This window comes from Conger conger, chromosome 8, assembly GCF_963514075.1.
Source record: "Conger conger chromosome 8, fConCon1.1, whole genome shotgun sequence".
NCBI classification, from domain to species: domain Eukaryota; kingdom Metazoa; phylum Chordata; class Actinopteri; order Anguilliformes; family Congridae; genus Conger; species Conger conger.
The window spans coordinates 19,672,088-19,744,176 of NC_083767.1; positions in this window are offsets into that span (position 1 = coordinate 19,672,088).

Consider the following 72,089-nt stretch of genomic DNA (forward strand, 5'->3'; position numbering starts at 1 on the left):
AGTACGCTTATAAATATGGAGCCAGCCTGCTTTTGAATAATAGGATGTGAAAGTATGGAATCTGTTTGACTTGTTGGTGGGGGTTGGGTATTTGACAAAAACGTCAAGCAATGGACCTCAATTAATATATTAGTATACAAGATGTTATTATTGTGATTATTGCACTTCTGGCAAAGAGAAGAAGCAGAAGCAGCCCGGCAGGAAATAAGACCCTTGCGCCAACTGGGAAGGTTCGTGGTTCTAATCCCGGTGTAGCCACAATAAGATCCGCACAGCCGTTGGGCCCTTGAACAAGGCCCTGAACCCTGCATTGCTCCAGGGGAGGATTGTCTCCTGCTTAGTCTAATCAACTGTACGTCGCTCTGGATAAGAGCGTCTGCCAAATGCCAATAATGTAATAATGTACAATATTCTTGACCTGTTGCTATTTGAGGGGAATACAAGGAGAGAGAGGTAGGGGGAAGTGCAGACACCCTTTTTCAGAATAAAAAGTGTTGTATACTTTAGTTAGCAAAATATAGTATTTTACATGTCATAAGACCTGCAACATTTAGTTTCTATGTGTCCTATTGGAGTCTCCAAATTGTTTGGAAAACTGCCTTGATATATCTTAGACAAAACTATGCAAAATGCTCATTTTTGGTGATATTCTCATAAGACCCTGCCACAATAGCCGTTTTCCACTCAAATACAGGAATTATTTTCAGTGAGGAAAAAAATATTTCACTTCCACTGTGTTTGAGCTTCTGTAGCTTTTATTTAGTAATACTTATAAATGACCACAGACCCCAAAGTGTTTCCTTTCAGAAGAAAACCAGAATAATGCCTGTAGTCAAAAGGGTAAAAAAAATAGTAGACATTTTATTTCATCCTTGGGATGATACTTAAGGGTTAAAACTGACAAGGATAAGCCTTGAAAATAAAAATACAATGGAGTCATAGTGAAATCAGTAACTGTAAAGTTGTGCACTCTTCCATTGAATTTATTTGTGAGCCATTGACTATCCCATATAGGAAAGTCGTAAAAAAATCTCTACAAAGATTGTTATATGTTCAAGACAAATCATATACAATTATCACATACTTTAAGCAAGTGAATGACTGACGCTTTCATGTGAATTGCTCAATTAAAACTACATTTGCACTTCAAGGTAGTAAAAAACCTAGGGCTTTCTAGTGTTAAAACCAACCCTTCCCCGGATAGGAAAACAAACAAAAAACAAACAAAAACAATCACATTTCACATCTGTGCGCTTCAAGCAAATGTTGTAAAAATGTGGGTTATAAAAAATAAAAATGAAATTGTTGCAAACCGGAGGCAAACAATACATTATTTATGGGGTTAATAAGAATAGAAAGCCAATAATTATTTCTGAGCTACAAATAAAAAACAAAACAAACAAAAAAACATTGTGTGTACACAAACTTGGAAAGGCAATTTAGAGGATATTTTCTTATTGAAATTCGAGCAATTAAGATGTGGGACTTCAAACCTCTAACAAGCATCCAAGAGTCCTACCTTATGTCTGGAGGTTTCAACAAAAAAGCTGGATCCATTACTTTTGTCCATTATTGATTCAATCGAAGCAGGGAGCTGTTTGCGATCATATTTTAATGAACCATTAATGGCAGGATTGATTTTCTTCAGAACAAAAACACATTTTCTAAAAGTGTCGCAATGCCCTGAAATGTTCAGGTGTAGAATTAATGACCCAACACAGCTATTTCAGCAACTATTTCATACCATTCCATGATTAGAATAAAACAGGGCATATACTGTAGCTAATTAACATGCACTAAAATAGTAGACAGAAAATGAGACATGGCTCTGTCAAGGCAATGCTAGAGGAAGCTCTTGGACCAAGAGAGGAAAAATATGCAGCTACATCCCAGGAGAGTCCCCTGAAATGAAGCATTGATTGATTAGCGGCCTGCCAAAAGCTATGAGGAATAAAGATGTCAGAACAATTTCGCTGTCAGAAAGTTGAGCAGTGGAAAGAGCACCAAGGCTAAAAAGAAGAAACTTTTTTTTTTCCTTTCAAATGAAACTGTGAACAGCACTTACAGTATGACATTTCAAAGAAATGAAGACGATAAATCTTAAGATTCGGGTTTCATGGAAGAATCAATGTGTATTCAATATATCTTAATGTTTGACAGAGGATTAGTACAAATATGGAACCGCATAAGCAACATAAAAAATAAAAACAAAAGTAAGCATTGTGGATTGAAAAAGGAACAGTGCTTAACAGCAGCAACAGAGTTTGATTTATGATAATAATAACAATAATAATAATGTGTTATTTAGCTGTCGCTTTTATCCAAAGCCACTTACAGTTGAATAGACTAAGCAGGGCACAATCCACCCTCAATGCAGGGTTAAGGGCTTTGCTCAAGGGCCCAAAAGCTGTATGGTTCTTATCATGGCTACACCCGGGCTTGAGCCACCAACCTTCCAGGTGCCAGTCATGTATTTTAGTCACTAGGCTACAGCCTGCCCAATGGAATCGTATATTGTAAATGTCGTTTGCTGTTAATTATATGCTTATTGAAATAAATGAGAACTATGGAACAGAAAGCCATTATATGTAGTGTGCGCCCTTTTGCCTCTAACCAACACATTCGAGGACTCAGGGAGACTCAATTTGGCAGCATGCATCGCTGAAGGGTGGGCGGTGGTGCAGTGGATGTCGGGCTTGACAAAGGTTGTTTCAGCAAACCGCTCCACCGTGCTGAAAAACATTGTCATCTCATCAAAAAAAGTGCATGTTTACTTTGAAGCGTCGCCTGTATTTTGGCCTGGTTTAATTAGTGCGGCTCTGCGTTTAGTGGAAGAGCACTTTGTAAAGCCAATCGGAGGGCTCTCCGGAGAACAGTAAATTCCATCAGAGGGAGAGAGTTTTGGCTCAGACGGTGATAGCAATGTTGAGAGTTTGCTTCATAAATCAGACGTACCACATGCAGGGGGAAACAGTCACTTTTTTTCATGCTGATTTGTCCTTTAGCGACGAGTTGGATATTGGGCAAAAAACTTGATTTTGCTCCACTGATTATGTTCAGCACAGGATAGCTGACAAGATGATTCTGGCGCAAAAAGATTTTCATGTTGTGCCAGAATATGAATAGAGGTTATATAGAGGGTTATAATGAAACTATTTTTGACTTAAATGCTTTTACTTGTTTTCACATTTGTAACAGACCATTGCAAGGGCATGGGGGTAACCTTTAAGCTGTTGTGTTTCAGCAGGGAAATCTTTTGGTCTTTTCATCACAAGATGAGTGATATTACAAGCTTGCTATAAAAAGACAAATGGGCCAACACAATAAAACAATCCGAATACTTATGGATTGCTCCATCTATATCAACATTGTTATTCATTTCCATATCCTCCTGCACATTTCATATCTAATTTAACAAAATTCACATTCAAGATTTTAAAAGGCTTGTCATTTCAAAGTGATTGCTTGTCCAAACTAATTTAGCCTTGGCTGGTCTATGCAACATGAGAAAGTTATACTTTGCGAGAACAGAATAGTTGATATCATGAATGATATCAGATCTGTCAGATGCCGGACAATAAAGTGTTATAGAAGACAAGATTGCATTTATTTTCCATTGGACAAACAACACAATAGCAGTTATAATGTATGAAATAAAACAGAATGTTGACTAGAAGCAGTCACCTGTGCTTAAGTTCATTTGTATTCATTGTCACTGCCATAATAATAATAATAATAATAATAATAATAATAATAATAATAATAATAATAATAATAATAAAATCTTAAATACATAGTCATTTAACAGTATTTTAAGGCAGAAATGTGTTTGTGTGGGGTTATCGAAGCAATGTTCTGTGAAAAGTGTTTGTCGACATGATACATTGACTACATTTCCACTGTGGAAAAATAAATTACATCATAATACTACTGGTGTGCAATGAAGCAAACATTCAGCAACACTTTGGTAGGTTGGGGATTCATTTCAGCTACCACAACATTCCATTTGGGAACTAAAACTAAATGTGGGAACATTAAATTTAGTAATATTGCTTCACAGTGCAGTACACAGTGAACCTTGGTAAAGAAAAGATACACATATTGCAAGAAGGATCCTTGGCTGCACCCACGTTGTGAAGCTTGCATGCCTCACAGATTTAAGAAAATTGGTGAAGAACAGAACCTCAAAGGCATTCACATTTAAGGACTGCAATTCCGTGATACAGTTGCTGTTCAGTGAAATCACGTTTTACAAGTAGATTATTTTTAAGATACCCAGCAGCAGGGGAGGCAGTGGATTACACTATCAGGGCTGTGTATTACAAAGCCGTCCTGCGACATGCCATAGAGAGGACAGCATTTGGCAGTTTTGTTTGAGTCTGTCAGGGCTAGGTTCCTGACACGGCTCATTTTGTGCGACGGCTGTCACAGTTGATGATTTCCACAGCTGTGCTGGCCTGAAGCCCTGTATCTCACACCAGAGCAAGCCTCTCACATTTACAGCCTATCTTGGGTTGTAAATAAAAAAATAAAAAAATAAAATAAAAGGATATTGTCAGCCATGTGCATTACACCAGAGAAATAAGTGGATCTTGTACAGGTAATGGTTTTCTTGTGATTCAGTGTAAATTCAGCATCTAATGAATATAGTCTGAAAAGTCATATTTTGTAATTTCATTACAAAAACATTTTCTTTCTGACATCGATTTCCATTGTACACAAAACACTTGCCAGAGAGTGATATTTAACCTCTCAAACGGTTTGATTAGTTATTTTTACATGCATATTTGTACAGACATATTGGAACTAGATCAAAATCAATTATGCTCTTAATGCTACTCTAGCGGTGCAAAAAAAGTGCCTGGAAATTACTCCGAACAGAGCAGAGAACCATGACATCAGGTGCCTATTGCAAAAATTGTAGCCACAGAATGATAATTGTATTAATTATAGTGAGCGCATTAGCATTTGCTTTGGTTGGCACTTCCATTAAAAATTGTGAGAATAGTACAAATTTTATTTCAAAACCAATCTCAATGTCATTTTGCAGGTCTACTAAAATGGCAAAGGGCCGTGGGTAATTCAGAAATATATATCTGCTTTTTCAAATTTTCTGAGCTACACTCCATCATCAGGGGCATCTACCTTAGCTAATGTAACTAGCTATATTGGCTAGCTACCATTAGTAAAGCTAAAGTAGAGCTAAAGTCGACCTGCACTGTATGAAATTAAACACAGACTAATTAAACAACCCACTAATTTTGCTAGCCAGCACAGTGCAACATTAGCTAACGAGGTAGTCCTCTAATAATGTATTTGTCTGCAGAATAATAGGTAAATGTAGCTAGTTGACTTAAGTTGTAACTCAATGTAACCGTTAGCTCTATTGTTAGCTAACTGTTATATTGGGTGTGATCTCAGGTGACTACAGTTATCTTTTCAGCAGCTCCTTCATGGCTAACTCATGTTTAGCTAGACTGGATAACTAGCTGTAATTTGATATGGCCAGCACCAACGGCGAAGCTTAATCTAATAAATGCTCCCTTTCAAAATTAGTGTTATTCAAATTGTGTTAGCCAAGTAGTGAGCAATATGATAAATTGGTCTGTCTTATTCAATAAGCCAAACTAGCTACCAATGTGTATTGACTACATAGCTAGTAAGTAGCTACTTGTTAGACCTAACAACAGCCATTCTACCTATATTTGGTAATTTAGCTAGCTAAGTTACCTAAATGTAATGATCTAACGATAGACATGTCCAGCTCTAGCCAAATGCATGTATTATAGTGAGTGTGGTTAAATCATTCATCGTTATGCATTGCAATGAAAACAATACCTTTGGTTGAGAACATAGACTGTAGAAGGTTGAGAACCATTAATTGCTCTCCATCATGGTACTAGCACAGATCTCTGACAACATGCTATATTCTTGTAGCTTATATTCAGTTTCTGCAGAGCAATACTCATTTATGTCCAGTTATATGCACAGAATTAACATGGCAGCCATGATTTTGTTTAATTGGTCAATTACTTTTGGACAAATATGACTAATTATGTATAGGCCCATACACATACTATAGGCTATACATCTGCTTCTACACTTTTACACTTTTTTACATAGCTGTAACAGTTTGATGGAGAGCAGGCTGATGTTAGCATTAGGGCTGATCATTTTAATTTCCTTTCTTTTCAGGCTTTCGGTAAATGCAAACATTTCACTTAGTTTTTTGTGATTAATATTCATAATTTCATGCCAATCAACAATATAGCAGAGCTAGTTTGGGCAAACAAATTGAGAAGCATTGTCCGCTCACATGACTTTCCTTTGCTTGCCTTACACTGCTTGTTCCAGAAAGTGCACTCCCACCACCACCCCAGCACCCACCTGTGGGTTCTGCTTCTCTACGATCTCCATGGCCTGGGTAGTGATCACTCCTTGTTGTTATTTTGGCTGGTTTGAAACGGGGAGCGTTGATTCATTTATGAGCTGTCTGACTGTACTTCATTCATCAAACAACCCATATTGTACTTAAAATGACCTGGAATTTATCCTTAATGTTGTTTAGATGTTGATGGAATTGACTCACAATCAATTTCAAATATCTTAAAGATCAAACATTTTCACTTGCTTTTCCCCATAATTCAATGTACATGCCAATCTTGTTTCCAGGTTAAATCATTATGTGGCCAATTTGTTTTAGTGTTTTATCAAATGTTTTTTGGTTTTTGTTTTGCCTTTTTTATAGTTTATAGTTCCCCCATGTTCCCATTTTAATCACCGTTTTATTAAAAAACCCATCAAATAAACAGCATGGAAATTTAAAGTTATTGCTGACTGAAAAATAAAATGTATGACAGTCTTAAAATGCAACTCGAGCTTCTACGAATTCATCCCATGGGGACATGTAAAAATGGACACAATGACCTTTGAAACGTGAATAAATTATGGTGTGCAGCTATTACATCCAACCACACATTGTTCCTGGGTTTAATTTGAATGTAAATAATCCAAGAAAACTCTAGATATAATTCTCAGTTAAACTGTCTTTAAATTGGAGTGAGTGAGTGAATGGGTAAGAATAATAATATCTCTAATAATATGTAAAATATCTGCAGTGCCATAAAATATGTATTGACCCTTTCCAGATCTCCTCTATTATTGCATATTTATCACACTGAATACTTTCAGATTTTTATCCAAAATGCTATATTCGACAAAGGGGACCTGTGTAAAGACAAAACACATTTTTTAAATAATTTTATTTATTCACTGATAACAATAATCTAATAAATGCTCCCTTTCAAAATTAGTGTTATTCAAATTGTGTTAGCCAAGTAGTGAGCAATATGTACTATAATTCTATAGTACTATAATAACTATAGAATCCCTCCCCACCTTCAAGCGCAAGCTGAAGACACACCTCTTCAAACAGCACCTCTCCCCATCCCTCCCTACCTCCCTGTGAACCTTAATTGTTGTCTCTGTGACTTGTGTATCAGTATTTTAGTTGGCTAGGTAAGCAGTGTTTGGATAGTTAACTTTGGTGACTTTTGCTCTGTTTGTTTGTTTGTTCAAAAAAAAAAAAAAAAAAAAAAAATGGCCCTTGTCCTTATCTTTGTTGTACAGGTAGCAGTTGAAATTGTACTTACCTCTAGGGTCTTTCAGCGAACTTATCCCTGGTTATGGGTATGCACTTTGTTGTACGTCGCTCTGGATAAGAGCGTCTGCCAAATGCCAATAATGTAATGTAATGTAATGTAATGTAATGTAATTCATTGGGGTTTAATTAATAGGGTTATCTAGGGTTTATAAGTGCTTGTATCACCTTTAGCCACAATAATTGAAACAAAACCCTTCCTATAATGTTAAATCTTTCACATCACTGTGGACACATTTTAGGAAGCATTCAATCGCAATTACAGTAATGCTCCTAAAGATGGTGCTTGATAACTTTTATCAGTAAATTTAAAAAAAAGTAATTGAACAATTATTTAATTGTGTTTCCATTTCTCTAATATTACATTTTATCTAAAGATCTGAAACAATTATGTGTGACAAATATGCAATAATGGAGCAAATAGGGAGGGGTTATATTCACCACTGCGATTGTGAAATTTTTTTTTAATGTTCAATGGAAGGTGACAATCAGGCCTGCACCAGCACACCCATCACTCATCTTCCCCCCAGTCCGCAATCAAGCGCCAAATCACATAGTGATAAGATATGTGGTAGTGAGGGGTTAGCATAATTAATTCAATTTAAATTACCCTTACCTACTTGCTGCACAATGGCGAGTTAAGATGCACAGTATCCAAAACACACTGTCCCCTATGTCTTATTTATGCACCAGTCCATGCCTTAACTGTAGGTACAGAAGGCTGGGTCAGATTTGTTTAGCCTTAGTTACCCGTTCATATAGCGTACTGAAGTCAATGAAAGTCATGCATCATTTAGAATGCATGCACATAGTCACCACTGACATGATCTGGTATCTAAATATAAAGTTCACAGGTCAGTGGAAGGCATTTCAAAGATCAAGTGCTGTGAGTACATAAAGTATGTATGGCTGCTTTGCATCAGCCCAGATTGCAAAACATGCTAAGGTCACGGAAGTGTTGCCATGTTTGCCAAGTTAAAGAATAAAATGTTTCAGGAGAGAGAACATCTGCACAATAGAGTTTATAGATGTAGGAAATAAAGAATAATACATTTTATGCATAATGAATGTACATTTAAATGTAATTAATTATATTGTACACTGTTGGTACTGTGAAGTCAGGATTTAATTTGCACCACCTTTACTTGGAATTGAAGGATAAGACTAACTAAAATAACCTGCTATCCTTTCAAAAAGACTTTATATTTTTATGTTTTTACATATACAGGAAAAGCAGAGGCTCCAAAACAAAAGTGTGGAGTTTCATAGATGTGTTGTGTCCATATTCATTAACATGTTTTTATTTTTGATAAATCAATTGTGAAGGTCTGGGCTATTAGTTTAACATAATGTTTTGATTTACTGTTCCATGTAGTGCACCTTAGTTTGCACTGTTCACAGTATGTCTTATTTCTAAAGTGTAGATTATCTGTCTCTTTGCTCAATTGTTTTGGGGTTATACTGTCCCATGATTGCATTTTGTTTTATATTATGCAGAATACAATTGAATTGGAAATATGACTGACTGAATAAATAAATGAATAAATAAAGAAATAAATAAAATCACAGACACCGACCATGCTAAAGTAGGAGTGATTTGTTGTGAAATCAAATGTCTACTGCAACCCAAGTAGAGGACTTGAACAAATGCAATTTGATTTGTCTGCAGCAGAGAAATTCAATTCGATATACATACGCCACTGAGGTCTGGGTCACCGTAAGTTTATTATCCATGATTAAATATCTCCAAACGAGTAAAATGAAATATCAACAATCAAGCAAGGAAGACAATTTGGAGATAATTACATAAGAGTGTATTACTCTATTATTACCACACATAAGTGGTTTAAAGACTTGGAAGATGACACTGTGGCCTCATTGACTTCCCTTCTGGCTATGGAAATACAGTATGACCTCTGTTCATTGAAGAAGTGTAGAAATGGCAGCAGGTTTTAGATACACAAATGTTTATTTTATTGAATTATTAAAATAATAAAGTGTATATATGCTGGATACCTCAGACTGCTTTTGGGTCTAAGATATACACTCAGTCAGCACTTTATTAGGTATTTATTAGACTTATTTTTTAGACTTATTAAGTATTCTGCTGCTGTAGCCTATCCACTTAGAGGTTTGGCAGATTGTGTATTCAGAGATGCTGTTCCGCATACCACTGTTGTAATGTGTGTTACTGTCTCCTTCCTGTCAGCTTTGACCAGTCTGGCCATTCTCCTCTGACCTCTCTCATTAACTATGCATTTCTGCATAAGACTGCTGCTCATTGGATGTTTTTTTGGGGGGTTTTTTCACCATCCCCTGCAAACTGTAGGGACTGTTGTGTGTGATCAAGTTATGTGTGTGATTAAACATTATGTTATATAGGAGATCAGTAGTTTCTGAGATACTCAAACCACCCTGTCTGGCACCAACAATCATCCCATGGTCAAAGTAATTTAGATAATTTTTAGTCATTTTTTTCCACATTCTGACGGTTGAAGCTCCTAACCTGTATCTGTATGATTTTATGCATCGCACTGCTGCCATACAATTGGCTGATTAGATAATCACATGAATAAGTAAGTGTACAGGTGTTCCTAATAAAGTGAAGTGTAGTAAGTGTAGTAAATGCTGGGATTCAATTGTCTGATCAATATCAAAATGTCACTTAGGCTTGGTTTCAGTCAACATTTGTCCTGAACTATGACCAACAATTAACAGCAATTTTGGTTTGGTGAGTTTGGTGACAGTTTGGTGAGTTCAGCAATCACTAAAATAGACCCTGTGGTGCTAGCTTCTGAACTGTAGGCTGCATTGTGTGTCTAATCTAACTTAACAGCTAGTAGAGCAAGAGTGCAGAACTCCGGTCCTCGAGGGCCGGTCTGCATACTGGTTTTTGTTTTTGGCCTTGTTTTTTTGCTGTCAGCTCTATCAATTACCCTGGTTGAAGCTTGTACTTGAGCACAGTCAAATCATTAGGATACACTTCCAGTCTGCAGCTGTAGCCGGTACTCATACACGTCAGATGAGATATGATTGAGTCAATTAAATAATTAACCAGAAGTTGGCACAAAATCCTGAAACAGATCGGCCCTTGTTGTACACCCCTGGGGTAGAGGGAATCTTCGAAGGAGAGCGAAAAGGCGTGGCTTCCAGCGGCTGGTTGATTGTCGGTGGCAACACTGATGACGGCGTTCAGCTGTTTTATAGGCCAACATCATTTACAAATGCGTTGCTCTATGACGGTCCCCGGCGTCCCCAGCTATGCCCGCGTCTCCATCTGTACTGTATATAGGAACACGAACAAGCACAGTATTACCCAGCCAAAAACCCCAAAACAGCAACAGATTTCAAACCCATAACACACTGGGACGTACCAGACCCGATAAACTGAGCTTGCATTTATTTGTTAGACAAAGGCCAAATGTTGAGGAAATACAATTATGTCTCACGCATCAGTACAGAATGTAAATATGTAAATTCTCGATTGGGTTCGGATTTTGTTCCTAAGAAGGCCGTGACATGGACATCACTGTCACGCTCCTCAAATCAGTGGGTGACTTCTCCTGCTCTGTGGATGGTGGAAGCCATCTTGAAAAGTGTCTGTCGATGCAGAAAATAAATGCTTTAACATGCAGTGAAGATGACCTCTCAGTAAGAGGAAGTACCTTATTGCATTCTATGAGTGCACCAACATCATGCCAGGACAATGTGCACCAACTCATGATGAAACCACCAGAACCATTCACCATTGGAACGCCTGCATTTCATTTAGTTTCTGTTGATGACCTCAGCAAGCAGATACAGTGTTATAGTAACAGCACGTCTTAATGACACAAGAAGCTGGAAGATCTCTTGTTCTCTGCCTCTGCCATCTCTAAAAAAAGGAAAAACATTGTGTAAATGATCTAATCTTGGGAATATTACAAACATACAATAAAAACCTGTTCCATGTATTTACTTCCCATTGGCTGTATCATCTGAGTGTTGTACTGTCAAGTAGTAAATCTGATTTTATCCACACTTCAATTAGCATTGAATGTGACTGTGATGATTTAGACAAAACAAAACAAATTATATTATACCCTCTGTGCCTCTCCTTCCCTGCTTCCCCATTAAAAACTGACGAGATCTCACAATTCAGCTCCTTACCAACACAACGCTAAATAGGCTAACGTCATTATACCTGAGCAATCTCATTATTCCTTGTAATTATTTTATATCTGCATGGTCACAGGCAGCTGGCTACCTACTCATCCAAAACATTTCAAAAACTGGCAGCAGGGCATTTGGATACACATCCGGAAAATAATTTAGCTCAGCAATTACAGAGATCAGATTCCATCTGAATATATATCTAAAAAAATGCATCTCTTTTGTGTAGATCCAGTCGGCAAGTGCGGACACAAGAAATGTCATAATCTCTCCAGGATCATCCCCAGAGGGGGAAAGTTTGGCGGAATTTCCATAGGAAATGAATAAAGCGGTCAGTTACAAGTCTTTAAATGAGCACAAAATCCATCCATCCATCCATCCATTATCTTAACCCGCTTATCCTGAACAGGGTTGCAGGGGGGCTGGAGCCCATCCCAGCAAACATTGGGCGAAAGGCAGGAATACACCCTGGACCGGTTGCCAGTCCATCGCAGGCTCACACACTCATACCCACCAGTAATTTAGACTCACCAATCAGCCTAACCAGCATGTCTTTGGACTGTGAGAGGAAACCATAGTACCCGGAGGAAACCCACGCGAACATAGGGAGAACATGCAAACTCCACAAAGAGAGGCCCTGGCCAACCGGGATTCAAACCCAGGACCTCCTTACTGTGAGGCGGCAGTGCTACCCACTATACCATCCGTGCCGCCTGAGCACAATACTAGAAAGCTGCTGTGCGGCTTACTGCACAGAAAACAGGAAAACCTGGATTTGCACTTTTATTTAATTGCCAAGAAGCTTGTGGCTCACAACAGGTAATGGCATTAGCATATAAAATGAACACAGCTTCTACAACGTAACGTTACAAGTGAAAACGAATGATCAACTAGTTAGTCTGGTTAGTCAGTCTAGCTAGTTAGTCAACTTTTCATGGTTATAAGTCATAATGTAGTTGACATGGGATTCATGAAGATAGAAGAAGATGTGAAGAGTGATACCCTCTGGCGATTGAGTTGGATCATCTGTCCACTCTGTAACCACATAATGACAGCATTCGAGTCCTCTTCAGCAATTTTTTTGGCAAAATAACTCTCCTGATCTTTACATATAATGATTGAATGCAATTTGTCGACATTATTATTTATTAACATACTAAAATAGCAATTATTTATAATAGCTCCCTATTCAGAACATTGGCAAATGCAGGTTTGTTTTCCCCCTAATGCCAATGACATGTTGCTGACTGGATCTATGATGGGATTCCATAGCACTACTGGTGCTGTGCCTCACACAATATTTGTCACATCTGGTATTGATAAATGATAATCTAAAGAAACCATATGGCCTACTTTCAACCACAGACTGCATGGAAGATGTATTTGTTTTCTTCGGTTTTTCATTTCTACAGGTCCCCTATTGCCAGACATCAACACAATTTAATATTCCACATCATTACTAAGGATCCATATTTAAAACCTAGATTGAAGTGATTTATATCAGACTTTTCTTGACACTTGAGGGAAAAGAAGAATAATTTGGTAGAGATGATCTCTAGCAGGAAAGGTAATAGGCACTGCGTTGACAGTTAATTGTCATTTATTTCTGATAAAATGCCTGCAATAAGACCTTTGGACATTTTTTGTTTATTTGTCAAATTAATTAGTATATTCCATGAGACATTAGCTTCCGTGCTGTGTATGCAGGAGCTACAGTGCGATGTAAAAATTTGGAAATGTCTGTTCTAATGAATCTGTATGTGATCCAAAGCAAACATGAACTCTAAATAGTAGTTCAACATGAGGCCTTTCTGCAAATTCTCAAGCAAGATTGCTTTTTAAGGTTCATAAATATATATATATTTTTTATGAAAAGGCCCATGCAAAGGTTTGGGTACCCTTTTGAATTATTCTTTGTTACATTTTAAAAAGACGATTACTAAGGGTCAGACCCTTGGTGATTTACTCGTTAGGGATTCGATGAGTGAGGTATAATTTAAGGTCGGAACTGTTCAAGGACTATTCTGAAGTAGCTTCTAAAGTATCCAACTGCAGTGGCAATTCTGTCTGGTGTTAACAACCATGGGTTCCTCAAAAAACAGTGGGATTTCAGAATGAAGATACTTAATTTCCACCAAGGAGAAGGCTACAAAAACTTTCTCAATGTTTCAAACAACCTGATTCCACTGTCATTATTATGAAATAGAAGATGGAACAGTTGATGTCAAGGCAAGGTCTGGAAGGCCAATAAAGATTTAAGATAGAATTTCCAGAGACCTGGTGTAGAATGCTGAAAATGCTCTTTTTGTTACTAAGCTATTTTACTAAGCTATTGGACCTCATAAGCGGTCCAATCTGCTATCAGCACCTTCTGGTCGCGTTGGTGGTACTACTTGTTGATCTCCCCCTACTGGAAATTCTCTCTTTTCCCCCTTTTTGACCTATCTTTATCCACTTTTGAATACCACTCTTTCTCAATCACCCACCCCATTAACCTCTATATTATTGTTGTTTAATAGACCCCTCCAACTGATCCAGAAGACTAACCTCTTGTCTGGTGTTCAACGTCCCCAGACACTCTCACGTCACCCCCCTGCTTATTGACCTCCACTGGCTGCCTGCTATGGCTCGCATCAAATTTAAAACATTGGTGCTTGCATACCAGGTTAAGGGATCAGCCCCAGCATACATCCAAAAGCTCATCAGACCCTACACACCTGCCAGACCTCTCCGTTCTGCTACGTCTGGATGCCTGGTTCCTCCCCCTCTTCATACCTGCACTTCCCAGGCACAACTGTTTTCTGTTCTGGCCCAACGGTGGTGGAATGACCTGCCTGTGGATGTCAGAACAGAATCACTTTCAAGTGCAGTGTGAAAACTCACCTTCTCAGGCTGCACCTTTTCCTCACTACCTCACTGTAATAACTAACCATGTATGCTATGTGTACGGTATATGTAATAATTGCACTTGCTTTTAATTATTTTACTGTTCGAGGTGTTTTAGCTGCCAACTGTGGTATTGCTACTTGGAATGTGATTATTCTACAAGGGTTCAGGTTTGTATCTATGTGATCACTCTAGCAATTCCAACCATACTTTTCAGCGTACTTGTCCCTGGTTATGATTTGCATTTCATTATACTGTACGTCACTCTGGATAAGAGCATCTTCAGAATGATTATAATGTAATGTAATGTGGCTTCACTATTTGCTGTACAGAAAATATCGCCCTTGGTCTCAAATGTTACTGTGTTAATGTTACTTAACTTACTGTAGAAATGTTACTTAAGTATTTAAGCAAATATCTCAAACATCAAACCCTATAACACTTAGCAACAAATGTGTTCCCTGTCACTAATTTGACCTAGCCAACTACTGAATTATATAAAAAACTATGAACCTAGCTAATCATTCTCATAGATAAGCTATAGAACCAACAGTGTCTGTGTGAATAAAATAAGTTTCAGGATGCATATTTTACTGTGAAATGAGGGGAATGATTCCAATTGGTCAGTTGGCAACACTAAATAAAGATACGATTTGGCCAGCTACTCTATCCAGTCACTTGGCCACTCATAAAGATTTGGACACACAAAGGGACACCAGGGTAAGTGCACTGCCTTTTGCTTCACCGATCCTTAGTAGTTCTGCATAGCTGTCACCCTCAGATTTTGCACACTGGGTTTATGAAAGGAAATGTGTAGTTTTACTTTACTAGTTTTACTGGCTAAACTCAGTATTTCATTGAAAACTGAAGGATAACAACCTCCTTTTTGTATTCATGTAGCTTGTGGACTAAGCTGTGGACAGCTCGGACCATGTACAAAACATCACGTTGTTTATAGGTTTGCTGTAACTCACATTACCTAAGATTCAGTTTGGTTTTAGCTCTGGTCTTACAACACGTTTGTTATCACAGATAGCTGTCCAGCCAACTCCTGAATTATATTCAAAACGGGCAAAATTACAAACCTAGCTAATTGTTCTTCGTGTCCGTGTGAATGAATAGGCTATATAGAATGCGTCTTTTACTTTCAAATGATTCCATCATTTTACAGGACGGTTGGCAACACTACGAATAGCTGACACTCTTGGCAGTGGCTCCAACATCATTGAAGACTGTGTTGAAATTATGATATTGCAAGAGTTGGCTTGCAAACTGTTTTCGACAAACAAAGTTCAGTGTTTTATATTGATGCGCATTTAAAATATTTTTGAATTTATTATGTTACAGCTGCTTTTGACGGCGCTACTTCGTAGCCAGGCCGATATGGAAAAGTAACACATCCCACCCAGCCAATCAGAACTGTATTTAACCAAGCTGTTGTATGAAATGGATCAATCTTACGTTTGGCTGGAGAGTAAGTAAATTACTTTGCGGTGCCTTGATACACAGCCCTAAGGTGAATTTGCCATTACATGCAGATTAGATTTCCATCCATCCATCCATTATCCAAACCCGCTTATCCTGAACAGGGTCGCAGGGGGCTGGAGCCTATCCCAGCATACATTGGGCGAAAGGCAGGAATACACCCTGGACAGGTCGCCAGTCCATCGCAGGGCACACACACCATTCACTCACACACACTCACCCTGCCGACGGGGATTCGAACCCAGGACCTCCTTGCTGTGAGGCAGCAGTGCTACCCACTGCACCACTAAGAAACCACTGTAGTCGCTTTGAATAAAAGTGTCAGCTAAACTGTAATGCTGATTTCACTAATTATACACCTTCAACCAGAGAGGTGGGAACTAATTAGGAAATTTGTTTAGTAAAAACCTGCACACTCTCGGCCCTCCAGGCAAATGATTGGGTACCCCCAGATTTAAGAACATTTAGTTCGGGAAATATGATCCCCGAAGACCACAACATCCATGGAGAATTCACAAAACAGTCACAATAATTTGTTCTTAAAATTTTTTTTTTTTTAACAAATTGCTATTGGAAAGGGCTTTACAGGAATCATTCTACAATTGTCATTTTGTTATATAGCTAAATCTCTTCAGGGGTGTACCCCAGGGGTGAAAATAGGCTGCAGATCAGTTAATTATGCCGACTAATTTACTCAATCAAGCCGTAATTTCAGCTCTACTCTGTGTGTGGATTTTAAGAACTTAAAAGCAGGTGTTTGTTCGGCACTGATATGGCCAAACTCATATTTTATAAAAGGTATGTTAATAAGGTAGCTCACTCCCAAACATGGCTTCAGTACTCATATTGTGTCAGCCAAGAGAAGACACAATGGACAAAGGATATGAGATAACAAAACATGAGAGGGTCTTTTATCTCAGAATTACCCTCTTTCAATTAACTGAACATCAAATAGTGATGCGATACAGGTTGCACAACTACACAATATTCACACAGCTGGGCCGTTTTTCTCTTTACTTTGGTCTTTACATTTAATTGTGTCCAGACAATTTAAAGTTACATGATGTATTTGTTTATTTATTTAATTAATTATCAATGATCAATTATCATTGATCTGTCCCACTTATTCCCGGTCTGGGTCGCGGGGTGAAAGGCAGGAAATCACCCTGGATAGGTCGCCAGACTTTCACAGGGAACACAGGAAACCTTTTTATTTGTAATTATTTTTGTCATACACTTCACTTTCTCTCACAATTAATTTTAAAATATTATATTAAAATTATATATATTCTATTGAAATGATGTAGGACTTCAATTGGCCAGCATGCTGTTAGTATAAATACACAGTTCTGAATTTCAATTATTCTTTCACTGTCCATACCCTGTGTTCAGAATGGATACAATTACAAAATACAGCTTAACCTTCAGATGGTTTATGGTTAGAAATCCAATCATTTTTCTTTCAAATCCCACAATTTGCTCATTTTGCAGTTTGTGCTACCTGTTGTTCTATCGATTCTAATTTTCTTTCCTTGGTTTTTCATCATACCCTGATGCAACTTATGCCTGTTTTCACTGTACCCATTTCTTGGCACCTTGAAACCTGGATCTGTATGTGTAAGCATGCCATGTAGTTTTCGAGCCTTCTTATGGGAGCCTCCTGATGCAAACTTGTGAATGAAGGCATTGCATTAATTTGATTGTAATTAAATCAGTCTTTCTAAATCATCCATTAATGTATTTGTATCAGCCACCACAACAGGGTCTTAATTTGTGCTGCAAATGTTTCCCTGGCCTTTGGTCCTTGGGCAGACGGAAGCTACCGCAGTGTCAAATACATTTGGAGTGACAGCTCCACGCTCCTCCCCCACCCCTCCCTTAGTTACATTGCAGTTATTTAGCAGACGCTTTTATCCAAAGCGATCTACATTTGATTAGACTAAGCAGGGGACAATCTCCCCTGGACCAATGTGAGGTGAAGGATGCACTAATCTTATTTTGGTAACACTGGGGCTTACTAACCTTCCGGGTCTCGGTCAAGCACCTTAGCCATTGGAGTATACACTGCCCCCAGCATGTAGCCTAACATAGCCCAGCACATAGGTAAAGACTAATTAATTTAGATGTCCTTTGCACTGTCACAGGAATCATATTTTGGTGTTGCTGCTTTCCTAAACATGGTTCAGCATTGACCTCCTATTATTGATAACCGCGCAGTGCTACCTACTTGCACTCTTCGTTTAGATTCAGTCTTGGTGCATTGTGTGTTTGGTTTTCAAGAAAAATATTGTGTTGCCGTAAGCGCCGATTTAGTGCTGAAAAAAGAGGTTAAATATATTTTTACATATTTTGCCTGAAGTACTGGCATTGACGAGATTGAGGTCTCTCACCAATTTTCCTGTCAGCACCACTTGTGTTCAGTCAGTTTTTGCTTTTGTGTTACTGTATTTTACATTTACCCACAGTAGTACAGAAATTGTATATGTTTGTTTGTTTGTTTGTTTGCATGGACACATATAAGACAGAAAACGACACAGGGAATCCACAGCACTGAAAATCCTGAAGCACAAGACTCAAGACTGTGAATCATGGAAACCCGGTGAACCGCTAGCTATGTAATAATAATAATAATAATAATAATAATAATGGTGATGATGATTATGATGATGATGATGATTATTATATTTTTGTATGACAATGGTGATGAAATTAACACAATACAACAGTGAAATGACTATATATATCACAATATAAACAGATTAAGTGTTCATGCTATTCATATCATTTGTATTTTTTATTTGTCACACTTCTGCCTATAATTCAGCACGCCAATGATCCTCAAGCGGAATTTGTATTTTTTTTATTTTTATACTTTGCACCTCCTCAGTGTAATCAACGCTGCATCAGTTATTAATATGCAGTCTCTCTCTCTTTCTCTCCCACTATCATCTTTGTGTGTTTGTGTGTATATGTTTGCATGCATCGTGTGTGTGTGTGTATGTGTGTGTGAGAGAGAGAGAGAGAGAGAGAGAGAGAGAGAGAGAGAGAGAGAGACAGAGAAAGAAAGCAAGGATTTAGAGGCAGGGACAGACTTTTGAGAGAATAAAAGCAAGTGAAAGAATTGTCTTGCTGAAGATGAAACCATTCCAAGATTCACTAGCCTCCAAGAGGCTATGGATCATCGCAGTACAGTGGCAGTAGATGATCACAACAGAACAAACTGTGTTAAATCTGCAACCAAAGGCTGTAAATTAAACCGCACAAATCCAGCAGTAAACCCAATGCTGTCCACTCTTTTAGTCTTTATTATCGTGGATATTCCATATAAGCGCATCAGTATCATCTTCAATGTGATTAAATAGGCTGCTGAAGGGAAAGATCAAGTATCTTTGTTGACCTGTGCACAAAATCCAATTTAAAGAAAAGAAGACAAGTTACTATCGACACACATTTTATATACAGGCATGCATTAGGAACATTACATTAGGTACACAGAGCTTATCTGTGTGTGTGTGAGTGTGTGTGTGTGTGAGAAAGAGAGAGACATAGAGAGGCAGAGTCTGTGTGTATGTGAGAGAGAAGAAGAGAGCATGTATTATTGAAACAACAAACAAGTAATACCCATCATTTGTATTTTAATCCACAATGCCAGGCAGACAATGATTTCCTCATCTAAGACATGTCTGCATAAAATAGATAAATAAACAAACAAAAATGTACGCACATACAGACACACCCACACGCACAATGTTTTGCCTTGTGCAGGAGGAAAATATGTGTGGTCCATATGATCATGATGACTGACACACACTACTGAAAATGAGGAAATTAAAATAACAAAACGTGCATTCTAAGTAATAGCCTTTGAAAGATGTGCCATTGTACAAACATCACAAATAAATTAATGCTACTTCACAATGAGTTGTTCACTGAATTACAACAGAAACTGTTGCAAAACAATGCCACTTCATCAACAAAAGATAGATGCAAATCAAAGGAGCATTCTGTAATTCCACACCACAGCTGTTTTTGCAATGACTAGTTCATCTGTTTAAATAAAGCACTCCAAACCCTGCTGTCTCAGATGACAATCAAGATTGTACTCAGTTCACACATGCACGCACAATGACACATAGGGGCAGTTTCACAGATACAGATTAAGCCTAGTCAATTCAATTTTTAATGGAGGTTCTCCATAGAAAACCCATGACAAAGCCTAATCTGTGTATGTTATTATGGCCCAGGGTGTAGGGTTTAAATAATACAAATGTTCTGAATTTTTCAGAAAAAGTTAAATGCTCATATAGCGATACAGCACGTATTGTGGTATGAAATGATGGTGGTTGATTGCTTGCTGGACCAGATTCTGAGTTCTAGTTCTTCTCAGGCAGACAGTTTAGAGCCATTGTAAATGCATGTATGTAATTCAAAGGTGGGCAACAAAGAATATTAGCCCTTGATTTTCCAGTGACAATCTGGAAATATGATAGTGTCACTGTTTTTTTCAGTTGGTGGGCGACCAGGCACGAGGACATTTAAAACATTGCAGTTTGAGGGAACAAGCAATATGTCTAATATATCCAATAATATATCCAACTTATCCAAAAATATACTGTATCAGTCACAACAAATGTGATGGCTGCCTTTGATATAGAGATCACAAGAACTGGTTCCTTCTGTATAACATATGATTATTATTATGATTAAAGAATAAAATGACATAACAAGCACATGCTGAACTTTTATTCTTAACATCACAATTAAGCTGTACCATTTTAGTTTTGTTCTAGGGTCAGGCCGTGACAGGGTAAAGGATAGGGAAATGGAGTGTAGAACAGGGAAGTGGGAACGTGACAAACACTGCAGGCTGAGTAACTCCAGTCCTGTCTGCCTAGACAAACCTGAATAAACCTCAGCTAATATTTGAAAGGTTACTGGGCTCAAAGTGGAGTGCAGCCAACCCAACTCCCAGGATGGCTTTAAAAAATAATAAAGAAAAAATAATCAAATAAAATAAGAAACAGTGTGCCGTTGGATGCAATCTAGCTGTAAATACTCAAAATTACTGGAAGCATTATAAGGTGAGCAGAGGGGCAAAGCAAAGTCACAGTCAGGGTGGGCGACCAGGGCCGAATATGACTAAGTCACTGGGATGAACAAACCAAACAGGGCTGGACAGGAATTAGAGTCGTTAAGGAAGAAACAAGGGTCAAAAAACAAACCAAAAGGCTAGGCGAGAGTCAGAGTCAAAAAAGATAATGTCATACACAAAAATCCAATCAGTAAACAAGTCAAAAAGGGCTAAACGAGAGTAATGAGTCAAACTAAAATTTGGTCTGTTACGTCCCGAATTTCCACCAATGTTTCGACAACAAAGTGAATCAATGGGTCGTAACACTAGACCGCCACGATCACGATTTCACAGAAAGAGTTGAGCACACAGTGGTAATTAGAAAAGGAAAAGTAGTTTAATATTTACAAGAGTATTGTTAAGCCTGAATGTTGCTAGGTATTCAGACCAATACGTCGAGTATGCAAGTTTCTCACCGATTAATCTGGCGTGTCCAAAATCCAGAGAGACGGTGGTTTCACCTCTCAGCAGTTGACAATGGTTATTCGAAGCACACGGAATATTATCTCGTCGATGGTCGGTGACAGTCTGCGTATCAGATGCAGTTAATAGTATCTAGCATAGAGCGGCCTTCTTGAAAGTGAAGCGGAGCGGCGTGGAGTCTAGAGCAGGTAGTCAGCAGGTCTCTTTACGATGACGGTGTGCGGCGCTTATATTGTTCCGCATTAATTTAAAAAGATGCCATTCCATGATGGTGCCGGTGTCCCCGGTAACCTCATTCTCTTGTCCGGTTTCCATGCGACGATCACAACGTCCATCCGGTCGGCGCATCCTTCAAGGTGTCTCCCCCGCAACAGTTGTTGATGCATCTATCTCCACCGCATCCTCCGGTCAGGTTTCCCAGCAACCACGATGCATCCTCACCTTCACCTGTATAGGGGAACACAATAACAAAACACAGCAGTGTGGGGCCAAAATACCAGGCAGTTCTAAGCATAACAATAACTTAATACACCAGGACATAACAGGTCATACACAAAGTCAAGAAAGGAAGCAATCAATAATTCACACGTCTCACACAAAGGGGTTCGCAGAGCTAGTCTACCCAGATCAGTACTGGGTAGCCTTGGTGGCCTTTTCAACAAAACTCCGGAAGTTGCCAATCTCTGGCACACCGGAAGTAATATCAAGATAGTCGTGCATCCAGCCAAGTCTCAGTTTTCGAACTAGCACCACCATGTGTATATTTTTTACTGGGAAACATAATGACCATTTCTGCTACCACTCAAGTTTGCACCAAAACATAAAAATAAAAAATAATTTTTCAACATATTTCTCATTAGATGCCTCCTATAATAAGGTAATTTAAGAGTAGAAAAATATTTTTCAACTACATCAATGTCTGGGTCCCACAGGGTTAAGTCAGTTTAGCAGTTTCATTGGCATTTTAGGGATGTAATATTAGTAAAATAATGTGCCTACATAAGTGGGTGTACAGCATGCATATTTTTTCCCAGGGATCATCAAATCTGGCCCTCAAATCTAAATCCAGCCCTGGTTACCAGCCCTGACTACACAGGCACAATTAGTGTTGCTGGCTTTGGCCTGACTCCCAGGAAAATGCATAAAAATATAAAGATTCCAAAGTTAAAACATTGTTACAACATCATTGTAAATCCCTTCCTATCATTGATAAACGCTCACTGACACGTTAACTCACTCTGTGCCTGTGTTTATAGTTTTTCGGGTTTTTCTGCACCAAAAGATTGTATAGCTGTACAACAATTCAAGGTCATTGGTTGAATATCGGTTTGAATTGGATGGGGGGGGGGGGGGGGGGGGGGGGGGGTTCAAGGTCAGCATGTTCACAGAGAAGGTGGAGGGGTAAACAGTTTTGTGGTTTGAGGGTGTTTGTTGCTGCAATTCCTCTTTTTACCGTTTTACCGAATTTACCTATTTACCTATTGTACCTATTGTACCATTAAATTTAGACCATGCAGTAAGACCATGAAAATAGAGCCCTCACGAGTATTTATCATCACAGAGCGGCCTCTCTCTGATATTTCAAACCGGAGTTGTCCAAACACCATTCATCATCCATCCATCCATTTCTAAAGGGTCAACTCAGATCAACTCAGAGGGTGATGATGTGTAAGAAAGTCGCATAAAGTTTATACTGTGTGCCTTATCTTCAGGATGGGTTTTTTTCTTCAGTGTTTCAATTACAACTCATTACTTGCAGCAACGCCTTATTATTTTTCTATTTGTAGAGGTTGTGTTGAGTGGAGGTACCAGGGGGAATAAAACATTATTGGTAATAGAGACCGTGCTATGAATTTTAAGTAATTTGCATCCCCCTCATGTTTCAAAGACAAAACAAAAGTCACAGAACAAAAATTAATACTCTGGTTGCTTTGGTTTTAATGAAAAGGGAGAAGAGCTGGCGAAATTGATAACATAAAATTGTGTCAGACTAGATTACACCAAAATCAATTTGTTTCATTTCCACTAATGTAGGTTTAATACAATCTCTGAGAGGGAGATAGCTATTTTAAGGCTTGTAATTACAGTTGTTTGTGGGTTTTCATAATTTGATGTTTAATTACTTTGTGTTTAGTTGCAATTTTTCCATGTCAAAGGGAAAAAATAAATAAATAAAATGAAAACCTATCCCACTTTGTGCATACTGCATCACTGAAGGTATGTGGTTTTACCATGACAGGAATGAAAGATGGAATATGCTTGATGTCAAACTAATTAAAAACTCTGTCAGTTTAACTGTGGTTCATGTATTCAATAGCCATCTGCATTGCCCCATCATGGAAGTCTCATTTCTCTGTTTCTCTGTTAATCATAGTAATACTTACACAACTGCGTTTGCTTGTTTGAACCAAGGAGCAGAGCACTGGAACAAGGCCGTGCAACATTGCAGTGATTTTTCAATGTACAAAACACACAACACAACCTGATAATTTAGCTTGTGAGATAATGTGCTAAAGCAACATATACTGCCAGGTTGTTTTGGGCGTGGCTTGTGAGAAAACCCTTTTTTTCTCATTGCATTTCACTATCTGTGCAGCTTGTGGGCCTGCTGCTGGGAGGGGGGGTGGGTGTTAACTAAAGCTTGGGAAATGCTAATAACCATCAGAAAAGCTTTTTTTTGCTCCTCAACAGGTTTTCCAAATGAGCCAGGACTCAGTGGCTCCATCTGTGCAGTGGGGATGCTCAATAGGTCATTGTCCAAAAAAAACTACAATGCATCACCAGCTTCAGAACTTCAAACAGACCTTCTCCCCTCAGCGACACTTGAGTTGAAAAGGTGCATGTAATTGACTACTTGGCTGTTGGATATGTTGCTATGAAGTCATCAGACAGCCCCTAAATGCCTCATAGGGACAGGGATACCTGGTGTGAAGACAGACTTAATCCACTTGGCTAAAAAGTAAGAATGGTAGTGTAGTGGCTATCCAACTTGCCTCAAATTATATTCGATGTATGCAGTAAGGAATCTTCAAAGAGCATATTACTGTCATGGTCCATCCCGAGATTTCCTGATTCCCGGTCTGTCTCCCCTCGTTTGCTCATTTAGCTCACCTGTTTTGTGTTTCCCAATCACCTGTTCCTTTTATATATTCTGCCCTTGTGTGTTACTCTGCTAGATCATCTCAGCCTTTGTTTCGTTCCCGCATTCTGTTTCTTTCTGCCTGGCTGTTTTTGACTATTTTTGCCCCTGGATTTCCCTGATTGTTTTCTGTGAATTGGATTTTGTTTCTTGACTCTTTTCCATCTCAATTTTTTTGTTTGCTTTTTTGGACTGCCTACCTGGATTTGACCACTACCTGTTTTTTTACTACGAGACTGCTTCATTAAATAACTTTAGTCTTTATCCCCTCTGTCTGCGCTTGGGTTTTCGATTCCGTACATCACAATTACATAAATAGTAAATAGTATTTTGTCATTGATACTTAAATTGGCATAATTCTTGAACTTGAAACCTGGCCTAAATGCAACATACCATTTAATTAAGAGGCACAAAATGGCTTCTCTTCATGCAGGAAATAAGTGCGTCCTTCCATGGAGTAATTGTTAAAATATTGATACATGGCCCTCAGATTATTTTCACTGAGCCATATCTTACAGTTTGCACAGTAAATTCATATTGAGAGATTTCTCATGAAGCCTCGACACAGATGGACTAAAATATTAGTATTGACAGAAGATTCCTTTAAAAAGCGTTTTCATTATGAACTCTATTCAATATGTTCTGTAACATAATCTTAACAGCGTCATGTTAACTGAATCTTGACATTCTGTTGAACTTGAATCATATCTTGGGCAAGTTATGGTTCGGGCCTAGATATACATGATCAATCCATATCTATTGGCTGTCAATTAACGATACTGGAACCAAAAAGGACATTCAGGACATTAGAGTAATCAGGACTCCTTACCTGGACTCCTTACCCAGACTCCTTGCTCTGAGCTTCCCATGCTCTAGCGTTCCTTATTTCAGGCTAGCCCCTGTGAAGTTGTCCGCATAAGGTCTCCTTATTACTTTAGAACAATATTGTAACTTATCATGGTTAGCATTTTGTTCACTCTGCAACTAAGAAAAAAACATTATGTCAGTTGTCTGCAAATACGGTAAATGCAGTCACCCCTATATGCATGTGTTTCTGTTTCTGACACTATGGACCTACTTGCTGTACCTGCTGATATACACTCAACAAGCACTTTATTAGGAACATTTTTACTTAATCACATGAATAAGTAGGTGGAATAATCTAATCAGCCAATTGTGTGGCAGCAGTGCAATGCATACAATCATGTAGATACGGGTCAGTTAATGTTCAACCATCGGAATGGGGAAAAAAATGTATCTAAGTGACTTTAACAATTGAATGATTGTTGGTGGCAGACAGGGTGGTTTGAGTATCTCAGAAATTGCTGATCTTCTGCGATTTTCACGCACACTAGTCTCTAGAGTTAGCAAAGAATGGTGCAAAAATACATTTAGCAGCAGTTCTGCAGACAGAAACGCCTTGTTAATGAGACATCAGAAGACAATAGCCAGACTGGTCAAAGCAGACAAGAAAGTGACAGTAACGCGAATAACCACAAATTACAACAATGGTGTACAGAAGAGCATCTCTGAACAGACGACACATCATAACTCTAAGTGGATAGGCTACAGCAGTAGAAGTCTAAAAAATAAGTACCTAGTAAAGTGCTCACTAAGTGTATGTATTGGTCTCCTTCAGAATAGTTTTAATACTGCTTATACTTAAAAGTACAAACCATTTTCATTTCATGGAACTGTGCAGGGCAACCCAAGCCCTAATCAGTGATCAGTGTTGAAGCCTTTGTCACCATCCCTCTGCTCCTCCTGTTTGATCCATTATTTCTAGAGTGTGTGCTACCATTTCTCCGAAATGCTATAAAGAGGTTGTACAAGGTTTCTGAGAAGCCTTTACAGTATGGCCAGTCTAGAGTATTTACAGGATCTGCAGGCATTATAAAATAGTATTTAACCTTTGCCTTAGTGGGACATGCTAAATAGTAAAATATAGTTTATTCATACTTCAATACATGAGTTGAAATATTTGTTCTCATAAACTTGCACACAACATGGTTGCAAATTTAATCTCACAACTGGTTTATTGGCCATAGTCCATACACACTGTAATGTGTAAAAACATCTCTAACACATAATGAACACAGCATGTAATCCATCCATCCATCCATCCATTATCTGAACCCGCTTATCCTGAACAGGGTCGCAGGGGGGCTGGAGCCTATCCCAGCATACATTGGGCGAAAGGCAGGAATACACCCTGGACAGTTCGCCAGTCCATCGCAGGGCACACACACCATTCACTCACACACTCATACCTACGGGCAATTTAGACTCTCCAATCAGCCTAACATGCATGTCTTTGGACTGTGGGAGGAAACCAGAGTACCCGGAGGAAACCCACGCAGACACGGGGAGAACATGCAAACTCCGCACAGAGAGGCCCCGGCCGACGGGGATTCGAACCCAGGACCTCCTTGCTGTGAGGCGGCAGTGCTACCCACCGCACCATCCGTGCCGCCCACAGCATGTAATGTATAGTTTAATGTAAAAATCATTAATTGGGCAAGAGCATTAATACTTAATCATCACTATGTACAAGTTTGGGACCAAGCTGTGATTTTATCTATCTTAAAAAAAAAAAAAAAAGACTTAATGTGAAACTGTGAATAAATACAGCTTTTACAATGCATTCCTTCACAATTAGAAACAGAATGACACAGTGAACCTTAACAGTGACTGTGCATGCAATGCATTCAGTGCTTACTGATCTGTGAAATCTGACCCAGGGGAAACTGGCCTAAGAATCTGCTACACTGGGAATCTGAACTATATAATATTGTTTTCTTAACCTCAAATTATATTATTTCTATATCGACTCCACTTATTACTTGATATGGGAGTGTATAACCCTTACATTTGCACAGTCAACCGAGAAATGCATTCCAATTTATTCCAGTACATGTGAAAATGCTAGCATTTCATCAATATCTTTTTTCCACTGTGAAGCCTTAATATGCAAAACCATCTATCAAGTATAATGGAATTTGGCAAGACATGTAAGACTGATATTCTGATGGCAAAGCAGGCAGCTATTGATGCCTGAAATAGCCTCTAATATGCCTAAACCAAGATGGTATCAGCACTCTGCAAATAATAAATATGGCCACAACATTGGAAAAAAACATCGGAATGCTATGAAAGGGGAAACTTATCCTGGGAAACAATTCCAACAATTATAAACATGGACCACACTGTATAATGCCATGTATAATGTTTCAAAGTGAAAACAGTGTTGAGGTATGCGAGAATTTCTGAAACTTTTGGGAAATGTCTTCCAATGGGCACAGTCAAAATTCTGTTTGACATTTTTGTTGAGGGTGCAACATTTCAACCAATCTCCTCACCAGTCTGTGACTCAGCCTAACACTTTCATCAAAACATTTTTTTTGGGTAGGAGGGATGAAGCCCAGTATTCCAGATTAAAAACCACAGAAAAAAGTAAAAAAAAAAAAAAAAAAAAAGATGCCAGGAATGAACTGTCTGGAACAAAGTAGATTATGATCAATGACTGCCTGCAGAGTGGAGGAAAGGATCAAAGAACTGTCAAACATAAAAATTTAAATGAATCAAACTAGTCATCAGAACTGATACACGCTCTGTGGGTAAGAAAGATGAGGGAATGAAACGTATGAAATGTTGTCTTATGTGAGCTGATGGAAACTTGGATTCATCTCAGGGGGATCTGAGCTCTGAAATATTGCACATTTGCTTTAGACACATGGATCTCAAGAACTCTGTCTTGTTGATGTGATGATGTTTTAACGTAGTTTTTTTTTTTTGGAAAAGACTGTTCCTAGTATCACACACTGCATCAACTTAGGCAGCATGAGAAATTATGTATATGTATTATGTGAGCTAGATTTTCTGAAAGCATTTCTCTCTTTGGGTAGTATACTGTTGTGTCTCTCTTTTTTTTGATCAAATGCTTTTTTATTCAAAAAATTCATACAGAATATTTAACAGTTTCTTCCCTTAAAACATTACCCTAGAACGTTTGCATATAGCTTAGCATTGGAAATTATGTAGTTTGCACAATATGTGGGGGCTTTATATTTCTTTAAACAGATATTATGGCCAAATTTGGGTCGAAATGAACCAAGTTTCATTGCCGTGTTAAACATATCATGAAGGATGGGGCTTTAATTTAGCCCAGAAATGAAGCTGAAACTCAGGAGGTATGTTGACGGTCATTGGAACTGGCAAAGTGTTTCATGATTAATAGCGCTTACATACATTGCCCGTAAGTTAAAATCACATGTAGCATAATGTCTGTTCCTCATCAGAACAAGAATATATTTGTCTTCCCAATAAGCCTGAGAAAAAATATGTTCTTGGCACATTGAGCTAAGCTTGCATGCTGTACAAAATATGGATGCGTGGCTCTGTACTCCAAAATTTGACATTTGCAATCAAACAACTTACATGTGGTTAAAGTGCAGATTCTCAGCTTTTATGAAATGTATTTTAATACATTTTGATTTCTCTCATTTTGATTACTGAGAGCTCACCAAATAAACAGGGGAGCTGGGGATAGTGGAATGCTGCATCTCTTGATGAGGCATAGTCTGTCACTGACTAATTGCCAGAAGCTGTGAGATGGCAGACAGATCCAGTCGGCGTGGAGATAGTTATTTTGGGTGTGTATTGTGTATTGTGTGCCAGAGTCTGAGTCTGAGAGGCCCATTTTATAAATATTGTCCAGAGTGATGTGTGCCCTGTGGATTACCTTGTATTGTATACTGTAAGTAGGTTAGTGCTGTTTGTAGTAGTACTGAAACGGTCTGTAGCTGCTGAGCTATGTAGTCTTGGATTTGATTTTTAGACATGTTGGTTAAACACATTAACTACGGGTAGGGCACCGCCACAGAAATGAGCACCTTTGTAATTTATTAGAGCATGCCGTAATAATGAGCATTTTACAAAGAGCACACCTGAGTTTAAAAGCCAAAGGCAGTTGATACCCAGCTGCACTAAAGCCAGCACCTTTTCAGGTTATTTCTGAGATTAAAGATGGCTGGGTTGACAACCTTCTTCCTCACTGGCAGTGAGAAGAGAACTGTGTGTGTGCATGTGCGTGCGTGTGTGTTTGTGTGTGTGTGCGAGTGCCGATGTGTGCTTTCGACAGGGGTGGAAAAAGAACCGAGAAAATTATACTTAAGTTAAAGCATTGGTACTGTGTAAAAATCACACTCAATTAAAGGTCAACGTTAGTAGTTAAAAATATACATGAGAACCCATGGTATATCGTGGATATTGGCACAGCTATATATCCACAATATACCACAGGTTTGAGTCTCATAACACGCTTATACAATGGTTACCACATTTATCTTTCAAAATTTCACAAAACAAAGACAAGACAAACTTTAAATGAATGTACTTTTAATGGATGTATGTTTATGTTTATGTATCTATGTTTTATGGTAAATGTATTCCTCCGCTGAACAGGCTTTGTTTATCAAGCTCTGTGTGTGTTCGCATGGTGTCTGCATATATCGGCAAAATGGGCCGATAACAGTACAGCATGGACTGTACTCATGCAGCCTCTCTCACCAGAGACAAAAAGACTGAAATGGGCAGATATCATGGACATGTATGAATTATATAAAACAGTCATCATGCAAATGATAATATAGTTGTCACCAATAAAGCCAGGGATGAGGGTTGGCAAAGTGTAGCAGTAGTGTAAATGTGTTAGTTAATACCTTACCACTCCTAATGAATGACAACTGCTCATTCTAGAGCTCCGGAACCTTGAAATTGATACAGAAAAATTAAAATATTTCCTGAAACGATTACACCAAAGTTTATTCATAAACTCAAGAATTATAGGAATCTTTGTCCCATAATTACATGACTAAACCTGCCCTGGACCTAACCCGAGTAATTGTTTATGTACAGACTGAAACTGCCCTGAAAACTTGGATTTTGAGAATGTTCGGAAATGGTTATGCTCTTGGTTTGCAGAACACTTAAAAAAAATTAATACTGTGCGTATTGTGCCTTTTTTATCTTTAAGGCAAATGAAGTGGGAAGACTGAAAAAAAAAAAAAAACATTAACCGTCAGAAGGTAAACACAAGTTTGCAATAGTGCAAAAATAGCACATCTGTATGTAGAATTTTTAACAGCATTGTGTTTGTGTAAGGTAATGAAAAGATCAGCGATGAGAAATGTCACAGAGAGGTGTGGGCTGGGTAAATGGCAGGGTTATTGGGGCTCCACTGGTGGTAATAGAGATGAGGCACTAATGGGTACTATAATCAATTTGAATTAAGAAATGCAGACTTTTTCTCTCCATTTGAAAAGTGACTGAAGGCCAGGCGTACTTTAAGGACCTTTTAATTGCACGGTCTTGTCTGTTCTTTGAACATGCCTCATTACAGAGAAGACCTTGTGTACTCCGTGAGGTTTTAATTAGCCCAAAATAATTGAGGATGTTCGGTAAAGTTCTTTTCTATTTATCTTTAAGAGTCCTACTGGGCCTCATCAGTTCTTTTAGCCCAGAAAAATGGTGAATCAAAGCCAAATGTCTACAAGCAGCGAAAAAACTTAATTGGTCTTATTTTTATTTTATTCACACAGTCTAAGAACACCTGGACTAAAACTTTGCACAGTGTGAAACAAACAGATGTGATCATCACAGAAGTATTTATTTATTTATTTTTCAGCTGTTTTTGTCTTTGAATTAGGTTAAATTAAAATGAGCCTGAAGACAATTACAAATACAAATAGAGCAGAGAACACACATGTGGCCGACTACTAGCCATCGGTGTGTCAAATTCCATTTGAGATGATTGACAGAGTGCAGATATTTGTTGAAGGGGAGTTACATAGTGATCCTAATCATACATATTATGCATTATGCACATACAAAATAATGGTCCTTAAGCATATACATACAGTGCAGTCTGTAAGTATTTGAACAGTGGTACAATTCCTGTTCTCTGTGGCTCTATGCTCCAGCACATTGGATTTGAAATGAAACAATACAAATGTTAAAGTGCAGACTGTCACCTTTCATTTGTGGGTATTTACATCCATACCAGGTGATCTGTGTAGAAATATACATTGTCCCTCCATGTTCAGGAACTAAAAGTAATTGGGCAGTTAGCTTCTCAGCTGTTTCTGATTGGTCAGGTGTATTCAATCGCTATCTTAGTGCAGGTATAATAAACCATTTATTATGTAGTCTTGATTCTATGTTTTTGATTTTTTTTTTTCATTATTCATGGTTTAATTTCAAACCCAATGTGCCGGAGTACAGAATGAAAAGAACAGAAAATGTAACACTGTCCAAATACTTACAGACTGCACTGTACATAGATATATATGAAAGACAGAATAAGAATTTAGGACAATAAAACACAAACTTACAAGCATCCTACACAGACACACACACACTCCTGAACATAACCAGGCAGGAAGCAGTTAATTATTTTGCAGCTGAAATTGTAAATAGCCATGATTTCAATAAACATGTATTTCCAGCAGAAGTTTGGAGTGTAGGAGGGTCTGGAATCACTCTGAACGAGTCTGCATTTTGCCTTCAGGTCAGTAATGATTACCAATCACTCACTTTCTTTCTCCTGCTTTTGAGTCAATTACCAAACAATACATCAATCAAGATCTACAGCATATAATTCAGTTTCCGTGACACATTCAAAATGCATGCTTCCTAAAAGTGAAAATATTCAGTCAATTCAGTGATTTGTGGATTTACTCATTAAATACAGATGTTTTGAAATTGGTAAAATAAATTGAGTACGATTTTTGTAAGCATTTTGCATCACGAGGCTCAGTGTTTGGGACCCAGATGTAGAGACTTACATGAGGCAGATGAATAGAAAAATCTAAATGTATTTACTGAAGATATTTAGACAAAATACTTGAAAGGAACTTGATAATATGGGGAACTGAACATGAACTAGGGAAGTTTGCACAAAAACACTATTTAGACAGGACTTTAAATTGTGTTTAATAGTGTTTGTTTCCCAAACAATATTCGATATATCTGTCATTTCATGTCCAATTTGGATGGGATTGGAATCCTTGTATATTATGGAGGTGGGAGCCTTCAAAACATATGTCATAGGTCATTCGGATGAGACTAATATCACTGGGTACGTATGTGATACACAAAATTACCTAACCACCCCTGGAGAAACTAGTCCCATCCAAATAGGGCTAGAGACTCAACTAAGAGACAAAGGAAACAGGGAACCTATATGAACACATGCAAAATAACCTAAATGAGCTAGACACGTGTCGACTAGAAAGAACCAATAGTCTAATAACACTTAACTCTGATGAGACAGGGAGATATGAGGAAAGTGAAACAGAGGCTGAAAGGAGTACTGGTAAACTGGTAAACTGGTAAGTCCAATATGACTATACACAGAGTGCACAAACCATTAGGGTTGACTTCCTAATTTGCATTGCACCCCCTTTTTTGTCGGCAGAACAGTCCCAATTCATCAGGGCAAGGATGGGGATGCTGGCCCCAATGCTTCCCACAGCTGTGTTCAGACGCATGGTAGCAGATCTGTATTCTCATCCAACAGATGTTTAATTGGATTGAGATCTGGTGACTGGGCAAGCCAGTACACAGATTAATTCTTTGTCATTTTTGTGAAACCATTCTTGGACGATTTTAGCCTTGCACCTGATTGGCAATGATGTTCAGATATTCTGTGGAAAGGAAATGTTGTATACACAATTACACCACCACCACCAGCCTGCAGTGTTCACACTCATTATGGATGCATGGACTATTGCAGTTGTTGCCATACCCTAGTCGTCCGATCAGCGTGAAACAGATTCATCAGTTCCTTAGCTCTACAACCAGTTTCTTATAATTTGCTGAAAGAAGTGGACCTCTCTAAGAGTGTTGGCTACAATTCTGTCAGCCTTCTTTCACCTATTTCATCAATAGGGGATTTTTGACCACCGCCTAGCTGTTGGCTGGATGTCCTGGATTAGGGGTGCACCATTCCAGATCTACACAGAACACACACATACACACACAAATGCATTTCAAGTGAAAACGTTTACTCTTCAGAGTGACTACCATAAAAATGTTTGCGCTACGAAGAATTGAGATTGATGTTAATCAATAGTGGGGGTTGCTAGTGAGTGATGAGACACTGCAATCCCAATCACCAGAAACGTGGCCAGCTGGGTGATACTGAAGCCAGCTGTGTGTCGAACTGTTGGGTTGCTGGTGTTAGTTCGTACTGGCACAGTATGGGTTGAAAAGCAGGCATTGGAGCCATACCATACTCTAGAACAGTCTCTTAAATGGATGAGTCACCTACCAGCCCTTTCCCTTGATTAAGGGAACTCTCAATTTTTTTACATGCAGATTTGATACAATGTAAGTCTGAACTGAAATGATGGGAAGAGGAAAGTGGAAGTAGTGCTATGGCCTGGGTATGTATGACTGCTACTGGAACTGGCTCACCGTCTCACTTATCTTGATTGATGATGTGACCACTGACAGCAGCAACAGGATGAATCTGGGGTGTGCATAAATATCTGCTCAGGTTCAACCAAATGTTACAAAGTTCAATGGTTGGCACTTCAGGACAATGAGACCAAACACACTACGAAAGCAACCAAGGAGTTTTTCAGGGCCAAAAAGTGGAATGTTCTTGGCTCACTAAATCAATTGCCTGACCTGAATCAAATTGAACATGTGTTTAACTTGCTGAAGGCAAGCCTGAAGGCAAAAATCCCATGAAAAAACCAAGAACTGAATATAGCTGCACAAGCATGGCAGAGCATCACCACGGAAGATCTCCTGATATCTATGGGTCACAGATTTAAGGAAGTCATTGCATGCAACCAAGTACTGAATAACAGCTTTATTTAAGATTATGTTAATTTGTCCAATTATTTATGGTCTCCTAAAACGGGGGGACAACAATAAAAAGGCTGTAATTCCTACACAAATCACCTTCAAATGGAAAGTCTACGCATTAGCCTCATATTAATTGTCTATTTTCAAATCCAAGCAGTTTTGTTTCACAAAAGGGTACACAAAGGACAAAACACACTATGCATAGTGTTCCTTGTTCATACATGCATTTACACCCTAATGGTTTATCCCCCTCTCCCCATAGGGGTTGCCATTTGCACTGATGCCTTGTGGCAGGGATCTCTCCATAATTAAATCTGGTACTCGCTGAGAAGCCAAGCATCCAATGACAATGCTCTGGGGAGAGTTTGCAAGTTTAGCATCCAAATAATGTTCTTTTCCTAAAGTCCTGTTGTAAACCAGCTCAAAAAGTCTGATAGCTTTCACAGGCGAATGGCTTTGATAACATAAAAACAGACAGTTTTGGCCAATCAGATCACTGAAGAGATTCTCTTACCTTATGTGTTTTGCCACAGAAGACTGTAGCATCTGAAATCTGTTGTGAGTTGCATTGTCCATCGATATTTAACCAGCGGTGATTTTATTAATTTTAATGATGGGACACAAAGGGGCAATCAATTTGCTTAATGTATTACATTTATACATGTTATTTGTAATATTACAGAAGTCTGTAAATATTAGGTTAGTGACACCTATTTGCCATTTAATCACTGCACTTTTTTAGCACTGTACAAGCTGCATGACAATGAACTAAAAGTCTGGACTTTGACTGCAATGTCACTGTGCCATTTCATAGCAAAAAGCAAAAGGGATTGGTTAATAAACCAGATTATTAATTGATGTGTTTTTTTGCAGTTTATTCAAATGAGATAATTGCTAATGTCAAGGAATACAGTGAGCTCCAGAATTATTGGCACAAATAATAAAAATGGAGAAAAAACATTCCTTTGTCAACCATCAGCATGGGAAAAGTCACAGAACTGTAAATTCAAGTGGCCACAGATGATAATTGACCATCACAAGTTGGGTAATGGGTAAAAAAGACATAAACAGTTAAGCATACCACTTAGCACTGTAAGGGCAATAATAAAAAGGCAGAAAACAGATGGAATGGTTGCAAACTTGCCAGGAAGGGGATGCAAGTGCATATTATCCCCACAGACAGTAAGGAAGATAGTGAGGGAGGCCATAAGTGACCCAAGGATCACAGTTTAAGAATTGCAGGGATAGTTATGTCTTGGGGTCACCAAGTCTAAAATAAAAGCATAAAATGGCACCTCCATACCAGCAAACTCTTTGAAAGTGTGGCACAAATACATCCCTTACTAAGCACAATAAATAAAACCAAGTTTGCTAAACCTCATTGGAATTTTGACTAGAAGCGAGTGCTATGGTCAGATGAGACCAAAATTTTACATGTTGGCCATACACACCATCGACAGGTTTGTCGGAGGACCTATTGTTAAATATGGCTGTGAGTCATTGATGTTTGGGAGATGAGGGGGGTATCACAAGAATATCAATGATTCTGAAACGTTCTGCATGGAGGAATGGTAAAAGATCCCTGCAAAAGGTCTGATACAAATAAGAGATGTGAGGTCTACATAGTCAATGGTAAAACCTGAAGTGGTTTTCATCCTCTGTTCACCTTGACAATTTACATTATGAGTATCTTCTCATCTCTCATCTTGACAGTACAATGAATCTACAATAAAAGCACACACTGAAATAACTATACAAATCCACAAAAATTGCACAATAGAACATAATGTTTTGTGAGACTTCATTTCTACTTGGCCCCTAACCCCACACCAGCAAATGACACTCTGGGTGTGCCTCGAAACCACAAGCAACAGTGCCTTCTTAACTATGGCACTGGTGTGTGGTTTCAGTAAGTAAACATGCTATAAATAGAACCAATATATTTCTTTATGCAGGACTCTACTGCAAAGATGGTGGATACACTGCATGCTTGGTCTTGCAAGGAAACTGAAAGTGTTCCAGTTTGGCACAATATATGACATTTTAAACCTAATGTATTTAAAAGAATCTGTTCTGAAACCAATTACATTCAATTATTTTTATGATTTATCATTATAATAGGTTTTATATTAGTTTCCAGTTTCCTACACTTCTTATTACTTACTAGGTCAGTCATCTACATCAGTGAGATAATTATTTTCTCAATTGCTACAGTTTTATTTTGTGGTTTGTTTGTTTGTTTTAAGGATCTAAAACATATTTTGAAATCAAGATTAGGTTGTTGAGGATTATGTTCCTATATCATTGAAAATGAATGGGGAAAATGTCATCAATATATATATATATATATATATATATATATATATATATATATATATATATATATATATATATATATATATATATATTGATACATCTTAAACAAACACACATCTGAAACAAAGCAAAAGTTGTGCTTCCAAACTGAAAGGTTAAAAGATCAATCAGACAATTCAGCTTTGCAATATCAAAAGGCAAGAAATGCCAGTTATATCGATATAATTTCACGTCAATTACCCAAAACAATGCAAGATAAGATAAAATAAAAGATACATTTTCTATTAACAATCTCAAAAAGTAATAGTTATGTACAGCAAACAACATATAGCCCCCTAAATATGACAACTTTCGGAGTTCAACCTGACGCTAGTGCAAAATTCCACACATGACAATCCGACACAAAATATTTGTAACAACATTCTGTTTCCTTTATAACAAGGGTCATCATTGTTATGTTGAAAACTGCTTCCACTTTAATGGTATCGTCAAGCAGCTGGAACTCTCACGTAATCTCAACATATTGTGTAGTTTAGTGCATATTCCTTTGGGAAGTGAGATGTGTGACAGCAGATGTGTTGTGTTCAGTGCGACCTGAGAAAATTTCAGCAAAAGAGCAAACTAAACATTGTGTAGCATTCATAATATCACCTCTCCCAGGTGAATCTACCTGCTAGATAATGTGTACAGAAGAGCTGTGGCCTCCCTGAAGGGAAAACACTAGAGAGATATCAAATGAACTGTGATATGTAGAATTTTACAAAACCAATGAAGTGCTTATAAACAGTTTTTGACAGGAGAGGGGCATTGAGGGGGTCAATCACAATTTTAGCTGGGGTCAATGCCCCTCAGGCCCCACCCTTGGATCGTATAGCACCATGCTGGAATACCCAGAACCTGAAATCTCTGAAATAAAATGAAAATTGTATTTCCAAACATTGTCGCACAACAGCAATAATTGGAAAATGAGGTGAAAAGGCCTCAGGATTAAAGACACAGATATAGAAGTGAAGTCGCCTGAGGACATTTAACAGAATCTTCAAACTGAGCTGCTTTCAACATTGCTGCCTATTCTCAGACACACAGAAACAAGAGAAAACAACATCCAATCAGGCCCCAGCATGATTGAAAGCGCAGCCTGTGGAAGTGTCTTGAGAACCTTCAGCTGATCAGGTTTTGGCATCATTGCCTTTCCAAGAAAAAAAAAGAAACTCACCCAGAGCAACAACCTTCATCGAAGAAGGCTTTTATTTCATATATCTGGTGGAGGGAGTTCATGAGGCCCATCATATGGTCAGTAGGGTAGCCAAGTGGTCATGGGTTCAACTTGCAACTGAGTTGCTGGTTCAAGAACCTGGTTGGCATATAGGGATGCTGTCCCGCATCTGGAGAAATGAAGTTAAGCAAAAAATAACCCTGCTGTTTGGCCCATGAGCAAGGTCCTCAACCTAAAAACTGTTTTACCAAAACGTTACCCTCATTTGCCCCACTTGCAACTGTTCTCTCAGGAATTTCTCCCAGGGCATCCTTGCAAAAGAAAACAAATGCTCAATCGATCTCCCCCGGTTAAATAAAGGATTAAACAAAAAAATGAATTAGGGTCTTTAAGTCACTGCAGAAATGTGGCAAGAACATGAGAGTATGGCCAAAGTATGATATTGCGATCTGTTTTTCTTCTTCTTTGTGGCTCCTCAGAATCCTAAACCCCTGTGTGTTTTTAGAATTGCTTTTAAATGAGCTTCAGAAATAGCATCTCATCTGATTGCTTATTATTTTTAAATGTAATATTGCGGCTGGATAGAGCCTTCAGTCAGAGTGAATCTGTCCCTAAAAATACACTAACCTGATAAGAAACAGGTGTTAAGGTACACAAAATAGTGTTTATTCTTCTTCTTCCTCTTCTTCATATTGTTATTATTATTATTAATAATAATAATAATAATAATAATAATAATAATAATAATACTGGGCCATTCCTTTTGGTGAGAGACATTCATTATGCAGGCCAAAATCATGTGTATTAAGCAATTAATTCATATTTGTTTAACATGAAGCTACATATAAAAAGAAAAAAAGAAAAATTATGTAAGGACGCATCTTTTACAAGAAGAGATTTGTGCTTGAATGTATATTCAAAGCATATTCAAAATAAATAATATTGTAAATAATATTGTATAATAATATTAAAAAATCTACATCTCTAAGTGAGTTGCTGAAACTCCAGAGCAATTTACTAGCAGCGCTCTGGGGGTGGGCAGCACACAGAGGGATGCTGTCCCTACAGAGGTTGCCACCGGAAACATCTTGACTTCACATAATCGGATCAGACCACTAATGGCTGGAGTTTCACATGGCCTAAATAACCCTGGCAGGTAGCTCCCCTCACGGTGATAAATGCTTGCTCCGTGAGCTGCAACTAATTACAAAGCCTGGCAAGCCGGAGAATTTTGCTAATCAATTGAGACGGGCATGCTCGGGCATTTATAGAGATGCCAAAGGCAGTTGCCGAAGTCTTGTTATCAACTTTTTCTCAGCAATTCTTTCGACATTCAAGTTCAGCGAGGACTTCTATAGGTCAGTCATTGAGTCTGCGTTGAACCAGTCCCGATATAATATGTTTGTGGTTCGAGATGCCTGTCATCTGGCCTAACTAGAGAAAAAGCTGCCTGTATGGTGGTTGACGGGGTGTGTGTATGTGAGGGTGGGGGATGCTCTTCGTCTTGATGACCAGTATCCATGGGGTACTCATGTATGTTGACTGGGGACCCGTAGCAGAGAGCAGGGGTCACATACATGATGCTGATATACATGTGCATACTATATTTAAGCAGAGTTTAAAAAATTAATAATGAAAGTGAGAAAGAGTGAAAAAATTGTCAAAGCTTTATTCTACAGCCCATTAATTCCCTTAAGTCTTTACTGTATGAGATAGCCAGTAACCTAGTGGCTAAGGTACTTGACCCGGAAGGTATTTTTTAGGTAATTATTTTGATTTCAGTGGTAAGTACTATGAAAGGGGCTGCAGAATGTATTTACATAGTATTTACATATGGTACACTGAAATCAAAGCAGTTACCTAATAATCCCAAGAATAGTTTTATAACCATTTTTAAGTGATCCTGATCGGCATGATCGTTATTTAATGACAAGTCACTATTGGATGAAGTCTTGCTTTACACAACCTTGTGTCATGAATTCAAACAGTCATCCCCAATATGATGCCAGAATGCAAATTATCTCTTCATACTCAACCCATGTGAATTTATGACGGTTAACCTATGCATTTGGTAAGTTTTATCAGCAGTGATGGAAGGGCAATGCATCCCTCTTTTCATTGCTCAACCACCCCTCTGGAGTCTGAAGTAAATATCATCTTTGAAAACTTTGCTTTATGTACATAATGTATTTAATCCCCCCTTGATTTACCCCCAACCCTAGCCCCCTCCCACTCCCTGCAGAGTTGCATGTTGGCAGAGTATTTAATAAATGATAACCTTACAGAGTCAATGTTACATTTGCATTGTTGTTTGAGAAAATTCCGTCTGGGCTTTTGGGACTGCCCTCATTTTTATCCGCATTTTAATCAGTTTCACCAGATTAAAATTTCATTATTACCAAATGAGGAGTCGGAATGCATGCATCTCTAGGAAATAATTTGTTCTTTGTGTGATTCGCAAGACAATGCCTTCCAACAGAATCAATGGTATTATGAGGCACAGTGGCAATTCTCAAGGTCAAACGTGCTCCAGGTATACGTGTGTGTGTGTGTGTGCGCGTGTGTGCATTTTCTTTGGATAACAGTATCTAAATTGTAATGTTTTATACTGAAGCAGGACTGAACAAAACACTTTTACTTTTCTTTATTAAATTCTAATGAAGGCAAGTTTCTTTACCAGTTTATTTCCAAAATGGCTTGGCAGTCAAATAAATGTAAGCAAGAAAATTCATGAATATGAAAAAAATGTACAGTATATGTGTTACTGTTAATTGCTCAATACAACAGCTACAGCTGTTGGACGGAATGTATAGTACTCTTACAACCCATACTTAATTATCAATTATCATATATTACAGTCCATGTGACTCCCAATTATCCTATACCATGGACAGATGACAGATACTGAATATTTATCTGGGAAACATGCATGTGCCAGAATGCAGTAATTTCATTTTTTGTGAGCAGAACTTAATGTCACTTGTGAACACAGACATTAAAACAAATTAACCAACAGCCAAGGAGAAAAACAAAAGATTATTATTATATTGTAATGAAACAATTTGTATTTAGCTGGTTGTTATCAGGGGTTAGTGGAGACACTACATTTTTGCAGCATTTCTGCGATAAAGTATGCATGTAATATTAAAAATCTCCAGTTACAGTGGGACAATTATATTGGTAATCTTTGGAGGCAAAAATAAACTTGTCTGTGATTTATACACAGAGTCCTGCATAAAGAGAAAAAAAAGTATCTTGCTGGCTTGGGGAAAGCTTGGGGAAAGACAAACAAAGAGATCCTGATTGGCCGGAGTATGCATGCTGTTTTTTGACTGTTTTTTAGACTTCTTTTGAGTCTGTGTTGGGGGAGGGCATGTTGTGATGCCTGCTTGAACATGATCTCCCAACAGTGATATTGGCAGCTTTAATCAAAGGAGTGGTACAGCTACTGCAATGCGGTCCCTGCTCAGAGGACGGAGCACAAGCATACAGCTGTCATCGTAATGAGCTCAAGAGGCAGCCCTGGCCTAATTCAGGACAGTAGAGTATCAACAGAGCCATTAGGAAAATAGGTTTTGGTAGAGAGGAGTACTGCGTCTGTGAATTCTTGGTCTTCTGAGTGTGTGGGCTAGTGAGCTGTAATGCCTTTGACGGTAAGATTCAATGTAGGCCAAATGTGACACATCATCTGACTCAATAGCCAAGAGTGGTGAGACTTCAGAAAAGGGCATATGTTACTCTTATGGAAAAGATTGTGTGACATTTGCCTTTTCACATGTAATTAGATTTTTTCTATATACTGTCCAGATATAGGTACGTAGACAAATCATTCCAGCATGACCCTGAGCACATCATTGACTAGCGCCTGGAAGACCGAGGGAGAGTTAGATAGCACGAATGGTACAACCAGGTATTCATAGTGGCCCCTAGGGGTGTTGTACGCTGTTTTACACTCACGTACGTGCACTAAGTTGTAGGCGTTTCTATGGTCCAACTCAGTGAACAGGGTTGCTCCCTGCAGGCGCTAAAAAGCTGTGGTCATGAGGGGGAGAGGGTAACGGTTCTTGTTATTAAGACCCCTGTAGTCGATGCAGGGCCAAACCCCCGCAGTCTTTCTTCCACACGAAGAAAAACCCTGCACCACTCAGGGAACTAGAGGGCCGACTGAAACCAGCGGCTAGGGCCTCTCCTACATAATCCTTCATAGCGGCGGTCTCCGGACCCAGAAAAAGAAAACAAACGGCCCCTAGGGGGTGCAGTGCCCGGGAGAAGGTCAGAGCACAATCGTAGGGCCTATGGGGAGGTTGGACAGTAGCTGTTTATTTACTGAACACTTCGTTAAGATCAGCATAGTCATAAGGGACCCCGGTGAGAGTGGCGGAAACCATAGGCCCGAGAGAGGCTGCCCCAGAAGGGTGAAGGGCTTGAGAGACACAGGAGTAGAGAGACTGAGTAGAGCATATTCATCTAGCACTGTAACGTTGAATTTGCATCCATCTTGGTGCTGTATCTGTTTACCATAGCTATTGTATCATGCCTTGCTTCTTGTCTGACATACCATACCTACTGACAGCCTATATTTACCATGTGAACTAGATTTGATAGCAAGGGTGTAGACAACTGATGTTTTATGTGAATTGTACCTTACCCAACCCGTGTTCTGTAGTTCTTATTATGGCTTATTGTACGTTACTTTGGATAAAAGAGTATGATAAGTACATGTAATGCAATGTAAACAAATCATTAGACACACATTTGTGAATGTGACACAAGGCTGTCACCGACCCAGCTTCTCATACCTGTATGTATACAAATAAATACATAAATAAATGTCTTCCTTCTACCCCGTGTTGTGCCTATAAATCAATCAGTAAGGGCCACAATTACTTTGTATAGTTTAAGTACTCAACTTCACCTCAAACTGTGCAGCATAAAAAGTATCTGTATGTCTCCCTGTATCATTTCCCCGAAAGCAGTAATGGTACTGCTTCATTTGGGATGAGCGAGGTTACTTCTTTGTTTACCAAATAAATAGATAAATAAATAAATAAACAAACAGAGCGAGTTGCACTTCAACTGCCAAGTCCCAAATGTAGTAAAACAGCCCCAAAGTGACACTGTTTCTTTGATTTATTGCGGCTGGATTATTCAGTGATGGTAACTCGTTCGCCCAAGGCCAATACCGTTTCTGTGGCCCCGCCGCTGTCCACTCTGACATTAAACCTGTTTCAGAGCTTGATGCACATGTGGTGCAGCAATTATTCTTTAATTTATTGCCTGGCCCTGTCTAAATTTGGCTTTCAGCGCCAAAATGACTATTGACTTTGATATGGAATAAAAACCCAGAGCTGCCTGTGTCAATTTTTCATTCTACCTTCACGGGTAAACCCAACTCCACTCGCCTTCCCCCATGCCCGCCCTCACTTTTAACGCAGGAGGAGGAAGTGTGTTATCTCTGCCTGCCGTTTGGGCTCTAGCGGGTTTAACCTGACCCAATTAGGTGGGGGCCATGTCAGACACTGCAGTCCAATCAGTCTTAATTCTGCAAATGAAAAACAACTCGAGGACATCTTTCAAGGCAGTGGGCGAGTTTTTGCGCTTTTGAGATGAGACTTGTGTTTAAACATCAAGTGCACTGTGGAACTCAGGATGGGGTAAAAGAGATGAATGACTGCCTTGTAGTTTTCGGTTCAAATCCTGAGCTCACCCCAGTTAATAATGTCTACTTTTGTTGTACTCTTGAACTTCAGCACATATTAAATGCAACAATATTCAAGTCCGGGGACTGTGGTGACCATTACAAAACCTTCATCTGTCTTTCCTGGAGGTAGTTAATCGTTCATTGTCTTGCTGGAATGCTCAATCTCTCTTCAACTTCAATATCTGGACTGACCTTGAAACAGCAGCCTCTGGAATTTCTAAATATTTGGTGGAATCCATTCTTCCTTCCACTCGCACAATACTTTCTGTACCCCCAGCTGCCACACAGCCCCAAAGCATAATGGATCCACCTCCATGCTTAACAGTTGCCAGGGTGTTCTTCGTAACAAAACCTTTTTCTCCAAGCTTACCTTCTTTGGTGGTGGCCAAAAAGTTAAATCTTGGTTTGGTCAGTCCAAAACACATTGTTCCAAAATCCGCACAGCTGTTATAATAATTATTTTTTTTATTACTAGGAGTTTGCTAGCCGCCTAGCTAAGTGACGTTCTTATCCAGAACAATGTACAATAAAGTGCAGTTCATTATTTTATTTTATTTTTGTACTACTAGCTGTCGCTGATTTTCAAACTTCACCACAAAAACTAGCTATGGTTAGCGCCATCCTTCTGCATCATCAGAAAAAATTGACACTTCTCAACAAACACATGTTTCCTCGCAATCTTTGCATATTATCAGAAAAGAAAAGTAGGCTACCACAGATAATATAATTAAAATTGTTTGCAATATCTGCATTCTCTGCACATGTTTGGCATGTTCAGAGACTATTGTACTTTTTTTTTTTTTTTACTTGAGCAACCCTGAAGTGGCTATGTGTGTCAATTTGGTGGTATATAATAGGCTTAGCCTACACTTGCTAGTAATGGCTTGTGTACTGATTTTTTTTTTTTTTTTGTGAATGTCGGGAAGCACATGACGCCTATAGTGTGGTTATTATGTATTATTCCTGTTGGCTGACATCCATCCATCCATCCATCCATTATCTGAACCCGCTTATCCTGATCAGGGTCGCAGGGGGGCTGGAGCCTATCCCAGCATACATTGGGCGAAAGGCAGGAATACACCCTGGACAGGTCGCCAGTCCATCGCAGGGCACACACACCATTCACTCACACACTCATACCTACGGGCCATTTAGACTCTCCAATCAGCCTAACGTGCATGTCTTTGGACTGTGGGAGGAAACCGGAGTACCCGGAGGAAACCCACGCAGACACGGGGAGAACATGCAAACTTCGCACAGAGAGGCCCCGGCCGACGGGGATTCGAACCCAGGACCTCCTTGCTGTGAGGCGGCAGTGCTACCCACTGCACCATCCGTGCCGCCTTTGTTGGCTGACATGCCAATAGAAAAACAAATCACGCACATCTGCTTGTGGTGTAGTCGCTTAAATAATTGTCAGACCGGAGTACTAATATGTGATCATATCTAAATAGCTTACAAATTGTCAGGAGTGTTGTTTTGTATGGGGCATCAACATTAAAATAATCTTTTGTATGGAATTCATGGCTCTAGGTGGCAGGAAATCTATTTAAATGTGTTTTTAAAAAGAAAAACTCTTTAACACCTGGTGGGGGAAGCACCTCCACCCTTCTAGATTTCATAGCCTTGGTTCACCCTCCACCTATGGCGCCACCACTTTCTTGCATTCTTGAGAAGTTTTTGTGCTTTTAGCATTATAGTTCACATTCTCAATACTGATAATTAATCACATTATAATTTGGCATTAAAAAGAGACCCGGGGCTATAGCCCGATAGCCAGGTCGTAGGCACACCACTGACTGTTAGTTTGTTTAGCACATACATGTATGTCTGCAGTAAGTTATTTTGTGTTTATTCTTGCTTGTGATTTCAGCATAGATATTTTCACGGAGACTTGTTTGGAATTGAGCCTGCATTTTCTAGTTTTGCAATCAAATTAATGGATGACAAGAGTAGGTTAGACGCTATATGTGATAGTTGTCCTCTCAATGGGACTTAACACAAACATTCAGCATATCAGATTGCGAACTACTATGAATAACATTACTAAATTAGAGAGACGCTCAATGCGTTTTGTGGAAAATAGACATTTATTCGTTAAATACAGTCTATACTAATGTCAGCATGTGTTTTGAAGTCTAAAATGAGAGAGTTCACCTTGATAATGAGGGTGGTTAGAAGAGAATGGGCAGACTTGTTCAAGCTAACAGAAAGGCTACAAATGCTCAAATGACAGCTGTTAACAACAGGGGTGTGTATAATGGCATCTCTGAGTACATTACATTATTGGCATTTGGCAGACGCTCTTATCCAGAGTGACGTACAACAAAGTGCATACCCATAACCAGGGATAAGTTCGCTGAAAGACCCTAGAGGGAAGTACAATTTCAACTGCTACCTGTACAACAAAGATAAGGATGAGGGCCAATTTTTTTTTTTTTTTTTTTTTTTGAACAAAGAAACAAACAACAGAGCAAAAGTGACCAAAGTTACCTATCCAAACACTGCTACCTAGCCAACTAAAAATACCGATACACAGAGACAACAGTTAAGGTTCACAGGGAGGTAGGGAGGGATGGGGAGAGGTGCTGCTTGAAGAGGTGTGTCTTCAGCTTGCGCTTGAAGGTGGGGAGACCTCAACGGGGAGTTTGTTCCACCACCGTGGAGCCAGAACAGACAGTAGACGTGAGCGTGAGGTGGAGGTTCGGAGAGGGGGAGGTGCCAAGCGGCCTGTGGAGGCTGAACGAAGAGGTCTGGCAGGGGTGTAGGGTCTGATGATTTTTTGTAGATGAGCTGGGGAAGACCCCCTAACTGCTTGGAAGGCTAGCACCAATGTTTTGAATTTGATGTGAGCCATGACAGGCAGCCAGTGGAGGGAAGTAAGCAGGGGGGTGACGTGTGAGTATTTGGGAAGGTTGAAGACCAGACAAACTGCTGCATTCTGGATAAGTTGGAGGGGTCTGATGGCGGACGCTGGGAGGCCAGCCAAGAGGGAATTGCAGTAGTCCAGGCGGGATAGAACCATCACTTGGACCAGGAGCTGGGTCGAGTAGGGGGTGAGAAAGGGGCGGATTCTCCGTATGTTGTATAGGAAGCCGCAATGTTATCGGAAAGGGACAGTCTGCTGTCCATCACCACGCCGAGGTTCCTTGCACTGGGTGACGGCGTGAGTGTGGTATCCCCGAGGGAAATGGAGAGATCCAGATGAGGAGAGGTATTAGCAGGGATGAATATCATTTCAGCCTTGCCTGGGTTGAGCTTTAGATGGTGGTTGTCCATCCAGCTCTGGATGTCCCTCAGGCAAGCAGAGATACGGGCTGAAACCTGCGTATCAGACGGCGGGAACGAGACGAAGAGTTGGGTATCATCCGCGTAGCAGTGGTAGGATAGCCCATGTGCAGTGATCACAGGGCCAAGGGAGCGAGTGTAAAGAGAAAAAAGAAGCGGGCCTAGGACTGAGCCCTGGGGAACTCCTGTGGCGAGGGGCCGAGGTGTCGATACCGAACCAGCCCAGGCAACCTGGAAGGAGCGACCAGAGAGGTAGGACTCAATCCAGTCCAGGGCTGTGCCACAGATGCCCGTTGCTGACAGGGCAGACAGGAGGATGGAGTGATCCACAGTGTCGAAGGCAGCAGAGAGATCTAGAAGAATGAGGACAGAGGAGAGGGAGGCTGCTCGTGCGGCATGGAGTGACTCACTGAAGGAGAGGAGCGCAGTCTCTGTCGAGTGGCCCGATCTGAAGCTAGACTGATGGGGGTCTAGCAGGTTGTTGTTAGAAAAGAAAGAAGAAAGTTGAGTAGAAGCGGCTCGTTCTATAGTTTTAGAAAGGAAAGGAAGAAGACATACCGGGCGGTAGTTCTGGATGATGGAGGGATCCAGAGTAGGCTTTTTTAGCAGCGGAGTGATGTGGGTCCTCTTGGAGGATGCCGGAAAACAGCCGGAAGACAGGGAGGAGTTGACAAGGGAGGTGACAAATGGGAGAATGTCAGGTGTGATAGTTTGGAGAAGAGAAGAGGGGATAGGGTCAAGGGCACAGGTTGTAGGGCGGTGGGAGAGCAGGAGTTGAGAAACATCAGAGTCTGTAAGGGGGGAGAAAGTGGAAAAGGAAGGGATGGGCCTAGAGGGGGGGAAGGGCACAGTGAGGGGGGGCGGTGGTTGTAAAGGATCTGCGGATGACTGTGACCTTCTCATTGAAGAAATCAGCAAAGTCATCAGCAGCGAAGGAGGACTGAGGAGGAGGAGGCGGTGCGTTGAGGAGAGAGGAGAAAATAGAGAAAAGTTTCCGGGGGTTAGAAGCGGAAGGCACGGAGGGTGTCAGATATCCAAGGGGACGGGGGGGATGTGCGAGGCGGCTTTGAGTACAAAATACATTGAAGTGGATGGGCTACAACAGCATGCCAGATTCCACGCCTGTAAGCTGCGAGCAGCAAGATGAGCCTCATGTTACAACTTGGTCACCAAAATCAGATGACTGAAAATCGGAAAAACATAGCCTAGTCTGACGAACGTTGATTTCGGCTGCAACAAACAAATAGTTCCACAATTCCTGAAGAATGTTTTAGCAGTGTATCCATGCCATTAATAATCCAGGCTGTTCTGGAGGCAAGAGGGGGTCTTGCCAGGTACTAGGTAGGTGTACCTAATAAAGTGGCAACTGAGTTTATATTGAAAGTCCACCCAGTCTATTGTTTCTGGGTGGTGATCGTTTTTGGGCCTGCTCACATTCCAAACACATAATGTGCAGTGTGTGTGTGTTACCCTTTTTTAAAAAGAATAACAATAAAAAATAATAGCTTCAGCAGCAGCAGCCAGATTCTGGGAACTCCACATATTGCATTTGATTAACCTGTCTCCACTTCTCTCTCTTCTTCTTCATTTTTTTCTTTACTTTAATTTACATTCCCAGAGTGCGGAAATGTTATACTCAAGATATACGGCATCTCCCTGAAATGGCTGAATATATCTTTGTCATGTTTGCATTTTCATGGAACTATTTGAAATAGTTTATATTCCTAATATTGATTATCCCTTCAAGGGCACTACTTTCTTCAGACAAACGTTTCCCAATATTGTCGATGAAGGAAGATTTTTCATCCAAAAGCCTGTTGTTGAATCACGTTGCCCTTTAGAGAATATGCTCAATACCTAAATATTTACAACCCCTTTCACCGAGAGGGATCTTGGGATTTATTTCCTTTGCTACTGTGTGGTTTCCCTCAGATATAATTTAGCATTCTGCTTTTTTGTCAAGCCATAATTAAAATGTTAATTTCTGCAAATGAATTTGAAAGCATAAGATAGGAGTTACATTTTTTTTCAAATGTATTCGTGGAGCAGATGCTCTCATTCCTGCAATTTGCATATAATACATTTGGTTGATGCAATAATGTTATGCAGATATGCAGTAAATACATTATGCATTTTCATAACCTTATTGTTCATCACTGTGGACTGATTAGTCAGATGCACCCTGGATGGTTTGTCACAATTAACTGTAAGTAAATGTGATATTAAGGAGTCCAGAGTAGCCAAATTGACAAAGTTATGGCAAGGCTACACAACGCATGATTCTATAACAATATGCACAGAAATACTCATAGTAACCTTCCTTATCATGTCCCATTCTGGGAATATAATAATTATAACAACAACCACAATAATAATAATTGTCAAACATCATCTTCATAAAACGTTACTTGTATAGCACCCTGGAAATCTACCATTCTGTAGGTTCTGACTCCAACCCTAACAAAGTGCACCTCATTCAACAGCAAGAGCTCTTGTTGAGCTGCTAATAAGTAGAACCAGGTGTGCCAAATTAGGGTTGAAATGAAAAACCACGGGACGGCAGATCTGCAGGAACAGGGTTGGGCAGCGCTGCTGTAGCCAATGCCCTAGGAAAGCAGCATATGGAATGACTAGTGAGATATATTTCATTCCACTCATATAATACATGTTAATTTTCTTACAAACGCAGTATGAGACATGCAACCTGCAATTTTATCTGCTGATGGTAAAGCAGACACTCGAACGTGCATGCGGTGCTGGACTGAAGAAACATCAGGACTAATTGGCGGCTCCACCACTCGCTCTATGGGAAACCTCGCATTGTTATGAGGTAAAGAAAAGTAGAGCAGAAAAAAGATGAGAACAGCACAATGGCAGGAGTGGTCTGACCTTGATCATTTTGCCCAAATGGCGGCATGACTTTGAATAGAAATGTAACGGCAGTAATGAACCGTCAGAATATATGAAGCCAGGCGGAGAATTAGAGCATGTATTAAAAACCAGACCTGACACATACTGTACTTATTTTCAAGGTGAGTTGAGCTCTGCCTAATGTGAAACGTACAGTAATATAAATAAAGTCAGCAAGTCATGCAAAGTCTGCAACAATGTTCTCTCACTGTTATTCTATTCCCCCTCCTGCGAATGGAACGACTTTGTTGTTTGAAGAATGAGATGCATTGTACTTGGGTGAAATTGGGTTTACGTTGTGCCACAGACAGAACACGCAGGGTACAACTCACAACATGGGCTCATGAGCAGACTGTTGTTTGTCATAAATTCATGTACATATAAAAAAAATGTTGTCAACTAATTACAAGAGAACTCCACTCCACATCAGTTTTTGAACTAAAACCTTTGCTTGTAATGTGCTGTCATTTGCATGTCGTTTAAATATTCATGAAGTTATTTGCATTATCTGGCACGGTGTAAATGGTAAATGGTAAATGGTTGGAATTTATATAGCGCCTTTATCCAAAGCGCTGTACAATTGATGCTTCTCATTCACCCACCGACGGCGATTGGCTGCCATGCAAGGTGCCGATCAGCTCGTCAGGAGCATTTGGGGGTTAGGTGTCTTGCTCAGGGACACTTCGACACAGCCCGGGCGGGGGATCGAACCGGCAACCCTCCGACTGCCAGACGATTGCTCCTACTGCCTGAGCCATGTCGCCCCACAGTGTAGGTGCATGGCACATCAGAAACCTATGCCTAAGACGTTTTATCTCTGACAATCTGTTCAATAGTAACAGGCAGGTTGTTGAATTTCCCACGACCACTTTATATCCACCAGTGACATTGTTTAAAATGAATTTCAAGGTGAACTCAAAATATATAATTTCAATATGGTATTGAAATGTACGTCAAAATCATAGCTTACATGATAGAATATGGTGTAGGGCTGGCTCATGGCCTCAGTTGACATACATTAAAATACTTCAAAGAGAGCAAAGTTTTGATATATTATTTCAAATTTAAAATGATAAAAAAGTACATAATTTTTGGGTTAGACAAGAGGGATAGAAAAGGGGGGGGATCAGGAGGGAGGACTAAGGTACAGTTTGAAAAGGTGTGTTTTTAGTCTGCATCGGAATAGGGGGAGGGATTCTGCTGTCCTGACAGTGGTAGGCAAGACATTCCACCACTGAGGAACCAGAACGGAAAAGGTGTGAATGTGCAGCTCGACCGCCAGGTGCTCGTAGTGAGGGAACCATAAGGCGACCAGAGCTGGCAGACCGGAGTGGTCTAGCTGGGGAGTAGGGAGTGATTAAGGATTGTATGTAAGGTTGGGCAGTCCCCTTAGCAGCCAGAAATGCCAACATTAGGGCCTTGAATTGGATGTGTGCGGCAATAGGAAGCCAGTGGAGGCCAATGAGGAGTGGGGTGACATGAGCCGACATGGGCTGACTGGTGATCAGGCGGGCTGCAGCATTCTGGACCAGCTGGAGGGGCTTAATGGCACAAGCTGGGAGACCGGCTAGGAGGGAGTTGCAGTAATCCAGGCGGGAAATAACAAGCGCCTGGACTAGGAGCTGGGTGGCTTTCTCCGTCAGGAGATGACGGATACGGCGTATATGGTAGAGGAAGAACCTGCAGGTTCTGGCAGTGGAGGATACTTGTGGAACAGGCAGATATCAAGAGTCACTCCAAGATTATTGGCCGTATGGCCTATTCTTGAACCCTTTTGATTACATGCATAATCCTGCATGTAATCAAAAGGGTTCTTCTGAAAGGTAACCCTTTGGAGACACCTTTGTGGTCAGAATTACTGAATATTTAATACTGACAATATTACTAAAACAAAGTTACAAAAGCTCAAATGAAATGAAAGTGGAAGCATTTTTTTTTCACTGAAAATGTTCTCTTTTTGACTGGATACAGATTATTATAGTGGTGGCTCGTGCACTTAGAAACACAATGGAGCCAAATCACAACAGTGGACACATCCCCTTTTAAATTTGAGGACAATATCACCAAAAATGTTTTTTCAAATCTATGTCTAGGCAGTTTTCAGTATTATGAGGTGTAAAATACTACATTTTGCTTACTAAACTACAGAACACCTTTTATGCTGAAAAAAAGTGTTTGCACTTCCCCCTGCCTGTCACCCTCCAGTACCTCTCTGTCCCAAACTCCCTCTCCTTGCAGCTATCCTCAGACAGCAACAGGTCTAGAAGATCATAAAAAATAAGTACAATAATTGCATACTAATATATTCATTGAGGTCTATTGATTGACGTTTTTGTCAAATACTCAACCAACATCAAACAGATTCCATAATTTCACATGCTATTTATTATTCAATAGCAGGCTGGCCCCTTATTTATAAGCATACTAAACAATAATAGAATATATTGAATGTATTGAAATGGGGTCACATCATTGACAATGCCTCTATTGTGTTGTCAACAATGTTTTCACTGTCTTCCTCAGAATGAATCACTCAGATGAGAGAAGTCCTCTATTAATTTTTTTTTAAAGATATTTTTTAGGCCTTTTTCAGCTTTATTGGACAGTATATAGAGACAGGAAGAATGGGGGCGAGAGAGAGGGAAAGACATGCGACAAATTGTCAGACGGTCGGATTTGAACCGTTGACGTCGCGGCTCACAATGAGCATGCGGTCAGTGCTCTGCAGGCTGCGCCACCGAGACACCCCAAAGTCCTCTATTTAGAATATTTTTTTGGTAGTAAAACATCAATCTTTTTTTGCATGAAATCTCAAGAGCAGTTTTTGCTGATGCGCAACAGACCTGCTTATCCTGAACAGGGCTGGAGCCTATCCCAGCATACAATGGGCGAAAGGCAGGAATACACCCTGGACAGGTCGTCAGTCCATCGCAGGGCACACACACCATTCACTCACACACTCATACCTATGGACAATTTAGGCTCTCCATTCAGCCTATCCCGCATGCCTTTGGACTGTGGAAGGAAACCGGAGTAACCGGAGGAAACCCACGCAAGCACGGGGAGAACATGCAAACTCCGCACAGAGAGGCCCTGGCCGACGGGGATTCGAACCCAGGACCTCCTTGCTGTGAGGCGGCAGTGCTACCCACTGCATCATCCGTGCCGCCACAGATTCTGCATGCATATTGAAAATGCTACAGTTTCGTTATGCAGGTGAAAAAATGCTGTGTTTTTTTATGCAAGCCTAACACCTTTGGAAACTGGTAATTTCATTAACTAAAATGCTTTGATGAGTTGAAGTTATACTGAATTATCTTGCACATGGATGGGTTAACACATTTTCTCTACAACTATATTACACATACTGGTCAGAAACGGTATGTACTTGGGCTCATCATGTCCGAAAGAGCCCATACAAAACGTAGATAATAGCTTTTCTATATATACAAGTTCTTTTGTGTATGTATACAACGGTGAAACGGACAACGTTGATAATTGCTCCAGAGAAATTCTTAGTAAACAATAGACATACTATCAACGTTTCTCTGAGTTAGCAAATTTTTAGAATGAGAAACTATTATGCATTTGGTCTGCTGAAGAATTGACCAAGGACACTGACATTACCTTATTTCTTGTAGCATGTGGATTTCCAAAATGCAGAGAAGTTGAGAAGGTCCCCCCACGCTTGTACCACCCACATGTTACAAAATAAGGAACTGTTGTCGCTAAAGCAATGGCATCTTAAAACAGGTTATAGAGATAGAACCGTGAGTTTCAAATGGTAAATCCTGTTCCCATAGTGATTTAAATTTGCACCCTGAAAAAAAGAAATGAATGCAAAAAAAACCTCTTGGCCTGTGAGACTAAGGGGTTATCAATTTCCAGTGGATCAAAAAGTCTTGGTCTATAAACATAAATGTTCCAAATTGTACAATGAGTTATCTGAGCTTTATTGCTATGAATTCCAGTTCATGACATTTGTACATGACTCAACAACTCATTTTTCCTTGAGTAAAAATACTTCTTCATTGCAGTGACGGTTTGCTGCTAAAATATTCTGCACCTACATACGTGCACACACACACACACACACACACACACACACAAATAGTTCTCTTTTCATGGAAGTGAAACAGCCACAATCAGTTCATTGTGTTTCAATGTTTGGTTCCATTAATATCAAATCATACTTCTTTGTAGTGAAGTGCATTTGAAATGATGGCATGTGGTAAATGGGGCAAACCTACAAATCCTTGTTCTGCTGAAATACGTAACAGGGAGATTAGTCACAGCTAAAAGTGTAACGATGCTCCACTGTTTCAAGATGCATAATTTATGGTGCACTGCATACAAGAAGGGAGAATCCTTGTACTTTTTTTTTTTTCAATTGAGACATCATGCAACCAGCAAGGGAAATAAGAAGATGCATTTTGCATGGACCCTATCTTAAGAAATCACAGCTTGACTATATACCAGAACAGCTTCCCTAATGCCCCCTGCATTTTAATGAGGTACCTTATTTTCAAAACACTTGCATACTCATGCACACATCTACAGACATAATGCCTTTTATTATAAAACATATATGTTCATCCTTAACATTTTCCAGGTGGTTTACAACTACTGGGCACAAAAGAATGAATGTTGAGAAATAATTTTCTTAGGATCAGAGGAAATTAAATAAAAATACATAACAATCTGTGATCCTTATTTGATGTTGTCAATAAAAAAATGCACTAAATAGTTTTTGTGAACATCTCTCTCTTTTGTAAACATTTGTAAGGGAAGACGGCTTGAAATTGGAGGTTGAACTGCCAATTTGAACTGCTAGGTGGGGCACAGCCATAGTACAATTGAGCAAGGTAGTTGACCTGCATTAGTTTGGTAAATATTCAGTTTTATAAATTGATTGCATGAACAAAGAATGTAAGCTCTATTCGCTGCTCTGTATAATAATGTCTGCTAATACCTGAAATGGATATGGTATATGTAAGTTCAAACTCAAGCTCTTTCATTTTTGTTGTTTGAATATATGTAGATTGAATTAAGACATATAGCTGGTGTTGTGCTCAGTTTAAAGAGGTCACCAGTCACACACACTCCGATCTCATACATATACAACAGAACGCCTCCACAGAGTTCTGCATGTCTTCATCATCGCAAAATCAAGAGATGGAGATGCAAAATTATCCCCTTCGGAATCTTGAAAAGCTGTCATTGCTGTCGAGACGCATTGTACAAAATCTTGTGGAGGTTTTCTATGTCAGCTCCCCCACTTGGGCGATCAACTTTACTTCCTGATTGATTCAAAGAAAATACTGAAGTGGATGGCATTGGGTCATTTGAAAAGGAGGACTGTCAATCAACACCAACAAAGTGAATATTGATGAGTGATCGGGCCCTCCTGACTTCTCAGGCTGGTGAGTGCTTAAATTCATGGTGATTATTATGACCATTTATATTGTCAATCTACAGTGAAAGAACTGCCTTACTTTAAGCTATACTCAGTGGGCACTTTATTAGGTATTTATTAGACTTATTTTTTAGACTTCTACTGCTGTAGCTTATCCACTTATCCACAGTTATGATGTGTTGCATTACTGAAACCTTCCTGTCAGCTTTGACCAGTCTGGCCATTCTCCTCATTAAGAAGCATTTCTGTCTTCAGAACTACTGCTCACTGGATTTTTTTTTTGTTTGTAGCATTCCCAAACTAGCGATTAGTGTGCTTGAAAATCCCAGGAGATCAGCAGTATCTGAGATACTCAAACCACCCTCTCTGGCAGAAACAATCATTCCACGGTCAAAGTCACTTCGATCACATTTTTTACCCATTCTGATAATTGCTGTGAACATTACCTGAAGCTCCTGACCTGTATCTACATGACTGTATGCATTGCACTGCTGCCACACGATTGGCTGACTAGATAATCACATGAATAAGTAAGTGTAATAAAGTAAAAATGTTCCTAATAGTGTTTGGTGAGTGTATGTATGTACAATGGTTTTGTGTTTCATTTGGCTCTCCCCCCTCGGGAGATCTGTCGGGCAGCATCAAATTGTCATGAATTTTTAGTTTTTCCCACAGTTTTACGCACAACCACCTCCTATTTATACACAACTCAGATAAGAAATTTTAAATATGTGGCCCAGCTTCTGTCTCTTTCTAGGAATGCGGACAAGAGACACAAATGCAAAACCACAACTCATCTTATCTCGCAATAAATTTAAAAGAAAAGGCTACAAATGTCGCACACATACAGCAGTGTGCAGAAATTTGAGCACCCCTGGTCAAAAAGCCCTTTACAATTAATATCTAACAAAAGCGAACCTGACCTCTAAACGCTACAATGTTAAACATAAAATTTGTAGTAGTAGGCAACATCCAGTCTATCTACTAAAAGCGGCAACAGCATTCTTCTAAACCCGTGTTCTGTTCAATTTTTGGATATAAATGAGTAGGGGGGTTGTGTTGTAGATGTTTACTCAGCGAAAATGTGTTCTATTACAGGTCCCACACAAAAGTAAAGCCAAGGCTATGAAGTTTCATGTTTTAAAAAAGATAATAAAATAAAAATGTTAATAAAAAATTGACTATATTCATCTATTCATCTTGAACATATTTTTTATATCATTGCATCCATTGCAGTAAATTAATGGACATTTACATTTAAAAAAAGTAAAGCCACAGTGATTTACCTGTATGTTTAGTCACTTGAATCAAACTTATTAGTACTTAAAACATTTGATCACATTATAAAACAATGTAAATCTCCAAGAAATCTGGCTACTGTATCAGTGAAAGTTATTTATTTTTAATCAGAAAATATAGCATTCTGACTATCCATTAGTACAGGGATATCCAACCAGGGGTCTCTGACCCCTAGGGGATCCACGGAAATAGTTTTTGGATGTCTAACAAATTTTTGACAAAATAATTATTTAAGATTCCCAATAAACCATGATGTATTGCAGCCTACAATATGCTATGTGACCAATGGTCATCAAAAAAAAAGAATGTTTCAGCTGCCTGTCTAGCAAAAATGTACCCCAAAACTACCCCAATGACATTACTAGCTACATTTTTATAACAGATCTACACTAGACTACAGTGTGAAATAGAATTGATAGCTCAATAATGATTACTTATAAACGTCTCAACAAGGTAAGCCATGACCGAGTATATAAATACGTTAATAAGGCATTATGAAAATGATATTATAGGCCAGGCCTAAAACGCAACACACAATTTAATAAAATATCGAATAGGGGATCCCTGCTCCATCTCTCTATCCACCAAGGGGCCATTGGCCAGAAAAAGGTTGAAGATCCCTGCACTAGTGAATCCAAAATATTTCCCATAATAATGTCTAAAACAGATGTATTCTTTTCTGTGTCCATGAAATAATACATAAAATAGTAACTTTTAAGCCTGCCTTGCATTATGGAACACTTCCAATGTTGAGACAGTGCCCGCTGGCTACAAGTGTAGTGCCTTATCAGGTCAAGGCAAATTAAAATATTATTCACCCTACCAGCTGCACAAATGGTTTAACCCCATCAATCTATCTCTCTCGGTGGGAGAATTTGTCAGTTTAGAGGGTTAATTTTCCGGGAACTTCTGATATCCATACAAATAAATTAGTAAATAAATAAATAAATAAATACATTTGAACCAAAAAAATATATACTGATGACAACTGCATTTCTGTAGCCCATATCTAATAGTTAATGAAGAAACATATTGGTCAGAAGAAGGAGAAGAAGAATAAATTGATAGACTTGCGGACAGACGGGCAAAAACAGATAGCTTGGTCGGCGTAGAAACAGAACAGAATTCATAACAGATGTTTCTCGAAACAGCAGGACAACAGAAGTCACATTTAAAATGTCTGTGATGGGACACTGCCTCCCGGTGAACGGGCAGGCTTTTATTTTACCATGCAGGGATCGTGCCTGCAGAGGCTGCAGCCAGCTCCCGTCAGAATCAGCGGGGAAGCGTCCCGTGTGGTCATGTCCTCACTGGGCTTCTCGCAATCCAAACTGACACCCACTCTGCACAGCGCGGTCAACATTAAATTGCGCCTGACAGTATCAAATGCTTGCTGGAGGGCTCTAAGGGATGCTTTGGTAATTGGACCACTTTTATTCTTTATTTCAGTCTCTATTCATTTGACCTGGGGATTTATGTACTTATTTTTTTAACTATTACTCCTTTTATACATTCATTCAAATGACCACATATTTATTTGGTAAAAATATTGTATGTTCTACACTCACGTGACATTAATTCATTCATAGCAGTGTTATTGAATTATGGAGATTAACCCCATGACATGTTTGTAGACACTATGCCGTATTAATAGTTCTCCAGAAATGTACTAATACATGTAAGTGGATGCTTAGTTTTCATTTGAGATGAAGCTAGATGAAAATAATTGCTTACCATAAATGGCTCACTGTGACCTCACTGGGACTCAGGCTAACCATGCGGTGAGATTATCAGATTACAGACTTGGAGTTGCAGTCAGTCCTAACAAGGTCAGAAGTTTGAGTAAATATCACTGTCCAATGCTTGATGGAGATTTTACACAAAATAAGCAATCAATTGCTGAAGGGAAAATGGAGTTTGAATTTGTCATTTGTGATTGACAAGGCTGTTTTTTTTTTTTAAGTGTTTTTCTTTTTCGTTTCTTGTGCTTCAAATATCGTAGAGCCTCAGTCTGAAAATAAACTTGAATGACACATTCAGCAAAGTGTAATAATAATAACTAAGTTACCAAGTTGTGTCCCTATGAATCACTTTGAGAAAAGTGAATCCTTGGGGGGGGGGGGGGGTGGATTTCAAAGTAATGATTGATGATGGCACTGTATATTCAAAAAGTCAGGAAAAAAGTGTCAAACACATCTTCCTAACATCTGTTCAGCCTTAGGGCAGTAGAAGTAATATTACTCTCATGACATTATAAAGTGACCAAGGTTCAACAGTTAGGGGGAAGCCCAGGGAGAAGGTGGAGGTGGGGGGGTGGAGGTAGGCCTATAACCTTTTTTGCAATACAAATATTCACAGTTTATTTATCTTTTCATTGCTAACTATTTTTAAAAGAAATCCCCCCCCCCCCCCCCCGCTCTAAATGAGCCTATTCATTCATATGTTCTAAATGCTGAACACCATTACTGACTTTAACCCTTCACATTCCTGCCGCGTCTCCAGGGAGGACAAAGTATCGGTGAAGGTCAGACGAGGTGACAAACAGCTCTGTAACCCACGTCCCATTTCATCAGTCATAGCAGCTTTGTTCTGGGGCATCCACTGGGTCTATTGAAAAAAAATGTGACTTTGTGTTCCGCTGTTTGAAAACCTTGGCTATGTCAATGTCAAAATAATGTTTGCACCTACGTTGGGACATGAGAAGGAAGGCATACCAGAACCAGAATCATCAGAGGACTGGACCTTTTTGAAGGAATACAGAAAAATTTCAAATTTGCTTTGGCGTGCTCGATTACACATGCATGTAGATGCATGCAAAACAGGGCAGGGGAGGGGTTTCTGGAAAGTGGGCCTAGACCAATTTCTATCCTGGAGTTTTCAATCAGAGAGAGAGTGAAAATAATTACATTTACATTTAATCATGTCCAGCCATGGGACCTTGCTGTAGCTGTGCAGCCCCAAGACTGAGCACGATTGTGTGGGCTGTGAGAACTCTTGAGAGGCAGTAAGGAAGCTGACTGATATACATTAGAAAGCAGAGGGCCATACTCGCTTCACAAAAGTTCAGAGGGGCATCAAGATGGCACATCTTTAAGCGCTCAAGAGGTGGGAAGGGCCACAGGAGACTAGAGAGAGAACATCCTCATGCTCCACCATTCCAGCTCAAGTTTCTGTGGCGGGCGGTCTTCATGGAATGGAAAGAGAAAGTGAGGGAGCACAAGCCATCAGAGACCAGAGGAAAGCATGAATACTGAAGGGGTGGAATTGACAACATTATGCTTGTTGGTGGTAAAACCAAAAATTCAGAAAGTAAAAAGTCCAATTTCCACTGAACCCGTGCCATATATGAACACCTATCAGGTATCTGACCCAAGAGTGAATTTGCCCGCAGCATCACTTCAGACCTGAAAATGCCATTCTCCTGACTGCAGAAATTTCCTCTAGGCTATAGATCCATATGCTTAAGGGTTCTGACTGGAACCTACTGAATGCATTTCCCCCCTCCCTTTGAATGAATCTAAAAGAAGCTCTCTATCCGTACATGCCCAGAATACTGCAAAGTGTCTCTTACAGAGTCACTTCATTTCCTGCAATTCAAACTGCGCTCTCTAATCCTGCAAAAGTCCAATTTTGTTGTAATTGAGAGATTGATAAATGGTCAAATTACTGTTTGACAATGCACAAACATTCAATCCATTTATAGAGCTAGATATTTCACTGAAGTACCTTATTTTAATGAAATGTTTTTTATTCTAAGCAATTTTAATACAAAATATAAAAATATATACATATATTTACCTGTAATCAACCCCCACCCCCCAGGCTATGGAGCACAATACAGGAGATCACAATAGGGATTTAACCCTGGCTCCGACTGTGACTCCAACTCACAGTAGAGAGACAAATGCAGGATTTAAGAATACAGCTGTGAAAATTTTGTGAAAATTACACTGTCTGACACTTTATCTTCATCAAGAATCTAACATAACGAATTTACACCAATACACATGCAGCTGTTGTCAGGGCATGAAAAGGGGATGAAATCTAATTATAATTTTTAGTCTTAACTTTGTAATCACTATCATGAAATGAAATTAACCTTGTAAACACAAACATGCACACGCATGTGCATGCACACAGTCACATAGAGTGTCACCTCCTCATGTACTCCCATTGCTAGATATGTAACTATGTCTCCAGATGGTGCAGCATGGTGGAATGAAATCAGGGAAATGTCAGATTTCATGCCAACCTCAAAGGAGCTAATGTAATTCATCCAGTATCTTTCAGAAATTTTAAGATTATAACGTACTTTATCTTTGTTGTCATCTCCTTCACAGGAAAGCACCTTGAAGCAATATAAGAAATCATTCATTTGTTTCATTTAACACCCAGGTTGCAGACCGTGATGGCCACGTGTACTTCATTATATGATATGCCTATAAATTAAAATGTGCGTCCTTCCAACAAAAGCACTGTCAATCATTAGAAATAATGGATAGGTGTTGATATCTAAAAATATATATAACATCTGTGCTCGTACTGTCGCGGACAGGCAATCAGAATCCAAGCGCGGACTTGCAAGTGGCAGAATATATATCTTTAATGGCAGAGTTGTACAGTCCAAGGTCAATCACCCTGGTAGCAGGGTAGCAGGAACAAACAGCTCCAGAGTATGGCAAGCACAAAGCAGGGCGCATAACAATCAGGCAAAGAGTAGACGGAAACTGACAGACTATATACACAGATAATGAGACACAGTGGGATTCAGGTGTGATTACACGTTAAAAAATGCGTAACAGGTATGGGGGGCGTGACTATGGAACATGTTCAGTGCAAACGTAGAAACACAAAATGGAATACAGAACTAGAAAATACATAGGAACAGGGAAAGAAACTAAGAAACAGGGGCATGGGATGTGACACTTACTAATTCAAACATCCATCATCTACCTTTCCTCCCTGTATATATGTGATTGGGTAAATGAGACTACTCATAATGTTTAATAGATGTTTCTACCACATATTTTATTCAACGATTATTGAACAATCACCGTCTTCAATATGTCAGTATTCAGAACCACAGGACCCAGTAGCAAGACCGTAGAAGTGAGTACAGGCGAAGGCCGATAGCCAGCAAACAGAATCATCAGGGAATAGGCAGTTTGTTAACGATAGTCCAGGCAAAGGGCTGGTACACCAGCAAACAGAGATAATAGGGATATCCAAAATAAAGTCGAAGTCACAGGCAAAGGGTCGATAACAAACGGGCAAGTCAAACAAAAACAGAATCCAGAAATGAAAGTCGATAAGCGAAAATGGGTGAATAAACCAAATCCAAAACCAATCAAACAAAAAACAAAACAGAAGGATAAAGCAAGAGGCGGAAGTCAAATTCAAAACAGGTCATAACAGAAATCAATCAGAAATAACCACTGGTGAGTATGGTCAGGACACATAACAATCAGGCAACGAAAGACAGAAACAAAGGGGTTTAAATACACCTAACAAACTAGAATCCAAACTAGACACAGGTGGGAACTATGACAGTAGACAGGAAGGAAGTACATATAAGGAGTGGAGAGGCGGAGGCACAGAAATAAGACACAGGTAAAACGAATGAATGAAAGGAGCAAACCAGGAAAAAGACTACGGTGTCCACGGAGGGTAATAATACACGGAAATGCTAACAACTTAGACAACACTAGACAATGAAAAACACAGAACCTGACACAATATGCATTATACATTCAATGTCGTCAATACGTGATTGATCAAGCCTGGTTAGTGTGCATGATTTTCACCGCTTGTAACCACATACAATACATCATACATTTTGAGTAACTGTAAATAGAAGAGCACTTCACCACTGCTTGAAATATTCAAATGGGCAATGCATACTCTGCAGTGGTAATAAAGCATTGTGCTCACGTATACCTTGTTCTGTTTTTTTTTTGTATTCACAACAGATGTTCCTTCTATTCAGACCACTCATATTCAAAATGCACTTTCTCCTTCAAAAACTGAATCTGTCTATGCCACAGAATATCCATTAATGTAACTGTAAAGGTAATTCCATGAATGGATTCAGACTACATTGTATGGAGTTATGATTGTATGTATTAAGCATCAGAAAAATTATAGAAATCAAATACATTGCAATATGCACTTATATCAGTCTAAACATTTCCATCTATATGATGATTAAATGGGTGGGGTTTAATTTAACACCAGACTGAGGGCATCTGTCCTATTGGCCAATAAATGTTTTTGTCTCATTGCATGCATCCTCCCATAGCTTCATGGGATTTGTATATAGAGATTTTCTTATGGAGAGATTTGTTGCGTGAGCTATGTGGCGGTACAGTGGTGCCATGCATAATGCTGTTGCCTCACAACAAAAACCTTCTGGGTTCCAACCGGCGCCTTTCTGTGTGGCATTTGCTATGGCTCGCATAAAATTTTAAACATCAGTGCTTGCATACCAGGTAATTAAGGGATCAGCCCCAGCATATATCCTAAAGCTCATCAGATCTCTGTTCCACTACCTACAAGGGCCTCCCCCTCATCGCACCAGCAATTCCTGGTCACCACTGCTGTCTGTTCTGGCCCCACAGTGGGGAATGACCTTCCTGTGGAGTCTTTAACCACCTTCAAGCACAGACTGAAGACTCACCTATTCAGGCTGCACCTTTCCCCTCCTCTCCAAACCTCACTTTAAATTCAAATCATCTATGTATGCAATATGCTGTAATGATTGCCCTTGTGAACATTATTTTACTATTCTTAGTATTCTAGTTGCCAAAACTGATGTATTGCTACTTCTTGGTCAGTTTATCTGATTATTCTACAATGGTTTAAGTTTTTATCTTTGTGAGCACTTGGAAATGCACTTCCCTCTAGGGTTTTCAGCCCACTTGTCCCTGGGTATGATGTGCACTTTATTGTACAGTGTCCTGGATAAGAGCGTCTGCCAAATGACTACAATGTAATGGATGCTATGCACACAAATGTCATGTCCATGTCATGGCCTGTCAGTTGCTAATCAGAAGGACATAGTATGGATTGCAAGTAATTCTGATTAAAGTGTACACAAATCTATCAATCTACAGTCCCCTCCAAAAGTATTAGAACATGACTGACAGGTGTTTCTTGTAGTACAGAGGTGTCCTGTTAGATTGATTGGTTACACAATAAATTGTTCTGAATATCTACTCAAGGTTTTATCCTTGGGTTAACAGAGAAATGCGTCCAAACTAATTCGGAGGAACTTGATCAAGCAGCAAGACAATGACCCAGTTAGTCATATTCACAAAAATTACTAACTTCACTTTATCTTCTTTGGAATAAAACTGCAGGGTTGATGATGTAATCGGGAGGAACTAACAGGGAACTATACTACTAACTACAGGTCAAGAGCTATAGTTCCAGCCATAAAAAGTTACGATGGTGTTTACGAATGTTCATCCAAACTGGTTTCCAGGAACGTCAAACTGTCTAATGACGGTTCCTCCAACGGGACTTACAACCGTAGTTAAACAAGTTGAACGCTTTCAGGAAATGCACCCCTGGGCAGTTATCAACCCAGGGAAACAGAGTGATTGCTGGTGGATAAATCAATTGGCATTGATATAGAAATGTACTTGTTGACATTAATTAATTTATATAAAAAAACATTAATTAAGCATGAAATTAACTTTTCATTAATTTGCTAAACTTGTTAGATAACCATTTACAAAAAAAACGTTTTCCATTTCAATATGAATTGTGATTAACTTATATACTTATTAACAAGAATTATATATAAATATATATTCGCAAAATTGTTCAGATTAGCTTCTCAGTATTTAGTTCACAGCTAGTTAATGCCAATTAATGTAATCTCATTGTAGAGAGGTTGAGGTGGAAATCGAGACAGTGTAGTGTTCCCAGTGCAACTGGCAGCAGTATAAAAAAGGCCCTTGGTTGGTTGGCAAACAAAGTTTTTACCACTGCATTCATCTGGTGCCCATCTTTGGCCGGATCAACCACATGATGATCGAACATCAAAGTGTTGACACCAGACCACACAAGTGCAGGGGATAAATACTGACAGGAAAACACGTTCATTAGAAGAGATGGCAGGAGCCCAGGAATGGAGAAGATGGTTTAACATCCAGACAGTCCATTACTCAGACTATGTAACACTGCCAACAGTGTGATGTGCTTGCTCCTGGCAGCCATCCCAAGACTACTGCAACCCATATTTTGACAACATGCAATTTTTTTTTCTTCTTTTCTCCCCCTGGGAGAAATACCTGAAAGCTATTTTGCCCATCATTCAAACAAATGTGTAGACTCCCTGAAAGTGGTTTGATATTTATGATCTTGGACCAGAGAGGTTGGATGATGTGAAGTTAATAGCATCCAGTATCTCAGAATATGAATATTCCATATTCTAAATAAATAAATGAATGAAAACCTCATTGATGGTGACGCTGGTCACCAGTATTACATGTAAAAATGTTTATTTCAGGAATCTGGACAAAGGTCCTGCCTATGTTTGGGTTGCACTCCTTTATGTTTTGGGTGAATTGCTATAGGCTGACTGAAGACCCAACCACAGGCCTTTTTTTAACCCTGGACAAGTATGAAATTGATGCTCCCCTGTCTGCACTCAATGTAGAAAGGTCTCCACGAGATGAATTGCCTGCATCGCGGCATCACGCCCCAGCAGTTTGTGGAGGACCTGGCAATACGGGGCCAGTTGGAGAAGACACAGCACCACTGAACACCTACTGACCATTTTGCTCTGATTAGGTTCTGCCCTTGCATTCGGTGAAAATCAATCCTATCACAGGTAAAACACAAAATGAACAACAAGGAATGGGGTCTTTCCAGGTCTCCCAGCAGCAAGTGGCTAGAAAAGCAACCAACATTTTCTCATAAAGTTAAGAGGCCACAGACATGTCACATTTGAAACTTATGTAGGAAAAGATACCATGCATTTTGAAATATGGAGGGTGATCTTTATTTTTTTTAAACCTGTTATGATAGACGTGATCATGAACACCAGTATGTACCAAGATATTGAAATAACAAAACAATGCATCCCCTCATCCCAATGAGCGTACAAGATTTCCATTTTCATTTAAAAATATAAGTACACATCATATAATGATATATTAAGCGTTTATAGACAAGTTTATACAGTTTAAAGCATTCATGAAATAATTGAATCATGAAAAAAATTGGTTTAAGCAGGTGGTTTTAATGTTGTGGCTGTGGTACATACTCATTTTCAAATTACTTCAACGAATGTGTGTACACATATACCTTGCTGATTAAATGGGAAAAAAAGGTCATTTACATTTTGTTAAGCTCTTTTGCCATATTTATTTATTTTTGCAGCAAAAGTTTATTTCAAGAGGTAAGAAAACAAATCCACTTTTTGCCATGGGCATCAATGAACTGGGAATCAAATTATTTATAATGAGCCTTTATAACACTGTAGCTCCTAGACAGCTCAGGGAAATAGCTCAAACTTTCAGAGCCAGGGAGAGCTGAGCTGTGTATCCTTTATGCATGTGACTTCTGATTACCCTCATAGCGTATCCTTGCACAACTCAGCTGCAAAGAATTCCCAGATTGTGGGTATCTCAACGCATGTGGGGAATCAACGTTAAGGACCAATGGTCTTCAGACAACCTGACGTCAGCTAGGAGAGTCGCTGTAGAACATCAAAGGGCCACAGTGATGCCATCACCTCAACAGGAGGTGTGCCTGTGAAGATGCCATCAGGAACATCAAGGCTTCATGGGCCAAAGTGAGGTCCAAAGTGACGTTTAGTAACAGCACAGCTTCCAAAAACCTCTCAACTTCCACTTCTGAAGAAACAATACCTGGTTGCCTCTGCAAAATCTCACCTTGAGCACCTAAAACCAGGTGGACTGTCTCCACGTATTCTGAGAGTCCCCCACTGTGGTCCATGGTGAAATTCGACGTTTGGCAGTCGAAATTGACTGTCTTCAACTGTTCAGAGAGAAGTGCCTCACAGCTGTCCTCAGTGTTTGGACAACGATGACTTGCTGCATGCAAAGGTTTGCTGTATGAATGCAGTGCCCTGCAAATTTCCTTATGTATTCAGTGAAATATCCTCAGTGCACTCCCCACTCAATGGACTCGGAGTAAATTACTTGCAGTCTTCATTTCTGGATTATTTATATCCTGACCGAGAGATGGACCTCTGGACTGACCCTCCTGCGAAATCTATGAGTAAACAAACCCACTCACAATCCTTGTGTTGGCATCTGCTGAATGGATGTGTGAATGCTGCTTTGTTTTGCTTAACTGTTGTTGTTTTTTCGTTCATCTTTAATGTAATATACTGATGGAGTGTTATATGCTATCCTCAGCTTTGCATGCACCCACAGAGTGAATAAATTAACTCCCATGATGGAGTTTTTAATTTATCTTAAAGAGAATATATTGGTGAAATGATTAATAATTAACATACAAACCTATTGTTTGCAAGTACACCCATAGGGTGAAGAGTAAGCTGTAAGTGAAACTAGAAGATAGAGCTACAATATGAGGCATCACTTGCTGGGATTGGCCAATCCGTGGGTCTGACATTAGTTGTTTTGTGAAATCAGCCTTTAAAGTTTTTTGAGCGGTTGTCACAGAGTACAGAGTACAGTCCCGGCCAAAAATTGTTGCATGAGTGGACAAAAGTGACAATTGCTAATTACCCAACTCTAAATTAGCTAATACAGTTAGGAAACAACACAAATTAATCATAAGTGTCTGAAGTTTATTTAGATACTAGCAAAACAAAAATGTAATAGATGCTTATAAGGTTTATTACTTGATAATGATGAACAAGCCACTTTGTTTCTACCTGGACAAAAGTCTTGTCGCAAATCAAATTAAAATCAATACATTTTATCTTTCTCAAAAAGTAAATAAAATACCAAATGAAAAATCAGTCTAGTATTTCATCATGGACAATAAGTTAAGAAATTAATATCTTGTATGGGTTCCTTTGGCCTCCAGAACAGTTGCCATCTGGTTTGGCAGAGAGTCGTAGAGCTTGTTGATGAAGTCGTCGGGGATGGCATGGAATGCCACCTTGCAGGCATCCCAAAGCTTCCTCCTTCATTCTGCCCCAGATATGCTCAATAATATTCATATCTGGAGACTGTGCTGGCCATCCCTGAAGGACCTTGATCTTCTTCCCCCTGCGAAACTTCATAGTGGAACCTGAGGTATGGCAAGGAGCTCCATCCTGTTGAAAAATCTAAATGTACTGGGAGGCAAGAATCTGTTGATATTTAGCACTGTCAATATTACCATCCACCTTACAGATCTCCCTGGCACCTCCATATTGGATGTAACCCCAAACCATAATCTTTCCACCTCCAAATTTCACTGTCTTCTGGGAAATCTATTTTTTGCCACTTTTGCGGCTGTCCAACCTTCCGTCAGGCTGTGGGCCTTGGCGTACGCAACACGGTTTCTTAGCTGTCTCTTGTTTAGCGCTGGTTTCTGGGCAGCAATACGACCGCAGAGACCATTGCGAGCAAGAATCCGATGTACAGTTCTTGATGAAACAGGTGTTGCTGGCGTCCACTCCTCCTGGAGCTGTGAGGCGGTTGACATGGGGCTGGCATTTGACAGTCGGACCAGCAAGCTGTCATCTCGAGCAGTCGTCTTGCGCGGTCTGCCCGACCTGGGTCTTTCATGGACGTCGCCAGTCTCTTGGTAGCGCTTGCGAATCCTCTCCACCTGCCATTTAGACACATTGAAGATGTCTGCAACTTCAGCAGGAGACTTGGACTTGAGATTCTTGGTGATCAGCACTTTGCTTCTGTCAACATGCCCAAGGTCAAACCAGAAACCAATGTTGAGCATGAACTTGATGGCTTAAAGTGTCAAATTTCTGCTTTTATAGCTCAAAGTTATGAAACGAAAACGAAAGTTATAAAGGGGAAATGAAAACGCGGACTGGATTCACATAGACACACATGTAATACAAACGGCTCCAGACTAGGGAGCAGACAATTGCACAAAATCAGGAGATGCAGCGATATGGAGAGACAGGTGCGAATAGCTGAAACTAAGCAAGTAATCAGTGATAGAATAGGGAGGAACAGAATTAAAACAGAACAAAATTTAAACTGGAGATGCGTTGGTAAGTTAGTTCAGTGATTTAAATGACAAATACGCAAAAATAGTGAATGTTAGTTTGTTCATTTGACGAACATATTAGTGTGTTCGAATTTGTACAGTACTAATTATACTATGTTAGTTGGGATTAGTATATTAGTGCTATGTACAAACATGAAATGGAGAGAAAACAGGAAGTAAGGAATGCAAGATTGGAAGGAAGGTTGAACCCCAGAAGTACCGTAAACACCCGAATAGTGGGGCACGCAGACAGGGGAGTGACTGGGCTCCTAAACATTCAGACTCAGACATCACAGGGGAAGACGAGTGCAAAGACTAATCAATATATACAGAACACCAGACATGAATATGAAAAATAATAGATTACAAGAATAACGATAATAAACAATGATAAACTAACAGACAGAACATAGGAGCATAACAAGTATTGCGTTTTTGTTATTGGCTAATTAAGGCACAGAAGCAGAATTTGCGGGTGTGCTGTGGGTTATTTGTATAAACATACACATTTAAGCAATATTGTATTGTCAGCTTGCTGTCCATGAAGGACTGTACAGCAGCGAAACGTAGTGTTGCCCGCGGTCCTGTAAAATTTGAAGTCATCCCGTCATTTTAAAGTAAAAGACACCTATTAATTCACACGAACACAACTGGTTCGGTAGCTTGACAATGATTAACTAGGTATAAATATTATTTAGTTGTTGCCTAGACTATCCATGACAACAAACGTGCTGTGAGACTATTTGGCCTGAGTTACAGCAAACCTAGGCTAAGCAACCTGATGCTTTTGTATCGAGTCAGAGAATCAGACCGACATGGTCCAAACTGTCACGTTACATCACACTAGCCTTTGCACAGTAGAAAATTGGTCTAAATAAAACAATGTGTGTACGTGCGTGAACAATTTTACAAATACCTATTTTGTCACCTGCCCGTTTGTATCAGAACTACTGTCTGCGTTGCCGTCACACTTGCCTCTTTAAACACGCACCCACGTTTTCCGAAAGCACTCTACTCTTAAGCAACACATCCATCACAGTTCGTTACATGAATAAAATAATGCAGATGAACTCAAATAACATTGCATGAATCACATTGTGTGACAGAGGCAATACACCTCATTCAATACTCGTTATCATTATCATTAGTACATCAAAATAAGTAAGGTTGGAAGTAAACCGTGCCATAACTTGCTATTGGGTGACATCTGTCCGTCACCCACACTAGTAGCCGGCTACGCTACCAACCACCATCTCAGGTTACAATAAACAGGCTTATTTAAATTCTGATACTTGACCACTTTAGGAGCAAAAAATGTATTAATTGACATGATCATTAAAACACTGTACTTACAACTACAATTGATTTCCAACTAGACAATGCTTCCAAATGAATGTCTGACTCAGGTAGAAAGCTCACTCCATACAAAGTGCTACCATTCAGGCTTTGAAATGTTTGGGGCGTCTCTGTATAATAAACGTATTCTTGGCAACCCGGAACATGCACCTGATAAGGTTCAGTCAGGAACACCCAGTCACTGTAGTTCCAACAAAGGCAAACTATGCTTGCGGCAAACAGTTGAACGATTTTAAATGAACATTCCATTTAGTTCGCCACCAACACATTTTGAATACAAATGGATGCAACGTAGATTAAACAAGCTGATTCATATTAGATTCTGCAGCTATTTTGGCTCGTGTCGCACTACCTTTTCAAATTGTTAGCTAACTTTGGTGGCGATCAGAAAAAAGTTTGAATATGTTCGCTAAGGTTTGCGATCTTGAATGCACCTCTCGTCACACTAAGACAAGATACTAGTTAAATTGCTATATCCTTAATCTACAAGTTCACACAACAGTCTCTTGCCATGAACAAGAGAGAAGTGAGGAAAATAATAGAAGGCAGTAGTTTTACCGATCTAAGGGGGAGGAACCAGGGTGGAACTGGCCTATCACGAATCAGTGTTAACTTTATGTTACGCATTCATCACTGATGTACAGCTACTGCAGCCAATGTAAAAAACAAATACATAACCAGGCCAATTCTCAGATCACAGATAATTAATACAATTATTTGTACAACATTCGTTTTTGGTAAAAGGTCGTCTGAATTAGTAGACATTGAAGTTGAAAAGAGGTTGCAATGATCCATAGCAGGAGGTTTTGGAAGGGCCAACACACAGTCCCGATATTATTGAAAATCTGTGCAGTTCTCAAACATGCCGTATGTACAAGGAGGACAAATAATATTTCTGAGCTAGAGGTGTTCTGCCAGGAATAATGGGGAAATATTCCAAAAGTGAGAATTAAAAGTCTAAAAGGCAACAAGGCTACTTGAAGCGTTTACAAGCTGTTTATGTTACTCAAGGGGTGCTAACTGACAGGGTTCCCAAACTTTTGCACAGGGCCTTTTTCCTTGAAACTGTAAAACATGTAAATAAAAAGTAATGTTTTAAAATGTGAAGAAATGTGTCATGTTTAACGTTGTATGATTTATAGGTAAGGTTTGCATCTGTTCACTTACATATTCATATATCTGTGAAAGGCTTTTTGACCAGGGGTTTCCAAATTTTTGCACACTACTGTACAGTTACACATATGTTTACATTTTGCTGTTTTCACAGTCAGTTAATAATAAGTGGTCAAACTCTAGGCTCATCACCAACTGAACTTTCACAACATCTCCAAAGACACCCAATTCTGTTTACAGATAACTATTCGGTTAGACTAATTTAATCTACCTATACCTATATAAGCTTATCAGCTAACGTTAGCAACTTAGCTGGTTAACGCTAATGTTGGAGAGACTAACTCGATTAGAGCTTTAGACTGACTTTTCAATGTTTGCATGTTACCGCCGTATTTACGACTCCTTGTTTGGTGACTTTCCAAAAAAGGGACACTTGTATTGGGGTTTTATGCTCTAGGAAATAATGAGTCTCACACAGTTCTCACACGGGGCGCAAAAATTGTTGGGGATACACCCCTACACACTGTGTGTAGATTGCAAGGATTGATAATTAA